General features: G+C 38.0%; 4 protein-coding genes and 1 pseudogene across 5 annotated transcripts; all 5 read left to right on the top strand.

Annotated features, from left to right (window-relative positions):
* Positions 1-22,796: 22,796 nt before the first annotated feature.
* LOC119508823 lies at positions 22,797-26,193 on the top strand (annotated as a pseudogene).
* Positions 26,194-28,433: 2,240 nt separating this feature from the next.
* Positions 28,434-32,615, top strand: LOC119509355 (fatty acid-binding protein, adipocyte). The gene is made up of 4 exons (XM_037803330.1): positions 28,434-28,558; positions 31,104-31,276; positions 31,824-31,925; positions 32,433-32,615. Exons 1-4 carry the CDS (start codon positions 28,486-28,488, stop codon positions 32,481-32,483), a joined length of 399 nt encoding a protein of 132 aa, XP_037659258.1. The 5' UTR covers positions 28,434-28,485; the 3' UTR covers positions 32,484-32,615.
* Positions 32,616-37,168: 4,553 nt separating this feature from the next.
* On the top strand, positions 37,169-41,784 carry LOC119509356 (fatty acid-binding protein 9-like). Its single transcript, XM_037803331.1, has 4 exons — positions 37,169-37,222; positions 40,799-40,999; positions 41,472-41,573; positions 41,734-41,784. Exons 1-4 carry the CDS (start codon positions 37,169-37,171, stop codon positions 41,782-41,784), a joined length of 408 nt encoding a protein of 135 aa, XP_037659259.1.
* Positions 41,785-49,459: 7,675 nt separating this feature from the next.
* On the top strand, positions 49,460-54,195 carry LOC119509353 (myelin P2 protein). 2 transcript variants are annotated; one of them, XM_037803328.1, is made up of 4 exons: positions 49,460-49,609; positions 51,713-51,885; positions 52,098-52,199; positions 53,187-54,195. In XM_037803328.1, the coding sequence occupies exons 1-4, from the start codon at positions 49,537-49,539 to the stop codon at positions 53,235-53,237; spliced, it is 399 nt and encodes a 132-aa protein (XP_037659256.1). In that variant the 5' UTR covers positions 49,460-49,536; the 3' UTR covers positions 53,238-54,195. The 2 variants fall into 2 exon arrangements, with proteins under 2 accessions (XP_037659256.1, XP_037659257.1); XM_037803329.1 differs by lacking the exon at positions 51,713-51,885.
* Positions 54,196-58,571: 4,376 nt separating this feature from the next.
* LOC119509207 (THO complex subunit 7 homolog) lies at positions 58,572-59,369 on the top strand. Its single transcript, XM_037803099.1, has one exon. It carries the CDS (start codon positions 58,635-58,637, stop codon positions 59,247-59,249), a length of 615 nt encoding a protein of 204 aa, XP_037659027.1. The 5' UTR covers positions 58,572-58,634; the 3' UTR covers positions 59,250-59,369.
* Positions 59,370-72,089: the final 12,720 nt, after the last annotated feature.

The following is a 72,089-nucleotide window of genomic DNA, read 5'->3' as shown; positions in this document are numbered from 1 at the left end:
CTTTAATGTCAAAAACACAATCTGGGAAGATCTGGCTTGCTGGCTGCCACTCTCTAGTTCTCCACATAACCTGTCAAACGTATTTGATTCCCTCATAGGCCACAGATGGGCTATTTCAATTTAGGATTTTCTTTGTGGTTTAATTAAAATCTCCTTGTAGTAAGGAAATAATTGTGTATTTTTCTCAATTGAATTGTCTAGAGATCCATACTCTGGAGAGTTAATGCAAGTTGAATTCCGAGGAGCTGAAAACTATTAGAGACTAAGCTTGAAGTCCATGCATATTACAGGGATTACAAAAGTGTTTAAAAATGATTATATACATGGTGTTGTTCAATATCATTATCGTCAAGGTTAGGGCAGCCCCTGCCCTGAAGGTGGAAGTCATAACACAGACTTAAAAAAGATTGTCACCACAGAGTTAAAGCTACTTTGGGCCAAATCATTGGCGGTACCTCAAATGCTTCAAAAGTTCGGAGCAAAGAGGAGGATAAACTCAGAGCTGGAAGAACTGGGAAGCATTTCCTAGAGGAGATGGATTGTAAATGAGAGAGAGAGGTTTTAGAAAGGAACTTGGGGAAGAGGGATGGCATATACACAGGAAAGCAGAAATAAATCATCAGTAATAATTGATGAGAAATATAAATAAATGAATGATAGGTTTTAGAACCATGAGATACAGAAAGAGATTATCTGATCTAGCTTACTGGCTCTAGACAGATAAGGTCATATTAACCCTTTTCCTAGGTAAAATAACTGACGCCAAAATATCTGGATGGGTTAAATGAGGTGAGGAAGTCCTTACTTCAGTGATTTTTCAAACTGTATAGCAAAAGATTCACCTAAAGAGGTTTTATAAACATGAAGATTTCTGGGCTCAATTCCTAGCATGTCCAAATCAGGAGGTTCGAATGGGCCCAGAAATTTCCATTTTTCACATGACCCTCAGATGTTACCCAAATGCGGGAACCTCATTTGGGAGATGGTGCTTTGATCTAATAGGAAACCAGTGAACAAACTGTGTCATATTCCAATCTTAAGACAGCTGTTAAGAGTTTTCTTCTTCAAGTCTGGATAGATGGACAAATATTTGGTTTATCACTTCACTGGTATTCATTATCAATTTCCCTAGTTTTCAAGACTTCTACACTAGGAAATGGAGACCTGCCATCTCTGACTAGGAATCTGAGAAGGTCTACACATGTCTGAGTTCTAGCCTCCTCCAACACAACTCTCATGCTAGAAGTCCCATGGAAGAACTGGGAATGTTAGAGAGAGCAGAATATGGAATCAAAAGTCCTGGGTTTGACTCCTGGTTTTTCTGCTTGCTGGCTATTTTTGCTTGGGCAAGTATTTTAACCATTATTTTAGATTATCATTGATATAGTAAGTCCTCTTTATATACAGTAAGACCTCTATTGGTTATGTTACAGGATTGTGGAAGGACAGAGGTGATAGTGCGGAAATTCTCCAAAACTATGAAGACCAACACAACTTTTATTTTTAATTATACCTGTAATTAGGATTCAATTCAGCATGCTTTATTTAACAATGATTACATGTCTACCATGATGTGGGGTCAGGTTTAGGAATCACTGGCATGAAATTGGTAACTCTCATCTGTTCAAGCAGCTTCCTCCAAAGTTCTTCCCCTGCCCCCACAACCCCCCTCCCCCCATCCCACCAAGCAGTCCCATTATTGAATTAGATCCTTTTTAGGTTCAATGAACCTCATGCACCCTCGCAGTAGAGCTCATGGAAAAATGATTATCTTTGCTTTCTGGATTAGAAACACAGGCTCTGTACGGTTAAAGAGAGCTCCCCTTGATCCCTGAGGCAAATAAGAGAGAAGCTGGGAAAGAGTTCTGATGCCAGTGATTAGATCAAAGGAAAGGGCAAACCCAAGTCAGGCAGTTCTCTGCATAATGTGCACCTTATGATGCACAAAGGTAAGAAGTGCTGTGGTCATCTGTAGCTATTCCTTCTCAAAACCATTTCTTAATAGCTATATGTTGTGGGAAGGGCCCTCTCCTTTCATCTTAGCCTCTCTGTTTTTCAAAACGTTTCTGTAGTAATTCAGTAAAATTGCTACTCAGCCATCCCTGTGTAATTATACCAGGAAAGGTTGGTGAGCTAATTATTTCATTTCTTCAAGCAACAGAAGGGTAATTTACCAGGTAGGCGATGCTGGGCAACGGCTCCCAAAGCCGACTAATTTATGTACCAACCCCCTGGGGTGCCCTTGCTACCTGAGGACTTCCCACTGGACTCTAGGCCTTCGGATCTTGGAGGGATGGGGTCTGCAAGGCTATTTTATAAAAATTCCAGGAACCAGTTAGCTGATTAGTAAAGTTTAAAATCCACTTGTCTGTTGGTCTCTGGCAGGAATACGCAAAGTCAGTTTCCTCTGGGGAGATACTAAAAGGTGCAGATTTTATGTCCAACTCTGAGGGATTGTGATTGCTGGGTGGGGTATAGAAATAGATGTTTTTAACAAGCCCCACAAATGCTTCTGAAGCAAGTGGCCAGTGTACCTCACTTTCAAAGAAATACTGCTCTACTTGGGGCTTGGTAAAAAGGGGACAGGAGGTTTTGGAAAAGGATTTGACATATTTGAGATGCTTAGCAGTTGTCTGGCCAGGGCCAGCTCCTAAAGGTCCATCAAACAGTGCATCTACCTCTGTCTAGACACCCCAGTGCGAGAGAGAGCATGAGGATGGAGAAGATGACGGTCAGGGACAGGGCTGGCCTTCGCACTGTACCTTGCTTAGGATTAGGCCCACAAAGGCCAGACACTTATCACCTCCCTCCTGATCTATTTTGACAGCTCCTAACTGGCTCCTTGACTTTATCTTTTCCCTGTCCTGCCTGACTCCTCTTCCCTAAATTGATTTCAGCTCCAACTTCTGTATTGCTGCTAGAATTATATTTATAATAGGTAAATTGGGCTTCTCCATGGCTGAAAAGCCTTTAAGCATTCCCAATAATTTACCCAGACTAAATCCAAACTCCTTTGCAAGCAATCTAAGGCTGTTGGTCACGTAGCACCTTTGTACATTTCCAGCTTCGTTGTCCATGTTGATTCCTATAACATGAACATATGCCTCTGCCTACAACGTCCTTTCTGTGACTGTTTGCTGGATTCTTCAACTTTTAACCTTAAACTAAACCATTATTCATTCTGTAAAGTCTTCTAGGACAGTTCCAGGTAGAATTATTCTCTCTAAATCATGTGCAGACCTCTATCATAGCACCTCTTATTCTATATTATATTTATTTCTTTTGAAATCTATTCCCCACAATAGATTATAACCATATTTTAATATTATCATTACTATTAATAAGAGCAAAAGCAACAGTATAGCTATTGTATATTAGTTATTTACTACTGTAAGAGTCTATACTTTATGCTTCAGATGAATTATCTCATTTAATCCTTTTAAGACGTTAAGGAATAGGTACACCTATAGGAAACTGCAAGCTCGTGTAAGAAGGCAGGTCTGTCTGAATTGAGAGGAGGCACTTTGCATTCAGTGGGCCCTTAGCCACTATTTGACTGAATGAATGACAGACCTTTGCAAGCCATGTTTCCAGAAAGGACTCCTCAGACTGCTGCTAATTACAAAGTTGTCTGCAGAGGTTTCTTGGCCAGTATTTCTATTTGTGGGGAGAGCAAAAAGGAGGCACTAGAAGTGGCTCTTTTGTCCTTCGACAATTGCTTCTTCATCACTGAGTCTCAGGAAAGCCGAAAGATAAACACAAAAATAAAACACATATGTGAGGAGATGCCCAGGAGAAATGACTGTAAAAGCCTACTCAGTTATCATGAACTGCTTAAGTCCTGGTGACTCACTCGGCCCCTCCCCGTGCCTGAGGCTACTTCATCCTTTGCTGGAGGCTCAGCCTCACCCATAGCTCTGCAACAAGTCCAGTCCCGAAGAAAGCACTGGCTCCATCTGGATCCACACTGGGTGGCAGCGTCAACAGACCCTTTTACCTTGCAGCCCAGGCTCCAAAGCATCTTTGAACTGGTTCCAAGAGCCGGGCTTCCTTCTTATTTCTGGAACCCAGGGACTACTTGTAAACTAGTCCCAGTAATGAAATCTCTGTCTTACCCCAGGACCTGGGCCTCATTATTGTTAATCAGCCTCCTGCCTGAGCCCACTAAGTCCCTACTACATGCTAAGACACCCCACCTGACAGTCCCTGCCGGCCTAGATCGCTGAACATGCACGCCCCTCTCCAGGTAGGGAAATTTACTTGATGAGAGTCCTATTTCCTGCTTGTGGCTGCCCCGTCCCTCCCTATAGCTGCTCAGTGAGTTTCCTTTATTTCAGGTTCTGGTCCCAGAAGTAGAAAATTTGTTAGGAAGACACATTGATTAAAGATACACATACCCTGTTGATTTTACAATTTCATATCTAATGATGCCTATTTATTAATTTTTTTAGCGATGCCTATTTTGCTTTTATAAATTATTAGTCAAAAAACGCACAGATTCTGTGCTAGTGTATGTAGGGTGAAGACTATGAAGTGTCTGTGTTTATTAGAATGCTAAATGAGTGAGACGTGATCTAAACAACTATATCTCACCTCTTGGTTCACAGCCTAATGTTGATATAAAATTTTGAATTAAAAGCCTCTTTCCAGGGACATCTAACAAAATTGTCTATTTTTATTTATTTTCTTTGGCATGACATGCCCAGTGCTAGGTGTTACCTCATTTAATTCTCATAGTACATAGAATCAGTATTATTTTTTTCCTTTTCACAGAAAAAGCTAAATTTAAGTTTAGCAAGGTTAAGTAGGTTGTTGAAGGTGGCACTAGTAATAATGGGCAAGACTAGGTTTTATATCTTATCTGACTACAAATGGCCAATATTCACTAACCATTGTTTCATCCCTAAAGCATTTTTTTTTCTCTTTATGAAAAGAGTCTTTACATGCTACTAAAACTCATACAACTAAAAAATGCTTTGAAAACATGGCTATTTAGGTAACACTGGATGAGATTTACTTAAAATTAAAAATGAAGACCAGTGTCCTAAAAAAGGTACAAAGCATTTTTTAAAAAACTGTTCTAATCTACACAAAAATAAAAACAGTGAGAACCATTAATTTCTACCAGTTTACTCATATTCAGTTCATTTACAGCAAGAGAGAAAATGTTTTAAAAAGAGTAAAGATTGTTAAACAGAGCAGTTATATTGGAACAAAATTTATTTAGAGATAAAAGAAAGACAAAATGAGTAAATGTAGAAACACACAGAAACCATGTGTGGAATATTCCCAGGGTTTACAGATATTAACTTCCCTACCCTCTGTCATCAAAACTGCTTATATGTGCATAAACAACCATAAACCCACCTTGTGTTGTATAAAAAGTGATGAATACTTTAAAAATAGTGACAGGAAATATTTACTTAACAGACATTATTGAGTGCCTGCTTTGTGCCAGGCACTGTTCTAGGGATACGATGGTGTCCAAGATAGACAAGTTTCCTGCCATTATGGAATAGGTAGGGCTTACATCCTGGTGAGATTGAGAAAAACAATAAATTAGTCAATGAAATGATCAGATTATTTTAGATAATTAGTGCTATAATGAAAAGAAGATGGCCAGGGAAGGCTGCGCTGAGGAGATGGCCTGTGAGCTAAAACCTAAATAATTAAAGGGCTCTCTACAAACATGTAGGGAAAGAGTATTCCAAGTAGAGGGAATAACAGTATAAAGCCCCCATGAGACAAATGGGCTTGGGGTTTGTGGAAGAACAAGGATTCCAGTGTGGTTAGAGCATAGTGATGAAGAAAAGAACATTAGGAGAGAAGTTCAGACAGTGCCCCACGACCACAAGGTCTTGGCCTCCAGCTGGCACTTTAGCTGAGCATTTAGCAGGCCTTTCTAACATTCTGTGAAGTCGAACTGTATCTGAATGGTAGGGTACCTGGTAACATTTTCTCACTTCTTTTGCCTTAAAATGGATACCTTTTCCTGAGGAAATGCTGTGTAAGGATACTATGTCAATGGATGATGTATTCCATGAGGTGGTGGATGTTGGTGCTTGTGGAGGCCCTGCTGCCAGGGAAGACAAACCTAATTTTGGAATATGTATATATTCCAAAGATGAACTGCTGCTCCTTCTAAGGTAGAAGGGCCCAGTCTTACTGACCTACCATCAGGTGAGTCTGATTACCTGGAGAGCAAGTGCTCTTCCTGACCAACTGCTGCTCCTTGGTCTCAGCTGATGTTCTGTTGGGGACTCATAAGTGACTACCCTGGGTAAGAGAAAGTGCCCTTGTTTGGGGCCACACATCATCTCCATCCTGCCACCATCATCTCTCAGTGCATATGCCCACTGCACAAGTACTTGGGTGCCCGAGCAGAGGCTAGCTGACATCCATTCAGTGGGTTTTCCCGTTTAATTGATTTGGGCCTTTTCTGAGGTAGATATTCCCCAATAGGAAATAACATGAGGCACAAAGATCTGTGTGCTGTGGGTCACCAGCATAGGTTTATTCTCTTACTTCTTTTCTAGACCTCACCATGGATGGTTCAGTCTTTACTTTTTCAGGTTTGCATATTTTGTGTACATCCATACCTCTAGTCGCATTTCTTTCAACACAAAGCTGACAGCCAAGTGCACTGTTCATGTTTCTGACCACTAAGATTTCCATTTACCACTATCCCTAAGGGCCTCTCCTGAGTGGGGCCATGATGTGGCAGTAATCCATTTGGGGTAGCAACAACCTAATGCTGATCTGTGAACCAAATGCAAGATCTTTTCTCCTCTGTCAATTACTTACAAGGAAACCCACCAAGAGGTCATTGATGTGCATCGAGGGAAGGGAACCAGTGATGCAGAGGTAGGAGGTCACCTGGTCACATTCTTTACTGGTGCTTTCTGGACTTGCTTGTTCTGATCCCAAATGTACCACTCCTGTTATCCAATGAACTGCTCCTGTCTCCACCCCACCTTATGCCTCAGTGCACCTGATAACACCCAGCTCCTGAGGGCAGCTCAGGTCACATGACCATCTGGTCTCCATCGTCAGGTGTTCAGCCCCATTAGACCCAGTAAAACACCATAATCTATTTTTTCATGTGCATCCTAGGTATTTTATTCTAATCTAAAACATCAAAATGTTTATTTATACACCAATCTTTGAGATGAGAACAAAGACTGGAGTGTCTGCTGACTGAAAGCCCTCATTGTCTTTCCTGCATAAACCACACCCCAATGCATCATTTACCTTTCTAGTTGAGTTTCATTAAAGTGGAAGAACTTAATTCTTGTAAAGCAACCTAAAATCACATTATCATACTTTTACAATTGTCTCTCCTGTACCTAATTCAATAGTATTTTTTAGCAAGTTGTATTCTCAGTTATTTATAAGACATTCAAAGAAACAACTCATTTACAAAGTCACATCTCATCATTTGTTATATAAATCTAATTAATTTTCATAACTACATTGACAAGTACAACTTGCTTTCACAGGTAAAGAAACAAATAGAACCGATTTTGATTTTGGTAAGCAACAATTCAATGTGGAGGCTGGTGGGGGCAGCGAGGTTAGGCATAATCTATTTTTGAAATGGCAAAATGACATTGGGAGTGAAACTTCCAGAATGTCATACTGAGAACCTCCATAAATCCACCTCTCCCCAAAAGCAATGAAAACACTGGCAAAAATGGTCAAAATCAATTTTTTCAGAACTCTGGAAATTAGTAAAAGGCTTTCAAGTATTTATTAAAACAACAAACAGACTGCTGAATCTCAGTAGGAATAGCAACAATGTATTCTTTACCTTCGAAAGGCTGTTGCAGCCTGCCTACCACCACTGAACCCCTGAAAACTTCACTCAGGGTCCTGGAACTTTGTGACATTTATCTTCCACCCTCTGCTTTGGCATTTAGGGTACTTGCCACTTCCTGCTCACCAGGTTCAATTAGCTTTTAAATCGTCTGTGGCCTATAATTATATTCCCTCTGTGAACTAGGATTATATTTCATCTAATGTTAAAATGTCAAGGTCTTTGCAGTCTATTTTGACAATACTGCAAACTACTAGGACAGACAGTGAAAATGCACTACAGACCTTACTATATAAATGCAAAATTTTTTTCTATCTTCCATATTGATGTGCATTGGAAAGAAAGTATTCACAGAATCAAATGTTCATTTGTTCCGTCAAATTGAGTGCCAAACTATGCTGACATGCTCCAGTTAAGATACCACATCTGGCATGTCAGTTTTGATTAGGAATATCACCTGGTTAAGTTTATAGAAGTCCACCTTCATTGGCCACAGTCCATCTAGTTTTTTGTTTTTTGTTTTTTTAATTTAATTTTATTGAGATTGTTCACATACAACACAATTATCCAAAGATCCAAAGTGCACAATCAATTGCCCACAGTACCATCATACAGCTATGCACCCATCACCAAATTAACTTTTTTTTTTTTCAATTTTTAGAACATTTTCATTACTCCAGAAAAGAAATAAAGACAAAAAAAGAAAACTAAAATCCTCCCATACCCCTAACCAACCCCCTCCATTATTGACTCATAGTATTGGTATACTACATTTGTTACTGTTGATGAATGAATGTTAAAATACTACTGCCTATAATACATAGTTTGCAACAGGTATATTTTTTCCCTATATACCCCTTTATTATTAACTTCTAGTTGTAGTGTCTGTAGTGTCATACATTTGTTCTAGTTCATGAAAGAGTTTTCTAATATTTGTACAGTTAATCATGGACATTGTCCATCACAAGATTCACTGTTTTATATATTCCCATCTTTTAACCTCCAACTTTCTTCCTGGTGACATATGTGATTCTAAGCTTCCCCTTTCCACCTCATTCACACACCATTCAGCACTGTTATTTATTCTCACAATAATGTGCTACCGTCACCTCTGTCCATTTCCAAAAACTTAAGTTCAAACTAGTTGAACATTCTGCTCATAATACGCAACCGCTCCCCATCCTTTAGCCTCGTCAATATCCTGGTAACTTATATTTCATGTCTATGAGTTTACATATTATAATTAGTTCATATCAGTGAGACCCGGCAATATTTGTCCTTATGTGTCTGACTTATTTCACTCAATATAGTGCCCTCAAGGTTTCTTCATCAACCTGTTTTTTTTTAAGAGAGTTTTGTTCACCCACCATACGTTCCATCCTAAGTAAACAATTGATGGCTCCCTGTATAGTTACATATTTGTGTACTTACCACCATCACCACTATCTGTATAAGGACATCTCCATTTCTTCCACAAAGCAGGAGGAAGAGTCAAAGAAGGTAGAGAGACAAAAGAAAAAGAAAAAGAAAAAAAACAAAACATGACAGCTAAAAAGCAACAAAAGGAAAGACAGAATTAAACTAGAGTAGAATAAAAGAGTCAGACAATATCACCAATGGCAAGAGTCCCATACCCCTCCCTTATAGGCATTTAACTTTGGTATATTGCCTTTGTTACATTAAAGGAAGCATAACACAAAGTTTTTCTTAACTATAGTCTCTAGTTTGCACTGACTGTATTTTTCCCCAATACCACCCTCTTTTTAACACCTTGCAAGGTTGACATTCATTTGTTCTCTCTCATGTAAAAACATATTTGTACATTTTATCACAATTGTTGAGCACTCTAGGTTTCACTGAGTTATACAGTTCCAGTCTTCATCTTTCCTCTTTCCTTCTGGTGTCCCACATGTTCCTAACCTTCCTCTTTCAACCATACTCACAGTCATCTTTGCTCAGTGTACTTACATTGCTGTGCTACCATCACCCAAAATTGTGTTCAAAACCTCTCACTCCTGTCTTTTCCTATCTGTCTGTAGTGCTCCCTTTAGTATTTCCTGTAGCACAGGTTATCTTGTTCACAAACTCTCTCATTGTATGTTTGTCAGAATATTTTAAGCTCTTCCTCATATTTGAAGGATAGGTTTGCTAGGTATAGGATTCTTGGTTGGTGGTTTTTCTCTTTCAGTATCTTAAATATATCACCCCACTTCCTTCTTGCCTCCATGGTTTCTACTGAGAAATCTGCACATAGTCTTATCAAGCATCCTTTGTATGTGATGGATCACTTTTCTCTTGCTGCTTTCAGGATTCTCTCCTTGTCTTTGACACTTGGTAATCTGATTATTATGTGTCTTAGTGCAGGTCTATTCAGATCTATTCTGTTTGGGGTATGCTGCGCTTCTTGGATTTGTAATTTTATGTCTTTCAAAAGAGACCGGAATTTTCAGTGATTCTTTCCTCTATTATTGCTTCTGCCCCTTTTCCCTTCTCTTCTTCTGGGACATCCATAACACATACATTCATGTGCTTCATGTTGTCATTCAATTCCCTGAGACATTGCTCATATTTTTCCATTCTTTTCTCTATCTGTTCTTTTGGTGTAGGATTTCAAGTGTCTTGTTCTCCAGTTCCTGAGTGTTTTCTTCTGCCTCTTGAGATCTGCTGTTGTATGTCTCCATTGTGCTTTTCATCTCTTGTGTTGTGCCTTTCACTTCCATAGACTCTGCCAGTTGTTTTTTCAAACTTTCGATTTCTACTTATTCTAGTTTGCTAATGCTGCTGTAATGCAAAACACCAGAAATGGATTGGCTTTTATAAAAGCAGGTTTATTTGGTTGCACAGTTACAGTCTTAAGGCCTTAAAGTGTCCAAAGTAATGCATCAACAATCAGGTACCTTCACTGAAGGATGGCCAATGGCATCCGGAAAACCTCTGTTAGTCGAGAAGGCATGTGGATGGTGTCTGCTCTGGAGTCCTGGTTGCAAAATGGCTTTCTCCCAGGATGTTCCTCTCTAGGCTGCAGCTCCTCTTCAAAATGTCACTCTCAGTTGCTCTAGGGGTGTTTGTCCTCCTAGTTTCTCCAGAGCAAGAGTCTGCTTTCAATGGCCATCTTCAAACTGCAGCTCCTCTCTCGGCTTCTGGGCATTCTTCAGAGAGTTCCTCTTGGCTGTAGCAAGCTTGCTCCTTCTGTCTGAGCTTATATAGTGCTTCAGTAATCAAGGCCCATGCTGAATGGGCAGGGCCATGCCTCTATGGAAATTATCTCATCAGAGTTATCACCTACAGTTGGATAAGTCACATCTCCATGGAAACACTCAAAGGATTCCAATCTAATCAGCACTAAAATGTCTGCCTCTCAAGATTGCATCAAAGAATATGGCTTTTTCTGGGGGACATAATACATTCAAACCAACACACTACTTTATGTTCACCCAGTGTTTTCTTTATAGCCTTCATCTCTTTTGCTATACCTTCCCTGAGCTCATTGATTTGGTTTTTGATTTGATTTAGGATATTACTTTGAAAATCTTTAATAGATTGTTTCATTAAAGTGAAACAATATCTCAAATGTATCTTGACTGGGGTGTAAGTTTGTTCCTTTGACTGGGCCATATCTCTGTTTTTCCTAGTGTAGATTGTCATTTTTCCTTGTCTAGGCACCTGGTTTCCTTGGTTACCCCAATCAGATTTTCCCAGACCAGAATGGGTTCAGACCTCAGAATGGGGTTATATTCAGTTTGAAGTCTCCTTGCAGTTGTGTCTTAGAGATTGACAGACTTTCCTTTGAGGTCTCTAGCTGCTGTGCTTTACCTAACCTGCCAAGCAGGTGGTTCCTATCAGCCTGTTGCTCCTGACTGGTGTAAGGAGGTGTGGCCCCTTTAGTTGCTATTTTGGCTGTTTTCCCCCAGGCTCTGGGGTCTCATTCTGAAGGGAAGACCAGTAGTACAGCTCGGCCCCACCTCCTTCCTCTTAGGGAAGATACACCCCCTAGGGAGTTAGCATCTGCATTTGAATTGTTGTCTCTCTGACTCTGTGATCTCTACCCCCATCTGGGTCAGAGTGCTGCGAACTGAAAATGGCTGAGACTCTCTCCACTGAACCTCTCAGGTTGAAAGAAAGAAAAAGGGACACAAAGCCATCTTTAAGAGCCAGTTCATGGCCCCCCAGTTTCACTCATCAACCAGAGGTAACACCTGGTTTTCTGGGCTCCCCTTCCCGGGACAGATGAGTCTTCTGGTTCTTTGAAGTCAGTGTACCACAGCGAGGTTTTTGCAGCTCAGCCTGCCATGGGGGGAGGGGGCTCCTGGCACTGTTCCACAGTTTTTACTTACAGATTTTATGCTGCAATTTCAGGCATTCCTCCCAATTCAGGTTGGTGTACCATGTGTGGACAGTCACAGTTGTCCTCCAGCAGTTATTCCAGATTTACTAGTTGTTCCTGGTTGTTTATTAGTTGTTCCAGGGGACTAACTAAATTCCACTCCTCTCTATGCTGCTATCTTGCCCCCTGGTCCATCTAGTTTTTGCAATAACTAGGCAGGTAGGAAGAATTGGGTTCTGAAGGCAACCCCAATCCCTGCATTCTGAACACTTTTGATGGTGACACTTAAATCTACAACTCTTACAGGAATTCAATATTATCTATGATTTACTGTCTTGGCTGTTGTGGAGACAGGGCAGAGGAAATAGCTGAGGGTCCAAGAGACATCAATGCCAAGGAAATCTAAGGAGATGCTTAAATATGTCCAATACAGATGGTGAATATTATAGCTATTAACAAGGTATAAACTGGACCATAATTTAAGGAAAATAGAATAATATAGGGAAATAAAATTTCAAAATGGAAGAGGGTGAAAGGAAATGAAATAAGCTTCAGTGGCAGAGAGATTCCAAAACGAGCCGAGAGGTCACTCTGGTGGGCACTCTTACGCACACTTTAGACAACCCTTTTTAGGTTCTAAAGAATTGGGGTAGCTGGTGGTGGATACCTGAAACTATCAAACTACAACCCAGAACCCATGAATCTCGAAGACAGTTGTATAAAAATGTAGCTTATGAGGGGTGACAATGGGATTGGGAAAGCCATAAGGACCACACTCCACTTTGTCTAGTTTATGGATGGATGAGTAGAAAAATAGGGGAAGGAAACAAACAGACAAAGGTACCCAGTGTTCTTTTTTACTTCAATTGCTCTTTTTCACTCTAATTATTATTCTTGTTATTTTTGTGTGTGTGCTAATGAAGGTGTCAGGGATTGATTTAGGTGATGAATGTACCACTCTGTAATGGTACTGTAAACAATCGAAAGTACGATTTGTTTTGTAGGACTGCGTGGTATGTGAATATATCTCAATAAAATGAAGATTTAAAAAAAAAAAAAAGAAAGAAACTGTACTAGGACTTAGTGGATATTTAGGAATTATCAGTTCCCTTTCTCCATCCCAGGATATACCCATGATATGTATTGTAGTAGAAAAAGACAGAACCACAGTTCAGGCATTATATATTTAAAAAAAAAAAAAAATGGAAGAGGGCATACATATAAAACAAAATAAGGTACACTCTGGTGCTAGTAGAGTTGATATCTGTCTGATTTTGGACTAGCCATATAACATCTTGGGGCCCTATTTCCTTGCCTGTAAAATTATGGGAATTCATTAGAGGTCAGTGATAGCAGTTCAATTCTATGATTTTTCTAATTACTTTTTTTATGTTACTTTAAAATTTCAGTAATTGAAGGAAACTAGGAGGACAATGAAGAGTAATAAATTCTTTAATAACAGCATACCTTATATTCAGTAAAGAATAAAAGATCATTTTTGGAAAAATTAACTTAAAAACATCAAAAAGTACCTACATACTACATGTGAAATTATCACATGCCTTCTTCTAGATACTTAAGATTTTTTTTTAATTTACTTTTCCAAATCATGTTATTAGGCAAGAAACCAATAATCAAAAGAATAATATACTTTTAAAATAATCTGTTAAATTTTATTTTCCAGATATCTTTGCAGCTATGAAAAGTTGTGTTGAACTCTGAACTACTATTCTGTGGTAAATGTTATTTTTGTATAAAGACAATACATGTGTCAGAACAGAAAACAGATATAGGAACTGAAAGTGTCTCATTAATGTGATTTAAAATAGACCAGGTTCTATAGTGCTGAGTAAATCAGAAATAGTCAAAGGGCAAGAAAAAAAAAAGCCATCTAGAAAGAATTGAAGACATTGTCCCTGGATCTGATTTGTGAGGAAGCAAGAATTACATTTGCAGAGTTTGGCAAGACAACTAGGGGAAAGAGCAAGAGCTGGACAAACTGTTTTAAAGTTACAGGGCAATCAGGAATCAAGGCCCCAGAGAAATCTGGATGAAGGGAAATTCTACTTTCGTATAGCCGGGAAAGCTTAAGCTCATAATTTTGCCTGCTAATATTATTGAACGGATGCTCTTTCCTTCCTAAATCAGGAAAGGGAAAGAAACATTTTATAAAACTCAGACAAATTAAAGTTTTATGGCAAAGCAAAAGAAAAAAAGTAGTTTACATTGTATGTTTTCCCTAGACCAGAACTCCTTTTGGGGGGATTTAAGAAGTAAATAATTCAGAAAATTCTAAGGAATATAAGTGTCTTCTGGGGGCTATCTTGACACAACATTACAAATACTAAAAAAAAAGCATTAAGCTTTGATAGTTATCTGACAAAGCACAGATTTCAATGTACAGATGAAGTTATGACCTCCACAAAATTTCTACCCAAACATTAAATTATTCCCCCAGGAAAAAATGAGATAAAGTGAATCCTTTAAAGCTCAATTCATGTCAATATAATGCATCATTCTTCACACATATACCCAATAATTAACCTGCTCAGAAATAATCCAGGTATCTACATTATTTGTATTATATGAAACTGTTGCTAACAGGAGTTTGCATTTGCCAATTTACCAAAATTGCACCAGCAGCAATTTTTAATGGAAATGTTTCAAGGAATTTTTTTATTTGTTTTTATATTCAGTGATATGTCTTTGAGGAATAGGTTATGTGTTTACATAGGCAAAACACATTATTCTTGGTAGATTTCCTTGCTTTGTACAATAAATGATCAGGAGGCAGTTTCATGGTATATGTAGACACGAAAGATTTATGAAAAGGACAAACGGTCCCAGTGGTGCACTTTTAAGGTATGGAAAGCCTAACGCTGGAAAACACAACCCACAGTTACCCAATGTTTTTTTGTTTTTGTTTTTGTTTTACACATTATCTGAATTTTAATTCAGATTTTACGCTGATTTTTCTCTACATCTATTTCCAGTTTAAAGGAACTCCTATACTATTTAAATGCATTTTTGATTATTACCACGTATTTATTTCAGATGTACACTTAATTTGATTAGACTGCCTAGTTTCCTGACTAGGATAAACCCATTCATGCAACACAGTCTTTAATATGTGGAAGGCACACTCCAATATTTACACACTTAAGACTAAAAGCATTCTAAGAGAAATAGAATAGCAATGTCTTCATAGCTCAGAAAAACCTGATATTTCAAACCTGTTTCATCTACTTACTAATGAAGAAAACCACCTCCTTTGGAAACTGTAACTACAAATTCTCAACCACCCAGAAGGTACAAAGGGGAAAAACCATACTTTGCAAGGTCTTGAGAAAGTAGCTACTGACCAATGCATAGTCACTAAAATTTTCTTACTAAAATGTCTTACTATTTGGGAAGCAAATAAAAATATGCAATTGAAGATTTATACTAGGGATGTAGATTCTACCTCTCTCTGACTGGAAATTGAAAGCTCCAACTATCTCCCCTAACCCTTCTCAAGAGCAGTTGCTCTTCACTCACACATCTCTTTTTAGTAGAAGACCATGAATGCTGTTTGTAAATAATGTTACTTATTTCCTCATTCAATTCACTTACTTTTCCCAAGTTAGACCCATGATGATCTTGGTTAGACAGTCAGAGACTGTCTGTCACCAAACATGTCCTGAGTTATAGTGACTACCCTCACTGCCATCACTGTACGAATGCTATCAGGTGCTGGGCTGGGTTCTGGCTATTGGTTCTTGGACTCATGTTTTTTTGTTTTCTATTTTTATTATCTACTTGCCTTATGTCCATTTTTACTTTTTCAAATGACAAATCCATTGAAAGGAAGCCCCATGTTAAGTCAGTTCTGCTGAGAGGAAATAGGTATTCTCATGCATTATTGGCTCTAGTTTAAAGAGCATAACCTCTTTGGAGGGCAATTCAGGAACACATATCAACATTTACAAGTATACACCCACTGGTCCTTCAATTCTATCTCTAGGCATTTATCCTACAAAATATTTAAACAAATAGACAAACATACGTACAAAAATGTTTACTAAAACATTGTTTGTAGCAATAAAAAAGTGGAAGTTAACTGCCCAAGATTGGAAGTATTGATTAAAATATGGCACATACATAAACGGAAATCTTGGAGGCAATTTCCAAACACAAGATATTTATATTCACTGACATGCAAAGATAACCATGGTATATTGCTAAGTAAAGTGAAACCTATGAAGCATATGTATATACACACTCTTGACATATTATCCAGTATTTTTAAGAAAAGTTCATACTCGTATTACATATGTACTTTTGCATATGCATAGAAAAAAGACTAAAAGGATATTCATGGAATCATTGAAAGTGATGATCTCTTGAGAGCGGAACACTCACTTTCTTCTCTATATGTATATGGCTTCAGTTTTTGTGTCAAATATATATTGATATTTTAAAAACATGAAAAATATTCTAATTTGGGGGGAAAACTTAGCCACAGGGAGAATAAGAGAGGATTAATACAGTATCTTCTCTTGAGAAAACAATATTCCTTTTTTGAGTCATGAATATCAAGACTTCTCATTTTGAATTTGATTAATTTTTGCAGCTGAGACTGGTCTCAAATATTAACCTTTACTCCAGAATCATCTGTGGGAAAAGCTCAACGTTTTGAGCGTTCTTAAGCCAAAGATAACTCTGAGTAAGGCTATTCTATATCAGAGAAAATATTCCTAACTCTTCCTAGCCCAAGAATTATATCCCTGAGTGGGTGGAAGTCTGGATTGTTCTGGGGCCTTCTTCTCCCTCCCCTTCCCCCTCATCTCTCCTCCTCCTTGTCCTTTTTTTCTACCTCTCCCCTTCCTCCTTCTCCTCCTCCTCCTTCATTATTACTATTACCAGATGTCACTTATTGAGTGAGATACATGATAGGCAATATATATAAGTATAAGCTAGGCAACCTGCAAATACTTGACATTCAAGAATGCTGATTTAAACAATAACCATGAAATATAGTTTTCCTGTTAGAAAGATGAGCGTCACAGGAATGAATTATCTTGCCAAAGGCCACAAACTAGTGAACAGTGGAAACATAATTTCAACATAAATCTTTTAACTCCAGAGCTCATGGATCTTTGGTATATAATGCAGTTTATAAGGCTACCACAAAAATGTCACCAACATGTTCACTGAACAAAAATTTTAACATAATGACAAAATCATAAAGAATGACAGTATCTTTATAGCATGGTATCACTATCAGAGAATTTTGTAGCAGAAGGAATAACATCTAGATATGGAAAATCTTGGCAAGCCACTGAATAAGCACAGGAATGCACATTTCACCCAGTGAGAGAGGATTTTCGTCAAGAGGGAAGTTAAAACCCAGATGGCAAATATAGTTCACAGATGCCTGACATGTGTGCTTTCCTACTGGATCAGAGTTCACTGGGGGGAAGGCTCACAGCTAAAGTGCCTCCCAGAAAGAATATTCAGTGTTTCCTTGTAATCAAAATTGTTCCTGGCTTGAACTGCTCCCGATCTGTCTCTCTATCAGCATCAACTCACAGTTAGTACCTACTGTGGCATCTGCTGCTGTCTGGGGTCTGCATTCTAGCACATGGTTCTCATCTTGTCTGCAGCCTCAGGGCACTCTCTTTTTCCGTTCCTCCCTCCCCCCCTCTTTCCTTTTATTCTATTCCTTCTTCTCCCTTACCTCCTTTTTTTAAATTTCCCAAATGTTATTTCCTAAGTGCCTACTATGAACCAGAGACTTTGTCTGCTATTTGCCAGAAACATTCAGGATGCACAGGCATGCCCTCAAGAAGCTCACAGTCCAGAGGTCAGAAACATAATCACATCCTCTCATAAACCATCCTTACAGAGGTCATGATGTGATTAAAAACAGTTTTATTAATCTAAAGGTTCTAGGCTTTCTAGAAGGAGGAGCACAGTTTAAGCAAAATAGCAACAAACTCAGAAAACCTGGATACTAGTTGTGGCTTTTCCTCTACCTACAAAGTAAGAGTGTAGCTTGGGACAAACATTTTGGAGAAAAAATTGACAGTATATTTTTAAAGGCTTAAAATATCTATGCATTTGACTCAACATTTACATTTCCAAGAAGGTAACCTAAGGAAACCGTTAAAACATGTCATGATAATTGTATAATGATGGTCATTGTAATGCTATCAGAAAAACAAAAAAAAACACAAAAAAAACACAAAAAAACACTAGAAGCAATCAAAATGTTTTATTGTAGAGTGTTACAGTTTGCTAATGCTGCTGCTATACAAAAACCAGAAATGGATAGGCTTTTATAAAGGGGGTTTATTTGATTACAAATTTATAGTTCTGAGGCCATAAAAGTGTTCAAACTAAGGCATCAACAAGAGGATGCTTTCACTGAAGAAAGGCCGATGGCTTCTGGAATACCTGTCATCTGGGAAAGCACGTGGCTGGCATCTGCTGCTCCTTTACTACCAGGTTGCATTTCAAAATGGCTTTCTCCATATTGTCTCCGGGTCTCTCTGAGCTTCTTCAGCTCCTGTGCATCTAAATGTCAGGGTCTTCTCTTAACTTCTCTCCAAAATGTCCCTCAGAGCTCCTTCTGTTTGTTACCTCTTTTATAGGACTCCAGTGATTAAATCAAGACCCACCCTGAACGGGCAGGGTCCATATCTCCATGCGAATAATTTAGACAAATGTTCCACCCACAGTTGATTAAGTCACATCTCTATGGAAACACTCAATCAAAAGATTCCAACCTAATCAATACTAATACAACTGCCCCCACAAGACTGCATTAAAGAATTATATCCAAACTGGTACACAGAGGGTTGGTTATATTATGGCATATCCACACCATGGAATGCTTTAGAATCATTAAAAATTATTTGGTATGTTATTAACAGAGTGATATTCATAGTATATGGTTGTATCTCCAGTACTTAGAATAGTGCTTCATGCTAAAGAGTAGATGTCAAATTTTGTGAATATTCTATAATGTGGAAAGTCAGTTCCAAAGCAGCATAGAGTAGCATGCCCATTTTCAAAACCTTATAATCATATATAAAAAATATCTGGAGGACACATATCAAAATGTTCAGTAGTAATCTCTGGATGCTGGTATTGGTGAATAAATTCTATTTCAAAACCTTTACACCAACCCCTAACTTCCACTCTAATCCATTTTCTGCACCTCAACTGGAATAATCTGGGGAAAATTCAAATCTGACCATGTTATTACTCTGATCAAAATTTTTCAGTCATTCAATATTGCTTTTAAGATAAGTCCCAAAACTCAACCTGACTTATAATGCCCTGCCTGCTCTGACTTCTGCTTATTTCTCCACCAACCCCTCATATTCTGTACTCCTGCCACTCTGAACACCTTCCATTTTCCGTTAGGTACAACCTCCCCCTTGTCCTTCTAAACCTCTACACAAACTGTTCCCTCTGGCTAGAATGGTATTCATCATACCTGGTCCTGCTCAAACCCCTCCTCCAGCTTTAATTTGAATGCCAGGCCTTTGGAAGTCTTTCCTGATCCCTGCCTGCCCCTATCAAGGCTGCACAAGGCACCTACTTCCATAGCACCATCTAGTTCTTTACTTATACTCCCTATGACCCCATTCTATTATTTGTTTGTTTCCCCACTACACATTCAGCCATTGTGTGCCTTTGCATGCTGGTTTGATTCATTCTTGGACCACAGCATCAAGCACAATGACTGGCACTTAGTAGGCATTTGAATGAATACATGGCTGACCATCATCTTTTATTTAGCTCTACTTATACAATTTAAATTACACAGTATGTGTGCAATCTTAAAAAGCACATAATGCATGTAAGTGGGCTGAGGTTGGTGAAAGCAAGGTTATGAACTGTTTGGAAGAGACCTGGCATGCCCATTCCTTGTGGATTAAAAAGAGTTCTTACAAACACAAGTAGCAGTTTTTATATCACTTCAATTCCAGGGGGCCAGACAGGTTCTGCCCCAAGGTATATACCCCACACACTCGAAATTTTTCCTTGACTCTATGATGAATAATTTTGTAAAGTTAATCAGTTTCTTCTTTTAAAATGCAAATACTTCTAGTTGTATTATCATGCCAACTTCCATTTATACCTTAATGTGATCTAAATTAATTTAGTTAATTTCCTCCTAGTAACAAATGCTTATACAATATCACAGCATATGGTATCAGGGTGTACAATGATAATAAGACAGAGTCCTTCCCCCAAAAAACTCACAGCTGGGAATTAAAAGAAGAATAATTTAGTATTAGGTGAAAACAAAGGAGAGAAAAAACTTGGAAGGTGTGTGTGTGTGTGTGTGTATGTATGTCTTAGTGACATCTCTGATATCAGAACTGGTTCATTTGTACATCTCCTTCTGGTTTTCCTAACTTTGACCTTCTTCCTTTTGTCTATAGTCAGTTCTTCATAATGATGTTTGCTCTATTAAATGAAGATAAAAGAGGGCACTCTTTCCATTCAGGAAATGTTTTGTCATCTCTTTTGTTGTTCCTGCCTGCAACTACTAAACTCTGTATGAAGAGTCTCTTTTATGAGTAAGAAAGCGAGTGAGAGGTTATGTAGCAAATTTCATAGCACAACTCAAGTCTGTAATTAGCCAGAACTTTTTAACTGATGCATAGCCTCCTGGCTTAATCACTTTTCCCAAAACTGTCACCATTTTTTGGTCAGTGATCAGTGACTGCGCACATATGTGCAAGGGATCATACACAGACTAATACAAAGTTCCCTTTACCTCAAACCTAGCATAGGAAATGTAAAACAATTCTCGTATTAATTGCTCCCAAATAAAATCTATAAATGTAAAAGTTTCCATTCAGGATTTAATAATAAAACTCTAACAACCGCCTCCCCTCCAAAAAAAAAAAAAAAAAAAAAAACATTGGTAATAATAATGTGGTAATAAAGGAACTTTGCCACACATAAAAAGAGAGCCCTGGCATGCACCCCGACTTAACCTGCTACACACATGCTGTGAAAATACTCCCTTGCCATGGCTTTGTCTCTCCTCATTAGTGACCAGAGATTGGGTATGTTTCCTCTTCAACTGAAAAATTGTCAGAAATAAATACCCTCATTTCCTCCAAAAAAAATAAACACAGGCAAAGGTCAGAGAGCCACATTCCATGGACACTGTCCACAGTGGAGCAAAGTGCAAGGCACAGGGCCAGGACCAGAAAGCACCTGTCCCCACTCAGCACTGAGAATCTGGGGCCATATCTCCCACTCCCCACACCATCAAAACAAAGAGAGTCTCTAGTCACTGCGGACCCATTCCTCACAATCTGGGGAAAGATTGGGGCTTGCCAAGTGTATTTTACAGCTCTACCTGAATGTTTGTGCATAAAACATAAGTCACCATGGAGGGAATTCCTTTCGGAATCATTTTCCCCATAAACCTTGTTTCTGAGAACCAAGTTCCCACAGAAGCAAGGTGCTTCCTATACCCTTTCTGTATCATTTATCAAATTCTTCCACTGCTTTTCCACTTTCTCATTGTCATTACCCTTGCTTAACCCCCCACCATCTAACATTTGCCCTGTAATTGGATTTCCATCTGCTCACACTACCCTTTATAATCTGCCCTTCCTACTGCCACTATATTTATCTTTCTAAAACACAGATTAGATCCTATGGCTTTCTTGGTTTAAAACACATACACAAGCATTAAGCATGATTATGCAGCCTAAACACACACCTTACTTTTTTTGTTAATTCATTAATCAAAGATTTAATGAATGATAAAGGTGCTAAGAACTGCAGGTCATGGATGGGACAATATTCAGGATTGGAAAGGAAATCAAGAATGAGGAGAGACTGGAGACAGGATGAAGATATCTCTGGTCTTGCATACATTAATGCTGATAAAAGATGCCATTTTTTTTTTAATAGAGCAGCAAGTGCAAAGTGTGCAAAACATGACCATATCAATATGACTGTGTAAACAAAATGCCTACAATAAGGTTGTGTCGTTTACTTTGACCCCAGGATGGTAAGTGGAATGGGAAGTTGGAGCACTAAAGTTAAGACAGAACTCAGGTCTTATTTATTACTGTATTCCCTCATGGCAGCTAGCACAGGACCTTGGACATATAGGCTCACAAAAAAGAGTTTGTGAAAATTATTTGCCAGTGTGAGTTGTATACAATGAAACTATATTTGAATGTGTGTATAGTACAATTTCCATTAGTTGTCAAGAAAGGATGATCTCTAAAATTTTGGTTAAATCAGAATTAATACTTAGGGAGGATATTCTTTCAAGAGCATCAAACCCAAGGTCATCTAATATTGAATTATTTTTTAGTGTAATTCTTTTTTTTTTTTTTTGTAGCATATCATTCCCATCGTAGTTCATCGACACTGTGGTGAAAGATGATAGCAATAGGGAACATTCCATCTCATCCCTATCAGTAAGGCTCCCATCTTAGGTACAGAGACAAAGATAATTTCCGGAAGAACTAAGTGATTGCTTTTGTTCCTGGTTTATTGCAGAAACAGATGCCCAAAATATGAGGTGTGGGACTCTATCAAATTTCTGGACAGCTTATTGTATAGCAGGAATTCTCTACCTTATTTGAGCCATAACTTAGTGGACATGTGCATAGGAAGAGGATGGCCCATGGGTTTGGAAGACAGATTGGGCAGCTTTTAAAGACAACATTCCTTCAGGTAAGCAATTCTGCCATACCCATCTCACTACTCTTCCTGAGTGACGACTTGAGATTTTTTCATGCAGACTCAACTCCCATCTCATATCTTCACTCTTTCATTACTATGGGAGTTATCAAGGCCCTTTAATACTATCATTATTTCTATTAAACCTTTAAAGGACCCAGCAGTTGTTTCAAGAAAACTTAATATATGCTGTCTCTCCAGTAATGATCAGGCACTAAATATGATGGCATATGAACATGATGCTACTGGCCACAGAAATATTCTTGAATATTTTTACAGGGGTGGCTGCTGGACTCTCACTAACCTACTAATTAGGGATTTCTTCATACATTTTATTGAATATCTCATTATTTATTATTCAGTGAACAAATTGAGAGGAAACTGTCTGCCTTAATAGAGCTTGGACTCTGCTCTCTCTGCTCTGTTTTTTTGTCCTGATTTATAGGTACTGGTGGTGGCCCTGTTTGGGTGAAATTGCCTTAAACAGACATCAAACCAGCAACTCCTACTGTTCCCTCTGCTTGGAATCCTCTTTTCCTGATCCTCTCCTGGCTGTTTCTCATCATGCAGGCATCAGCTTAAATGTCTACCTCCTTTGACTGACTTTTCAGGACTTTCCTATCTAATGAGCTCACAGCAGTCATTAAGTCAGGTTACTTTGTTTTGTTTCCTCTGCAACACAGAGGAATCAGTTTATTTATTTGTCTCCTTGTATATTACCTTCTCCATCACTGGAATGTAACCTCCATGAGAGCAAGCAGGCACTGGGGTGGCTTCCTCAAGGCTGCCTCCTCAGTGGCCTCACAGTGCCTGATGCCCATGTTGAATAAACCAATGGTTCTTGGTGTCACTATGAGGCTCCAAAACAGTGCTGTCCAAGAAAAATACAATGTGACTATGGACCTAAAATTTCTGATAGCCACATTTAAAAAGTATAAAAGGGGGGAAAGTACTTCTGTGAGCGTGTGTTGGACCTGTGGACATGTTGACCATGCTGAGCCCGGTCCGGGAGCCTGGAACTGCCGGAGCAGCCAGCAGGGCCCAGGCCGGGGAGGGGATGACCTGACAGGTGTATGGTGAGGAGGTGGATGGGCTGCACTACCAGGACAGAGATTCAGATGTGCCGATGCATCAGGACAGCAAGTGCAAGGTCAAATGGACCCACGAGGAGAATGAGCAGCCGAGGGCCCTGGTCAGGCAGTTTGGACAAGACTGGAAATTCCTGGCCAGCCACCTCCCCAACTGCACCAACCAGCAATGCTAATACCCATGGCTGAGACTGTTGAATCCAGATCTTGTCAAAGGGCCATGGGCCAAGAGGAAGACCAAAGGTCATGGAGCTAGTCAAGAAGCATGGCCGAACAGTGGATGGTGGTCACAAAGCACTTCAAGGGCCTGCTGGGGAAGCAGTGCCATGAGTGCTGGCACCACAACCTCAACCCTGAGGTGACGAAGTCCTGTTGGACGAAGAGGAGGACCACACCACCTGTGAGGCCCACACAGTGCTGGACAACTCCTGGGTACAGATCGCCAAGATGCTGCCAGTGAGTACAGACACTGCTGTGAAAAATCCCTGGAACTCCACGGTCAAAAGGAACGTAGACACAGGGGGATTCCTGAGTGGGTCCAAAGATTGCAAGTCCCCCTGCACTTGCTGCTGGAGCTCAAGGACAAGGATGGCTGCCAGAGTGTCCACCGTACAGAAGGCCAGGTGGAAGTCTTAGTGGCCACCTGGTCCCCAGCACCCATGGCCATGAAGGAAGAGGAAAGCAGTGAGGAGGAGGCCATGGCAGACTCCACATCTAAGAAACAGGGGCCTCTACCTGCAGAGGGCAGATGGAGTGTGGATGTCAAAACCCATGTGTGAGTTCCCCAAGCAGGAAGACCAGGAGTGCTTCCCACCAGAAATGAGCCTGCCCTACAAGTGGGTGGTGGAAGACCCCAACCTCCTCAGCCCTGTCTGGAGTTCAGCCTCTCCGAAGCCCTGGACTTGATCGAGTGGGACCCCAATGCCTGGTGCAACATGAGTAAATCTGACCTCCCTGAGCAGCCATCTGCAGAGGGTATTGCCAACAGTAGCCCAGTGCAGCCACAAGCACCACGTCAGCAGCAGGCACCGTGCCCCACCAGCCTGCAATTCTGGTGCCCAGGGTGACTGAGTACCACCTGGATGGCCACACCATGTCGGACCTGAGCCAGAGCAACCGGGCTAGCTGACCCCCTTTTCCCCGAGAACTGATATGGAAGGGTGCCCTTGGTACTTAAGCGTCAGAAGTGTGTCACTCTGTCCTTCACGGAAAACAGTGCTTGCCTGTCCTTCCCGGATTCCTGCAACAGCCTCACCCCTAAGAGCCCATCAAGACCCTGCCCTTTTAGCCCTCCCAGTTTCTGAACTTCTGGAACAAACAGGACACACTGGAGCTGGGGAGACCCTCACTGACGTCCACCCCAGTGTGCAGCCAGAAACTGCTGATAACCACGCCCCTGCATCAGAAATGTTCTGCGCTTGTCACCCCAGACCAGAGGTCTGCCATGGACAAACTCCCCAAACGCCGCCTGTTCAAGAACGTCCTGGAGAAGTGCGCACCACTAAAGGCTCTGCCCCAGACCCCGCACCTGGAGGAGGTCTTGAAGGAGGTGCCTGGTTTGGAGGCCAGCATCGAGCTTGTCATCGAGGACAACGTGAGGCCCGAGAAACAGAAGAGGAAGCCAGGGCCGTGGTGGACCCCACGAAAGTCCGAAGTCTCTGGCTCTCGACATCGTGGATGAGAACATGAAATTGACGGCGTCCACACTCTCCAAGGCTATGTCTTTGCCAACAAATATCTCACCGAGCTCCTCCAATCTCACCCCGTCAGGTATTAAAGACAACAGCCTGCTCCACCTGGGCTTCCTGCAGGCCAAGCCCCCAGAAGGCCATAGCAGCCCGGAAGCCCCGGAGCCACTTCCGCCCCCTGCCCGTATGACCCGCACCTGGAGGACGGTGGCCTGTGGGGGCGCCAGGGACCAGCCCTTCAAGCAGGAGAAAGCCCGGCTGCTCCTGGGTCGCCTGAAGGCCAGCCCACATGGAGGACGCTCAGCCTGTCCTGGGGGGCTTGGACAATCTGGAGCCCGTTCTCGTGTTGACGGCGGGGAGGGGCACCGCGCTCAGGTGACTTGGGTGGCACCACCTGGTCGGCCTGCTGGAGCCTCCTGTCGCCAGCACCTCCCCAAGTGGGTCAAGTGGAGCCCCAGCAGGAGGCTTCAGGTGCTCACAGAACAGAGTCCCTCTGGGGCCTGCCTGATGCTCTTCCCAGGGCCACAGAGAGCCCCATTAGCTTCTCCCAGGCCCTGATTAGAACAGAGCTGTGGCCGGGGCTGCTCCTGCCCTCAGCGCCCGTTGATATTTTTGAAAGAATTAAAATGCCTTTGCCTTTGAAAAAAATTAAAAGTATAAAAGGAACAGATTAAATTAATTTCAGTAATATGTTTTATTTAACCCAATACATCTAAAATATTGTCATTTCAACACTGAATTAATGTAAAAATATTTTAATGAGATGTATGCGATTTTTTTCATATGGTCTTCAAAGTCCAATGTGTACTTTACACTTATAGTACATCTAAATTTTCTCTTGAAATACTTGATCTGTATTGTAGATTCCATAAAACTTTACAGCTGAAAAAGTAGATTCACATACCCAAGTTGTTCCAAACATATTTAAAAGCTTTTCGATAACTGAATTAAAGATCATTTAAAAATTTTTAATTAAAGTAAAGTTAAAGATTTAGATTCCTGGTTACACTGGCCATATTTCAAGTGTTCAAGAGCCACATGTCACTAGAGTCTACAACGTTTTGACAGTGGAGCTCTAAAGTAATATGCAATGTTACAATACACAGACATGCAATTATCATTTGAGAGTCCTTCTGAAGCAATTTGTTACTAAAAGTAAAGCATCAACATATATTCAAAAGTAAACCACTAATGTGCAGCTTGCTCTCATATGTTCAAAAGACAGAGCAATAGACAATGGATGATAGGGAGGGAGAGAGGGAGGGAGAGAGGGAGGGAAGGAAAGAAAGAAAGAAATGGTGGTGTGACAGAATGTTAAAGGTAGTGGATCGGGGCATCAGGGGAGGGGGTTGGGGTATGCTGGAGTTCTGTGTATGGAGTTTGTACTGTTTTTGCAACTGTTCCTGTAAGTTTGAATTTATCTCAAAATAAAATTTCTTATTAAAAAAAAAAAGTAAACCACTAATAATTTAGAACATTGTCAAAGTTATCCCTGTATTAAGATTAGACATTTTTATTCACGTGTCATGAAAGATATTATTCAAGGGGAAATGGATTTATATTAGCTAGCCTACCAGGGACTGTACAAAGGCCACAGTTTATGTATTAATGTAATGGTCCAGAGTGGTGAAACATTACTGTGCCATTAACAAATGTGACAATTTAAAATGACTATTGTAACCTGACTTTATCAGGCTTTTATAGACAGTTGCTTACAAAAAATTCCTGTTCTTTATCGAATCTCCTGCCCCAAATATTCCATTAGGCCCTCAGGCTACATACCTGGATGGATCTGCAAGTCAATCATGTGCATGGCAGATGCTGTCCATGGGATACATGATGTAGTGATTCATTGCCACACAACATTTTAGTTTCTTTTTCTTTTCTAAAATCTGGGCATTCTCATGGGGAGGTGTTCCCCACACATCAAGATGTGTCTGGGGCGGGGCAGCGGGGGGGACGAGAACCATGATTACTCTAGAAATGTAATCTTACAGACTAGTCACAATGTAAAAGAAGGAAATAAGGTTTTGAATACCTTGTGACCTCACCATTTGTACGTGGATAAATACAGAGCTTATAACATAGCTCAGGAACTGAATGAATTTTCTCAGTATAGGGTGTATATTTTGGATGCGGCTCATTTTTTTAAGGGGTTTGAAAGAATGAGGTTAATGTACAACTTATTAATTTAATCTACAGTTCATATTCCTGGTGGATGAATTGAACTTATTTATTTTTGTTTTTCATTCACACAAAGCCCTTGGAACTAGGAATATGGGGTGCTTTAAAATGCCATCATTTGTTATTTTAATTGCCAGGTAATCTGTTAGATAATACTATTCCAAAGAGCCTTTGCAATCACTGAAGAATCTCCAAGGGAGTTCTCATGTTCCTCAATTCCAAAGAAACAACGTATAATTGCAATTTTAATAAAAACTTAATAAAATTGGTTCAAAGTTCATCGCAAGCTACTTACCAGGCTCTCAACTGGGATGAATATGCATGAAAATAATAGGGGGGATTCAATTCACTGAGCATTGAACTTTCAAAGCAGAAAGTTTAAAATATTCTGCTAATGGTTAAAAACAATTTGAACTCTAAGTACAATGACCATTTGCCAGGGAGAACCAAAGTTGAGAAATTTCTATTAAAAACATGACTTAGAGGAAAAAATGCAAAGGCTAGTAATGAAGGAAATGTTCTGATTTCATCCCCAATTGGCCACTCCTAAGATCACATGTTCTGCTCACCTTTAAAAGGAACTTATCTGGCCTTAACAGGGTAAAAGCACCTTCCTGAAAGCTGCAGTTTCTATCTCACCTTGAAGAATAATAGAAATCTCACAAAATGTGTGATATATTTGTAGGCACCTGGAAACTTGTCTCCAGTGACAATTTCGATGATTACATGAAAGAAGTGGGTAAGCAAATGTGCTGTGTAATGACTGGCTTTATAACTTTTTCTCCAGGGGAAAGGTTTTATGGCTGTATTTTTCACTCTGGCCAGATGTGAAAATGCTGCTTCCTATATAGAGGCTATACAAGAAGTAAGAATCATTTGTTTCTAGAAATACCTGGAACAAAGGGGTAATCAATGCTTCCTAAAGAAGAACCATTATGAAAAAGGGCCTAAATGGAATTTTTATGGTTGATAGACGTGACAGACTTTTACTTTAATTGCTAAACGTGGATATATTTGGTTTCCTTGGCTCTTTGCCTGTTTTTCTTTCATCTCCTCTTGCAAATGAAATTAGCTATACCTTGGAAATAACATCATATTAATTTCCTAGCTTGCAATAATTTTCATTTAAACCTTAAAGTATTGTATTTTCCATCTTAATGAAGATGCTTTTCTAGTAAATGTATGTTTAATTACTTTCTTGTCTTAATGACAATCCATTAAAATGTGTGGTGGTTTTATGAGAGTCAAAATCTTACTTTCAGAGAATATGTTTTTTAAAGGGCTTAAATATTTATTTGACGAGAAATTACATGGGATGCTGTAGAACTATTAAGTAATTCAAAAGGAGAATGTTTACATACATAACATATCTCCTGTTTGATAATGGAGGCTCTCAGTTTCTTAAATTCTGTTAACGTTGCCAGTGAGTTGTCATGCGAATGTTCCCCAGATAATTATGAGTTAAAGCAAGCGAGTAGGGAGGTGGCTTCTCACTTTGGCAGCTCCTATCTTCAAAGCTGCCCTCTCCAAACCTCTGTGCTTGATCAAGTCTAATCCAGGGGTAGCAAATTGTGTGTGGGGGTGGGGTGGGGTGTGTGTGAGGGGGTGTGTCTTTACACAGTATTTTTATTGGAGTTTAGCATGTAATCCCTAAATCTCAAAAAAGACTTAACCCTCTCCTAACTATATAGTATAATTTTCTTGCTTGTCTGTAACTTCTGTTTTCCTTGTTTAGAGACAAGGGGGAAATCAGGGACTTCAGCATGAGAGAAATTTAACTTTCATGACTTTCAACTAGCTGCAATTCAATTAACTAATTAATATGTGCTGATACGGTGATGTCAAGATTTGAGGCCATTTAGATATTCATGTTTAAAAACATGTTATACTTTAAATAATAACATTTAAATTACTATAACACTGTTTTTAAATTATAAAGTACTGATAATAATCAAAATGCAATAAGATACCTCCTGCAAATAGGTAAACTTTAAGCTACTCTAAGAATGAGTAGACAGGAGATATTGCCTTCATCAAATAAGGACAGAATCAAACAAGTGGAGAATACAGTTTTTCCCAAGGTAGGCCATTCTGGAATTATTCTCTGTGTTACCAGACTTCAAGCACAGCATCCGTTCAATGTGCTGACTCCATATATTTGATGTTACATTTTGTAGCAGAGCCAGGATCTGATGAAGCAACATATTTCCTTCCACCTGTGGCTACTTTTCAGACAGGGAACTAAATCATACTTAGCATCACTTGGTTTGCTCCGTATTTCTCTCCCAGTTTCCCACTTTTAATCTTTGATAGGTATAAGTAGACTTTAGACAAAGAAGCAGATTATATTCATGCACATGTTAAAAAAATTCAACATCCCTATGGTCATAAATTCTTTATAACATATACAATGAATTTCCACTGTAATTTAGGTTGTAATTTGTTCATCCCATACCTAACACAATAAAAGTATATTCCTCTCAATACAAAAAGAAAGAAAAAAAGGAGTTTGCAACTTAGGTAACTGGGAATCAAAGTGTTAGTTTCCAAACTTATCAAAAGGGTGATTTCTTAAATTCTGAAGTTTTTGCAATTGAGGCCTATACCTCTATAATAATTCCTATAGTTTATTAGGAACTATATCACCATTCTACACTGGTATGAATATAGGAAACATTTTGCTTTTGGGAGAAGTTAATCAAAACCATCATTTTATAGTGGAGTAATTGGAATAGTACTCAAGAAAACTAGATTGGCAGAAATACTGTGAAACGTGATTCTTGTAAACCCTGAGAACTGAATCACTGTATATTGACCCAAAAAAAGTCCTGTTGAGAATTCTTTGACTGTGGATTTGATCATTTTCAGTATCTAAGAAGGTAAGGTTGAAGTGCCTCATGAGTTGAGTAAAATGTCAGTGGCTGCCCTAATGGGTTGAGATAGCATGTTCATATGAGAGCGTTGTGACTTTTTTTTTTTTTTTTTTACATATTTCAGAAGACTGAAACTTTGTGAATATTCTTATTAAAAATTAATAATAGATCTCCTAAAGTATTGTACCCAGGACTACACACATTATGACCCATAGTTTCACTTTAAGTACAGCCTGATTTACTTTTACTTATCTTGCAACAACTGTTTAAATGGGGCCGTTCAGAAAGTCACTAGTGCCTTTTCCTTTCTTTAAACACACACATACACACACACACTGTACAGCTTTCTGGCTTAAATAAAGATGTAAGAGTGAATGTGCACCTGAAATTTTTTTCTTTTCCTAACTGTAGGAGTAGGCTTTACTACCAGGAAACTGGCTAGCATGGCCAAACCCAACATGCACATCAGTGTGAATGGGGATATGATCACCATTAAATCAGAAAGTACCTTTAAAAATACTGAGATTTCCTTCAAACTGGACCAGGAATTTGATGAAGTCACTGCAGATGACAGGAAAGTCAAGGTGAGTAAATTCCTGATTTCTGAATGATCACTGCCTGCAAGAAGTCATTTTGTAATAAAAGGAAGAACATGATTCTATCATAGGCCAGAAATCTCTGAAGCCCTAGATCTAAACCATGTTGCCTCTGATATGCAGTTGGTGATTTTTCCCTCTTTTTATAAAGTTTTTATATTAAAAAATTAACATAATACCCTACACAGAGTATTTAACATGAATTTAAGTAACATAACAATGTTAGAGAATGTTTGAAAAAGAGTAGGAGGAGGAAAAACAGAAAAAATATCCACAATACTACTATTTTGACATAAATTTATCAATTATCTGCATTCCTTCACAGTATTTTTCCAAGTGCAGGTTTGTATAAGATTCTGGTTATAATGTATATATGTTTGTGGTTGTCTACACTCATTTTTTCTCTTGCAGTATGTTCTTATCATTTAGAATTTCTAATGACCTCCAAATATTCTTTTGAACAAAAGTACTATATTTTTTATTTTATTTTCCACCTCCATAGGCAAATTGTAATCATTTTTCTTTATGCCTGCAGAGCATAATAACCTTAGATGGGGGTGCCCTGGTACAGGTGCAGAAGTGGGATGGAAAATCAACCACTATAAAGAGAAAACGAGTGGATGATAAACTGGTAGTGGTGAGTATCTTCCAGCTACTTTATTCTAGGTCCTACTGCTAGGTCACCTCTTAATCATTATTCTACTTAAAAAACCAGATAATCACCCTTGCTTACATAAAACAAGGTGATTCTATTGGAATCGTGGTTCCATCCTGGCAACTGCCCCTCATGCTTTTAAGCCTCAGCCCTGGCATGCCATCCTCCAGGAAGCATCCCCTGACTCCTCTCAGGCACCCTGAGTCTGTCTTCATCATTGTACCCATCACATTGCATTATGTGTTTTTGCTTGTATTTCTTGCCACTGCATAGATTAAAAAGCTCTTGGAAGGGAAGATTTGTATCTTCTTGGTCTTTATATCTCTCTAACTTATTATTAAATCAACAACATAGGAGCCCAGAACAAATGTCCTGGGAATGAATATTGTTTCCTTCCCAACACTGAGGGAGATGGAATAAATAAACCCAGGGTTTAGTCCAGTGATCTGACCAAGAACTGATCTGACCAAGAACTTCTTCTGAATCTAGGAATGTATCATGAAAGGTGTCACTTCCACCAGAGTCTATGAGAGAGCATAAGCCGAGGAACGTTGAGTTGACAGACGTTGGCATCAAACTCTACAACATTCTGTTGGATATATTGTTCAAACAGATATTATTTTCCACTAATTAGCAAACAATTAATTTCTCCTGAACTGATTTTATTTGATATGGTTGCATTGGTTAAATAAAATTTTTAGATTTAGAAGGCGATGTCATGATTTATTTATTGTGCCAGCTTATTTCTTTCTCATTGAATGAAGGAAATAGCAAGCATGTTTGCTTTGTTTCTGGTATAAGCAATAAGATCTTTCATAATAATCCAAGGTACAAAGAATTTACTATTCATGAATTTTCCATTTTTCTAGGTAGGAGATGCTAATTATGTGCTATTACTGACCATGAAGTCCTTTAGCATATCTACAGTAAAGTAATTATCTATCAGAGACCTAAGGTTGTTTTAAATGTAGTGCGATTGTTGACAGCTAGCTGGCCCGAGTGCTCACAGCTCATATTGAACACTGAGAGAGAGAACTAGAGTAGCAATGCATGGTGGAGAAAGTTTTCTAGGCTCTAATTCTTAGTGTGAAAAATAATAGGTAAACCAAGTTATTTCTGAAATCTCTCCAGAACTCAGTACAAATTATTACTTAATATTCATTTCAGAAAAAGTTCACAGACTTGGATATGAGTAAAGATTCAAATGTTCTTGCAATGGTTTTCAAACTTTTCTTTTTCTTGTCAATGGAACTGTTTATTCAAATCAAGTCTTCAATATGCTTTGGAAGTTTATATTCAAATAAAATCTCCACAGAATCCTAGTAAATAATACAGACAAAAATGATAAGGGAGTTTCTCAGGTAGTATGTGTGTCTGTCTGTGTGCACATATGCAAGTTTTTCCTGCCCCTTGGGTAAGTGATGAAGCACCTCTATAGATCACTGGGGTTCCATGTATATAAATTGAAACTTCCAAGCTATGTACTTACATTTTGTAGTAAGCCAAAGTCTATGCTGTAGTTGATATAATTCTATTTGTTATACTTCCTTTAAAAAGAAACCCAGAGATGTTTATTTTCTGAATAACCATTATATGCATAACACTATGATATGGAGAAGCCAGAAGAGGTGGACTAGGTTCCTGGTCATAAGAATTTACCTGCTTCACAAAAAAAATGAGAGTAAGACTTGCCATGGGGTCACTGGAAGATTGGAGAATTCAAAAAGAGAAGATTTGTGGTGGTTGATAAGGACCATTCTTGGTTAATCAGTATTTATTAATCTCTTACTATGGTGCCAGCTACTTTACACACTTTACTTAATTTATTATCAAAATATTCCTATGAAGTAGATTTATTCTTGCTGTTTGCAAATGAAGAAACTGAGACTTAGAGTTTAAGTTCATAAAACTAAGTACAGAATAGATATAGGAATCTGAAATTCAAGACAACAATCCTGGCTGGAATATAGTTAGGGGAGCCATCAGTATCCGAGTGATTACTGAAATCATCAATGGTGATGAGCTCATCCAAAGAGAAGGGAGAGTTAGAAAAAAGAACAGAGTTAAGGACGTCCAAGTGAACATCCCATGCACCTTAACCCAACATGTTTTACATTTATCATCACTGCCCCCTTTTCCTCAACTCCCTAAAACTTGGCTTCGTCCTATTTTCTGTATCTCAGTGAATGTCACAATATTTCATCTAACTGCCCATTCCAGAAATCTTACAATACTCTTTTTCCCTCATTCCACAACATCTATTTAATTTAAAAAATCATGTTGACTCTATTTACTTAAAATTTCTTGAATGTGTTTGCTTTCCTCCATTCCCACTGACAATACCACTAAATTTTTTTTTTCTTGAATGACTTTGGGATCCTCCTTACAAGTCTTCTTTCAGTCTTGATCCTCCCCTCTCCTTTCTAAGCCCTGTAAATTTAGTGAATGATATTTACAGAATGAAAATCTGACCTGGACACTCACTGATTAAAACCTTTTAGTGGCTTCATTGCCTCTAGATAGGGTCCAGTCTCCTTGTATAAAATCTATCTTGTGTTTGCCTTTTCTTATCTAACTCTCCCATTTCATCATTACTATGCTCTCTTCATGTTACTTGCTTCAATCACACCACACAATTTGCAGTCTCTATCTTGTCTCTGTTTCTATATACATACTGTTCCTTCCTGTCTGGACCTCCCTCCTGCTATCTTTTCCTTCTTCCTTCCTGAGCTCTTTCCATCCCTTAATTGTGCTTCTGTGAGATTCCTTTACAAAGGTTTGGTTATGTGCCACTTCTATGTGTATGTTTCGATTTAGTAATTTTTGGAAATATACCCTCCAAATTTAATTCTTATTTTCAGTTGGTACAGAAGCATGAAGTAAGAAGATCTAGTCCAATGCGAATTTGATGGATAAGTCGATTTCACTTTCCCATGTTTTCACAATAAAACTAAGACCATAGATACATTCAGGAAACATCTTCAAGTAATAGTGCTCCAATTTAGCCTGCCTGGAGTCTCTTTGAGACTCACATAGTTTTTCATTATCTAGCTTTGGTTCTTTAAACACGCGCACACACACAGGCACAAAGTAGTCTCTACTCTGAAAGGAAGAGCACCCAGAAGTATGGGTACAGAAACCACCTATATCTTTAGATATGGATAGTCCAAAGAGCCACCTTTCCCTCTTCGGAAACAGTGGAGATCCGGTGAAGAACTGAGCTAGCACATCCCCTGTCTGCCCCAATTCCCAGTACTATGATCGCTGAGCTACAATTTCTGGTTTCAAAATTCTTTCAAAGCCCAAACAAAGCTTTACTGACATCGATTGAAAATTACTCAGCAATTTTGAGCAGGTGACCCACCCTCTCACTAGTGTGACTTGAACAACTGTGAGGCATGCCACAATAAGTTACTACTAATAAAGTACCAAAAGTATGTGACTTATTTCATCTTTAAAATTAAATAGTCAAGTTTAAGATTATCCTAAGATAATATTTTTTCATACAAACCTGCTCTCTGATTTGTTTCCTAAGTGGGAGAGAAAGGGGTTGAGTTACCATTAGTATATACAAATTGCTCAAGGGTCAGTGAGGCACTTGTGAAAGTTACCCTCCAGGTGCGATGCTGCAGAAAGGGAAAAAAAAAAAAAAAAAAGACAGTGAATTCTTCACTTGGATTATATAAGCCTCCAAAGATGGTGTTTTTTCCCATCTTTGGGTGTAGCTTTGGAGCAGTGTGGTTATAGCTCCCCTCACCAGCATCTGTGGGTGCAGGAATAGGCTGGGTGAGGGAAGGAGGCACAGGCATTTAGATATCTTACCAGTGAACATTCCTTGGTCAGTGGGTGTGGAAAACGCAGTCTTGACCTTGTTCTCTGGCTCTCTATTTGCACATCACCTCTGAGTTCACGTGAACATCAACTGCTGAAACACTTATTTTGAGCACAGGTCTCAGTTACCTGATTTTGCCTCTAGGCTTTTTTGCTTGTCCTATTTTACCCCCCCCCCCCCCCGATATTTTCATAACTCGGCTTCTCCTTTAAAGATATCACATTACAAAATTTCTTTATATATCATCTAAAGGTATTCTTTATTCCACTGAAGTTATAACTTGGCAATACCAAAATGTCAGCCTCTTGATTTGTCTACAAAGAGATGGCTTGAAAAAACATTTCTCTGACTTGAAAGAATATGTGACATGAGGCAGATAATAGTATGAATATTCTTCTGCTCATCACTGGCAGTCTAACTTCCCAGCTACCTTCAAAACAACTGGAGTTCAAAGCTATGATGTAAATCTACAGCCCTTGAACCCAATCTTTCCTAGTAAATGGAACTGGCAAAGTCCATTTTTATTACTTGAGCTGCAGAGGATGATTTCAGAAGTATTTACACAGAGACTTTAATTATTTGCTGACCGGCTTTCATTTAGAATGCAGACACAAAACAACATATTTCTCCCTAAAACGACTCCAGATTTCCTCTCAACAATTACGAATCATATCTTTTATATCAAGACTACTTTGAGGACCTAAAAGATGAATTTTCCAGACATCAGCTCCATCTCCTTTTTAGGGCTTGACTCATGAATCACTATTCAATGATAATTGACACCTTTCTTCCCAGCCCTCAATTATCCTTGATTAACAACAATGATAATATTAATAATAACCTACACCTCACCCCAACTAACTGTAGGCACTAATATCAATCCATCAACCCTGAAAGGAAGGGAAGGAATGATGTTATCTTAATGAAGAGGATACCCTGGCCGCATGACTCGCGCAAACAGAAAACAGCTGAGGTGGATCAAGCAAGGATGTCTCCTGGGGAAAACGCGTCAGTCAGATGCTCTTGAGACACTTGTTGGAATATTCCTTCAGAGTTGACAAAGTACTTTTACTTGAAAAGGCTCATCTCTACTGAAAATTGTCTTCTTTCCACAAGCAATATGCATTTAGGTCACAATTGGCTATAAATCTCTTTGCTAGAAGCTATAATCATTGACCTGAATTCACCTTTCCATGTTAATTTTCTGTTTCTTAATTTGGAGGTAAACAAAATAAGCCAAATTAGAAACTTCAGTCTTGCTAAATAATCATGGCTATTTCAAAATGAGTCACATGATAAAGATGCTCTTTAAATTAAGCTACCGGTAGCACTGTAAAGCCTACATTTCTTTGGCTTTCAGTTGAGAGTATATATTCTCAGCAAGCTTTCCGCGATGGCTGAGCCATTCCTGGGAACCTGGAAGATGCTCTCCTGTGAAAACTGGACTGTCATTATAAGATTTGGAAAATGGCAAAGCAATTTGTGATGTGGCTAGGTTTGCAGTTTACAATGAATTTTCCTACAATTTTCTCTTTCTTTGATAATCTTAATTTATATACATAGAGATGAACATAGTTATGTTTCTATGTTTCCTTTTTTTTTTTTAACTAGTAATAATTTTCTCTTTTTGGAATATTAGGCAAAGAGTTAATTCTCTCCAGTCAGAAACAACGTATTTAAGCCCATTTATCCCTTTTAAAAATACTTTATCCTAACCCTAGATAGAGTCTATCTTTAGCTTGTGTCATTGAATAGCTTTTCCCAGGTTCAAATTTATGCACAGTATTCAACAATCCGTAATTAAATTTGCCAATTAAATTTGTCTCAAGGTTTTAAGTTAAAAGTTTAAAAGAGCAGTAAAAACAAACAAAATTTCTAGTTGGTTAATTTTAGAGTTCTGATATCTGTGGGAGATATGGGAAAAACATGATTTTGAAGAATTTTGAATTTTGATGAAAGAAATACAGCATTTCAATGCATTGAATGTCTCACCATTGGCTACTTCTCAGTATAAACTTTACCTATCCTTTGTCTCTTACTTGATTATTTAACTGTCAATTATGATGACTTGGGTCTATAGTAAAGAACAGGTTAAACTGTTCTTTACTAACTCTAGCAGAACAGTAATTATTTAGTATTTTTCATATTTAATTAAGGGAAAGCTCTCTTGCAGTAACAAACTGTATACAAAACCAAGGATTTTCTTAAAAATTTGGCTGAAATGATCAATGAATGCTTACAAGTATTAATCATATGTTTGTGACTTGAACCATCTAGCAACGTCTTTTCTTTATCATAAGTTAATTTACTCATAAATGTAGTTCCTGTTCCTCTTTCATAGTCAGTGTTAAGTTTCTCACGGAGTAATTAGAAACATGTTTCCCTATGTCTTCATGGATTCAGACTCACTCATTCTGAGTTTAAATTTGAGAGCACCTAAGAAACTTGGGACATATGGCAAGAGCAGCACTTGTTTTGATGGGGAGCTGTGTTAGCCATAGTGCAAAGGGGAGTAACAGCTAGCATTTACTGAGCATCTTCTGTGTGCCAGTAGTACACTAAATCCTTTCATTTAATTTTCCAACACACCTATGAGGTAAATAAAATAATTGTCCACATTTTGCTATTGTAAAAACTAAAGGTTAGGGAAGGGGGTTAACATGCCCAAGCAAGGAAGTGGCAAGGTGGGAGCCCTGGGTTTTAGCTGCCTCACTCTTTGTGATACACGTCTAACACTGCTCCTCTGCTGACGGCTATATCACACCAGTCACACAATCCGAATGGGAAATAGAGTTCAAAATCGAGGGAGATGGGGATGAATCTGGACCCAGAATCGTGGGATTGAGAACATCTTCTTGACCAAAAGGGGGATGCAAAATAAAACGAAATAAAGCTTCAGTGGCTGAGAGATTTCAAATGGAGTCGAGAAGGCACTCTAGTGGACATTCTTACACACTATATAGATAACACTTTTTAGGTTTTAATATATTGGAATAGCTAGAAGTAAATACCTGAAACTACCAAACTCGCTAGAAGTAAATACCTGAAACTACCAAACTCCAATTCAGTAGCCTTGACTCTTGAAGATGACTGTATTAACAATGTAGCTTACAAGGAGTGACAGTGTGATTGTGAAAACCCTGTGGATCACACTCCCTTTATCCAGTGTACGGATGGATGAGTAGAAAAATGGGTACAAAACCTAAATGAAAAATACGGTGGGATGGGGGGGTGATTTGGGTGTTCTTTTTTTATTTTTATTTTTATTTTTTATTCTGATTCTGATTCTTTCTGGTGTAAGGAAAATGTTCAAAAATAGATTGGGGTGATGAATGCACAACTATAAGATGGTACTGTGTCACAGACATAGGGGACTGGTGGTTTGATGGGTTGAGCCCTCTACCGTAAGTTTTACCCTTGGGAAGACGGTTGCTGCAAAGGAGAGGTTAGGCCTCCCTGTATTTGTGCCTAAGAGTCTCTTCCTGAATGCCTCTTTGTTGCTCAGATGTGGCCCTCTCTCTCTGGCTAAGCCAACTTGAAAGGTGAAATCACTGCCCTCCCCCCTACGTGGGATCAGACACCCAGGGGAGTGAATCTCCCTGGCAACGTGGAATATGACTCCCGGGGAGGAATGTAGACCCGGCATCGTGGGACGGAGAACATCTTCTTGACCAAAAGGGGGATGTGAAAGGAAATGAAATAAGCTTCAGTGGCAGAGAGATTCCAAAACGAGCCGGGAGATCACTCTGGTGGGCACTCTTACGCACACTTTAGACAACCCTTTTTAGGTTCTAAAGAATTGGGGTAGCTGGTGGTGGATACCTGGAACTATCAAACTACAACCCAGAACCCATGAATCTCGAAGACAATTGTATAAAAATGTAGCTTATGAGGGGTGACAATGGGATTGGGAAAGCCATAAGGACCAAACTCCACTTTGTCTAGTTTATGGATGGATGTGTAGAAAAGTAGGGGAAGCAAACAAACAGACAAAGGTACCCAGTGTTCTTTTTTACTTCAATTGCTCTTTTTCACTCTAATTATTATTCTTGTTATTTTTGTGTGTGTGCTAATGAAGGTGTCAGGGATTGATTTAGGTGATGAATGTACAACTATGTAATGGTACTGTAAACAATCGAAAGTACAATTTGTTTTGTATGACTGCATGGTATGTGAATATATCTCAATAAAATGATGATTAAAAAAAAAAAAAAAAAACACCATCACTATTGTCCTTTAAAAAAAAAAAAAAAAAAAAAAAGATGGTACTGTGAACAGTTGATTGTATACCATGGATGACTGTATGTTATGTGAATATATCTCAATAAAACTAAATTTTAAAAAAAAATCAAGAGAGAGAGAGAGGAGTCAGCCCTCCTGCCCAGCTATTGCAGGAGCCAAGTTTGACAATGGAAAATTCCCATCCTTAACAACAGTGGCAGCTTAAAGCCAAATCGTCTGGTTTGTCCACCTCCTCTTTACTCTGTTAGCTCTAAATTCAACCTTCAAATGAAAGAGAAGCTTGGACCTTATAACTATTCTTTCAGAGTAGTTTAGATCATTAGAAAGCTGAGTTTCCTGATTTTTTTAAGGCAATTAGAAAACTTGTGTTTAGATCACAGTTCTTGCAGCTTACCAGATCTGCATATCTGGTGCTCATCTCTAAACTGAGAGTGATAACACCTCCTGCATGTTGTTTGAACACTCCATGAGGTAGAGTACAAACATCTGATAATCTGAAAGGCACTGTGTTCAAATATACATTATTATCTTCAGGTACCAGAGGCCTCTTATATGAACCTTTTATGAAGATTTGAGATGAAGCATGATAGACTCAAGCAACAACTCAGCTTTACAAAATGCCAAATATAATTACTAGAAATATCTTATGATTGGGAGAATCTGGCTCAATCCAGAGTTCAAAGGTAGCATAAAAGAATTTAGAGTACATTCTACAAAACCTCAACAGGGAAAGTGTGTGGTCTTTTTAAATGGCTTAATACTTCTTTCTAAATGTCTTAAGAAGATGTTTTGTTTTCTCTGCCTTACAGGAGTGAGTCTGAATGTCCAGAAAATGGTAGCATCCATGAAACCAATTCTCCATATTGGTGCCAATGGAGATAAGCTGTACTTCAAAACAGAAAGTTCTTTCAAGCCTGCTACTATTTGCTTCAAGCTGGGGCAAGAATTTGATGAAACCACAGAAGGCAACAAGAAAGTGAAGGTGAGAATTCAATCTTCCAGATGTTCAGCAATCAGGAAAAAAATGAGAAGGTGGTTAAGCCTGGCTTATTCCTATCTAGTCTGATTTATTATCAAACCAGTTTGGGCTTGTTTTGTTAATTAACATCTGTACATCTCTCAAGGCACTCCTTTTGCTAATTATGCTAATGGTTAACAGGGCCAAAATATTCAAAATGCCTTCACTCTTTTTCCCTGATCTCTCTTTGTGTTTGTGTAGAACAGCGTACAGAAGAGCATATTCAAGCACAAATAGCTTAGGGGGCGTTGGCCTGGAAAAGGCAGTAATAAGACAATCTCTTGAGGCTTCTTCTTGTTTGATGGTATTAAATTATGAAAAGAAATAAGGCAAAGATTTCAAAGAAATTCAAAATAGAAATAAAAAGTAGATGTTTGATCTTGTGTAGGTTAGAATTTCGTGAGCTGCTACTTCTGATTTCTTTATGCATTTCTAGAGCATCGTAACATTAGATAATGGCTCAATGATTCAGGTCCAAAAATGGCTCGACAAGGAGACAACCATCAAAAGAGAAGTTGTAGATGAAAAAATGGTAGAGGTGAGTCATCTAAGTTGAATTTTTTAGACATTCCTATTTGATACATGCCTTTCAAGTAACTCAATTATTTTTGCACCCTGAATTGAGGGTTTGGTCTGGGGAGAGAGGGACCATATAACCTGTCATCTACCAACTCTAATAGATCCCTCTTTGCTTTCAGAAATATACCAAGAATAATGTTGTCAGCACTAGAATCTATGAAAAGATGTGAAGAAAATACAATTTGTTTACTAACAAGGAAACTGGTACTTGAAGAAGATATGCCTCAGGACCTGTGACTTAAAAAAAAAAAAAAGCCCAACATAAATTTGCTCAATAAAAGCATCAAATTAAATGCAATTTTGAAGTTGTGTGATATTAAGGGTTAGGATCAGTCATAAATTGGTGAAGCAAGCAGCTACCTGTCTATGACATGATTATGAGAGCAAAGTCTCCTCTTATCATCTGCCCACCTGACTTCCACTGTCCTTAATATTTCTTCCAGTGGACCCATTCCATTTAGAAGAAGGAATTTTCTCAAAGAGTCTTCTGTTGAAATTCATGTGACCTAGAAGGGAGGTACATTATAATCACCAGAATCTACTATGGGCAGCACAAATGCTGAAAACCAACATTGCTGATTTTTTATTTTTGCAGAAGTTTGGCCCTACTAAAAATTGATAGATGATTTAGTTTCACCAAGCACTATTGCCACGAACAGATGTTCTCAAGGCTTAGAACAAAACAGGAAAATTTAGGTAAAATTAAAGCATAAAGCCTAAAACCTGAGGATCTTTGTAGCAGTGGGAGGAGGAGAAGGGAAAAGAAAAAAAAAAAATGATGCAAAAAATCATATTGCACTTTAAATTTAGAAATAGATAAGCCCTAGATTCATGTTTAATATGTAGGCTATATTAGAACATCTATGTAATTTGTCATTCAAACTAGGTGAGAAGTATGAAATGAAAGGGGCACTATTAATGATTATGCCTAAACAACAGGCAAGACACTGGAACTGTCCTGGGCAAACTGGGATGGGTAGTCATCTCAGTAAGGATGAAATTGAAGAGTAATGGACGAAAGGATTGAAGCATGGGGTTGTGACAAGACCTGACACCCTGGCCAAGGAAAGGAATAGCATACCATTGTCATAAGTAAATCCTGAAGACCTCTGAGCATTCTGCTGTGCACCTGAAATGATGGGCCTGGTGGTGGGCACACAGCTCTCCAGGAGTCAAAGAGGCTTTCAACCATTGAGTGGTGTCCGTGCACCACAAGGGCCAATGCCTCCATAATCAGAGGACAGCCTCTGCAAGGGGGCTGGAGATGACAGCCGCATCAGCGTCACTTTGGAGCAGGGGCTGAAACATTTTCTACAACCATTTGGAAGAACTAACCCTAAAAGAGCTAGGTAGTTATTCATTTAAATCTTTGGCTTTATAGAGGCATAATTAAGAAAAGAATAATAGAGTTCTGTATTTTCAAGACTTATTCTCTTCTCATAAATGTCATAGCTCAAAGGAAAAAGAGTGTGAATGAGAAACAAACCCCTGAAGTTGAATATTTTTGGAGGTGGAATCAAGCATACTACTCCATACTACTCGACTCATGTAGCCATTCACCACGTTCTCACGCAGTGACAGCTGGGTGTCCACTGCGTGAGGTGCTGGGAACACAATAATGATTTAGAGGGAAAAGTTTCCTGCCTCCTTGGGGTTCACAACTACCTTGTGGTGTTTTGTGTAGCAGAGGCATCTTGAAAACCCAATCTATTTTTTTTTAAATCTCAGTCAAATCATGTCAAATTTCCATGAAAAAAAATTCATTAAAGTTTGTTCTTAGAATCATCAGCCTTTACTAAGAACATTCATATGATCAGTCTCTTGGTGTATCTGACTTACCTTCAAAACTCATAATCTGTGATAATATGTTATAGTTGTTAAATTAGACATGGTTTGCAGAAAAGGATAATAATGGAGCTTTTGGTGATAGTGTGTTGAGCAGAAAAAGCCATTTACCTACTTTCCAAAAATGTTTGCAATAAAAGAAGTGAGACTGATTTTTATGTCACACAGTAAAATATATTGTATTTTTGAATATTAGCCAGAGTAACCTGAAAATAAATCATTATATTTCAAATCCACATTGAAGTTTGTAGGAAAGTATTATTTATCCAAAGCTCAATCATATGAAAGTCATCATTATTATTATTATCCAAGAGTAATTCACCAGACTTGCTTTTCTGCTATCCAACACTACTTAGTAAATCACTTGAGAAAAGTAATTTGTTTTGAACATTCTTAGTAGTATTTAATTTTCATACTTTTTGTAACAAATACAATAAACACAACAGGACATGCTTTTCTTCACTGGCCATAAAAATAGTACCTCTGACTATTCAAGTGACGGCAAGATTCTTTTAGTTTGCTTTGAGCTTTTGAGTAGTGCTTAGGAATAGATCCCAACGATAGTAAACAAAAATAAATGGAAAATCAGGAGGCAGTATCAGGACATAGCCCAATCCCCAAGTTCCAGGTTCTTGAAAGTTTTCTATTTTGAATATTCAGGTGAAAAATAAGTCCATCTACTCTGAATTTTGGTATCCAGGCCTGTGCCATTTTTTTCTAGCAAGGCAGGGAAGGCCCATCTAACCCTCAGCCCCATGATAGAACTGAACTTGTCTCTTGTCCCAGAGATGCCCCACAGTGAAAGGGCATGAGGTTTGAGAACCAGTCAGAGCTAGGCTCGCATCCTACTTCAGCCACTGACAGCTGTGCGAGTGTGTGCTAGCTGCTTAACCCCTTTGGCTTTCTCCTTAGTAAAATGGAGAGGCCCTGCTTCACAGGGCCTATGGGGAAATGAAAGACCATATGCAGTGGACATGACACAGGGAACCACACAGGTCTTCTCATTTTTCCTGAACCCCTCTCCCAGATTATGTCAATTAGAATTCAAAGAGTATGAACAATATAACTGGTGTGTGTGTGGGGGGGGCAGTGTGCACCAAAGCAGAGGAGAGCAAGTGGAAGCAGAAGAGTATCTCAGCAAAGGTAAATTTTGAGCAGAGCCTTGAAGTGACTAATAGGTTAGGCTTTGAGGAAAATGAGCAGGGAAAATGGGTTCTGGTTTTCTTTGTAAAATAGAGTTCCAATTTCAGTAGATGCTTATTAAAATAAACACATTCAATAAGTAAGTTACAAAACAATTTCGCAAAAATTATTTTGTTTCAGCCTCAGAACAATTAACATTTTTCATATGGTAGAACTGCAATCCAAATGTCACCCGTCTAGTATGTGATAAAGCCCTAAGACCAAAATTTACTCCAAACTCATATAACATTCTATCTTTTTACATTAAGAAATCATGTCAGGACTCTGTGTGCCAAGATTCTAATGCTTCTGTGACAGAGATAGGTAGTTGCCCCCTAGAAATCTGCACTCTCCCTTTCATTGTGTAGAGTTGTTGCTGGGAAGAGACTGCATTGCCCAGCCTCTCCTGGGACCATATGACTAGTGCTTGCATTCAATTGTGCATAGAAGAGATGTTTGGTGACTCTGGGTCAAGGCAATTAAAGAAACAAATACAACTTTCTCTACCCTCTCCCCAACTAGGAGGAGAGAGCTGAGTTCCTAGGAGGTAGTAGAGCCACGTGATGAATGCATCCAAAGCCTCTGAGTCACCTTATGGAAGAAAACTGCCCACTGACCAGGAACACCTGCACTGCACAGGACTGTGAGCAAGAATTAAACATCTGGGCTGTCACTGAAATTTTGGAGTCTATTATAATGCAGCTGGTGTCACTCTAACTGAGTCAGTGTGAAGTCTATGCGATTGCATTTTTAGTGTATCTTTTAGTGCATGTTCTAGGCTGGGATTTCATTATAAACCCACTCCTTGATTATTTGAGGGAATAAGGGATGGTTTGGCATGAATAAGATAAACCACAATTAGATGTGATTTTAATTGATTCCCTCGTATAAGTTTACCAAGTCTGAAATCTACCCCCAAAAAGTCCATGTGTACATTATACTTTCTATCAAACCCTTTATACATTCTCAATTGTTGATAAAATTGTGAAAGGACAAAAGCAAGGAAATAAAGTAGGAAACAATGTAGGCAACTCTGGTAACACATGATTAGAAAATCACCTGAACTTTTATGAGTTTATATTTGTTGCATATGAAGTAAAGCTATACATATACACACAAACATTTTTCACTATGCTTTGCAAGTGAGTTGTTCTTAAGGGATGTCTTCCTCCCATTAACAATAAGGGAGCAGATGGCTGATTCCTAAAACATGTCTCCTACAGCTCTTTGTAGTAATGCCTGAAGAGTATAACCTATTTTGATGCAGTTAATGCCACTTTCTCCCTAAGAGGAAATGCAAATGCAGCAGAAAAACTGTGAAGCTCAGTATACTATAATGGCCACAGAAAGGAACTGAAATACAGGCTCTGTTTTCTCTTTCACTCCCCTGTGAACAAGTAACTTCAATTCTCAGGTGTTCGATTAGGAATAATGATGTGAAATCTTAGACTAGTTGCAGGAAAGAAAGCCATGTTAGGATTTAGAAAAAAACAAAGCTAATTGCATTGTTGGGAAGAATCACAAATTACTTCTTCTCTTTCTTTATTGCCATTGCACAACTGGCAATCAACTATTAACTACCTTTGGGCAACATAAACATACTTGTCACCATAGTAACCGAAAGACCAAGTATCCACTGGTAGCCGAGAAAGTAGCAAGGAATGGTTGCATTAAGAAAGCAATTTTAGTCTCAGCACTGTTAAACAAAAGTAAACCACTTAATTTGAAACATGAAAAGCAGATTTAGGACTGTAGTGTCATTGTTATCTTCTGCCAAATAGCTGTTTGGAAGGGACACCAGATGCCCTAGTAGCTGAATTCTGAAGATAAACCAGACCATCAGTCTCATGTCATCTGGTGTCTAAAAATTTCCATAAGGTTTCTTCCTACCTTATGGTTAGCAATGGTTAACTGCCTCTTTGGGGACATTTGCACTGTCTCCATCTGTAAAAGATAGAAAATAATAATTGGAGACTGTTAGTATGTCTCTAAATGTTTGTTTAATGTCTTTCTCCCTGCTACTTCAGTCACCATATTTTCCCCAGTGCTACCACAGTATAATAAATATATGTTCTCAAATCATGATTGGAATGTAAGCACCATGAGTGTACGGAACTTTGTTCAACGATGTTTACCCAGCACCTCCAACAGTGCTGGGCACTTAGTAAACTCTCAAAAAATATTTTTGCAGTGAATGAATGAAAGGAATGGAGTCAGATCATAAGAATTCAAGTTGAGGATCCTGAATTATTTGTTAATTTTCTTCATGATGATTACCTCCTTCCAAATATACAACTGAATATTTTGAAGACTATGGGTAAGTCTTCAAATATTGACATGCCATGACATGTTATATGGCATACTTTCCTTGTCTATTTTGGCTGGACATTTTGGATGTTCATTTTAGTGCATGCTTTAAGTAATTCTCCTTTACCTTGAGATGATTACATGGGCAATAAAATGGTGAAAGAACTGAGCCCTCACTGTAGAGGCACTATATCTGTTTTATGAACAGTTAATTCAAGTTTGTCTATCTATCTTTCACTATCTATCTATCTATCCACACACATATGTCTAGTTAACCCATGGTTCTTTCTTGCTAGACTACTGATGTCTTTCTTAGCTAGGAGTGACAAAATCTTGAGCCTGTTTCAATCTAAATCTTTTCTTCTTATTGCTTTGTTCTTTGCCTTTGACCCTTATATTGGCCTTAGAATCCCATGAGGTCTAAAGTTATCTGATCAATCCCAGGCAGTCAGGTACAGTTGCTGATAAACTGAAAGTAGAAAGTTCTTCTCTGTCTAAAATTGCTTCCAAGTTATAAGCTTTCTGCCTTGGAAATATACTATATAGCTCAATGTTTATTTTAGCTATTCCTATATACAATAGAAAGTCTGCTGAAAATTCCCACAGCTCTGCTGTACTAGTCTCTCTGAATATAAGTGCTCAGCTCTAGAGGGAAGGTTTGAGGTCCTTCACAATTTAGGCAGAAAATCTAAATTGTAAATGCTGCAACATTAATAAAGTAGGGCTGACAAAAACATTATTCAAGGTACAAGTGAAAATATTAATTTTTATAAAGTGTTTTAGATATGAAAGTAAATCCACTAATTAAAAGCCCTTTCACAGTTGTTTTCTCTATCCCAGTAAAATGTACCTCTCCTGTCACTTTCTCCTGGGGCTAGGATTGAGTTAGCTAGTTAGCCGAAGAATTTTCCTACTCACTATCTCATGTTCACTTTGAGTTATCTGGGCACTAGAAATATAAGATGAGCCTTGGGCACTATATATGATTCTACATTTTGACCCAGCTTGGACCTTAACTACAGAAGTACAATAGCTATGGCACAGCTATGGTAGTGGTTACCTGAGCTCTAGAAGCCAGTGATTCTGCTTGCTATGAGCAAACTGATCAGGTGATATTTTCATCATTATGAAGAGTGTCAACCTGTGCACTGAATGTATAAAACCTCATAGTATCAGCTGTTGTCTCACAGACAAGATTAATGCTACTGTAGAAGACCTGCTAGGAAAAGGCATGGCAGCAACTAGGCATTGCTAAGAGCAATGCTTATATTCTGAGTGGATATATATTTGCTCCCCTGATCAAAGTCTGAGGTTCTGATCTACCATAACAGGTTGGTGGTTTCATCTCTTGATTTACACCTCTCTTGATTTTGATTTTTGAGCAAACAATGAGTGCCTCTTGCCAGTCACGGTGATGCCAGGCCTCTGTGCATGTCTGGTGTAGTAGGGGCAGTGTAAGAAAATGGTTCAGAGAACGGGCTCTGGGGTCACAATGCTGGGTTCCGATTGTACCTCTCTCTATTCAAGCTTTCAAACCTCAAGTAAGTTAGGTACCATCCCCAAGCTTCAGCCTTCTTATTGGCAAAATGGACATAATGTTACCTACCTCTTGATAGAGGAGGTAATCTGTATTGAGCACTTAAACATGATTGACACATAGTGAGCTCCCAATATATGTAAGTATTGTTTTTGTTTTTGTTTTTGTTTTAGCTAATCCATTCTCTTTATAAAACTGAATTTATTTTAAATGACTTATATAACTCTTAGCTGTTATATTAACTAAGAAGCCGCTTAGTTCTGAAAGAGCTTTTTAGATAAAAATCTTTGCTGCGGTCATAGAGCATGTTATAGTGCTACTCCTTGTCCTGTTACATGAATACAATTTCTGTGCTCCACTGTAATAGACCGGCCTCCTTGTCTGCCTACTCTGCCTGCCTCAGATATGCGAAATATGCCAAGCCTTCCTTACCTATGAATACTTCCTCACACTGCTCCCTGCATTTCTCTCCCACAACATACTTGAGGCTGTTATCACAATAGTCATAGGCATTCTCTGCTCTTTCTTCCCTTTCAATAAGAATTCTTAATTTGCAGACTCAGGATTGAAAGTCACCAAGATGCCTAAACACACACACACACACACACACATATACACACACACACACACACATACATTCACTCACACTCATAGAGCTTTGTTTGGTATAGGACTCGGTTCATGGAGTCTTTTTCAAAGCGGTAAAGACCAAAGCACTCATATAAAGTTAAGGTCAATCAAAACAACTTGTGAAGGTTCAAATAGTATTCTTGTTCATATATATATATATATATATTTGTTTGTTTGTTTTGTTTTGTTTTGTTTTTTAGTCAAAAGGAGACATTATGTGGGGTTGTCTTTTGTCCTAATGAATGGGCAGCTGATGAATGAAGAACCATTCATTTCCTAGTCCTGGCACTGCCTTTCTCCCATTGGATCTGTAAGGGTCACATGCTTTGGGCAGCTTTGAAAAGAACCTTCTGAGGCTTGTGCATCATACTTGAGTCTCCTGAACCCCACCTAGAACTGTGGTGCGTTCCCATCCACCACAATGAGCAACAGATTCCTGGGCACATGGAAACTGGTCTCCAGTGAGCACTTTGATGATTACATGAAAGCTCTGGGTAAGAAAGATTCTCTGTAATTCAGATTAAATAGATACTTTTTAAGAAATCTATTTCCTTCTAACATTTTTTTCCAGGAGTTGGGGGAAGTTTGCCCAGGATGAAGTACAATCCTCTTTTTGGATTATTCTTCTCTTGTGTCATTCAGATAATTCATTTATATTTTATTTGTGGCAATTTTACAAGATTTTAACCTAAATGAGAGCTGCTTAAATGCATGGAATTCCCATTAATTTCAAAGGCAGTTTCATATCAATAGGGCTTTGGTTTCAGAACTGGAGGAAAGAAATTTTAGAAGCTTATTCAACCCATTCTCTGGCTTTCCTGTCTACTTTTATAGCAATTAAAATGCTCTTAAAATAAGTAGTTGGATATATTGATGATACTAGAAAACCCCAATTTTAAATTTTGATGTTTAATTAAACTAAAATTTAGTTTTCTCTCTATACCTCTAGGTTGCCCATTATTACATAATCTTAGAAACAGAGAGTTTGGGGGAAAAGAATGCTTCCAAAAGCAGGATGTTCATAACTTAGGAAAGTTACTGGGAGAAAGAGACCTGGGGTTGTGACAGGGAATTCACCCTCAGTTACATTAATATCAGACTTTCCTGAAGTTGGAGCAATGGATGGGACTGGGGACCAAGTCATTAGTCACATCAACTTTATCTTATACTATTTCTAGAGAATATTTCATTTATATGAACCAATAGATGTGAAGTCTTCAGAAGTTTCCAGAGCTTTATAAATGTAATAGAATGATGCCAACGAACTTAGGTGACCATGCTTGTCAAAGCATTTGTAGCTTTACTTAGCTGTTCAGAAATCATAGGAAAAGCTACTCTTAGATAAAATGAGCCAAATCATGTCATTACTGCCTAGTAAACTATGAGAACTTTTGGGGATTGATCCATATTATGAGGTTGGTTAGATATACTGGCTTCACTTTACAACTGAAGAAGCAAAATATAAGAAAATCTCCATGAGGGACTCCCTAATTCATCTGTTTACAAACTTGAGAATGCCTAAGAAAACCCAGGGGCTTAGTAAAATGCAGATTCTTCAGCTCTGACCCAGAGATTCTGATTTAGCTTGAAAAACACCATCTTATATCATATAAAAGAACAAAAATATTCATCAGAATTAGAAGAAAAAGCACATGAGTCACAGATACCTATCAGGTGTAAGTCTTCACTTTTTTAGTACATATATTGTTATTAGGGGAAAGTAAATATAAGTCTTAGGACTTCCAATGAGTCATAGGAAACTAGTTTTTCCTTCATGTATTTCTCTCATTTAATATTTCTCCTTTTTGTGTGCATTTCTTTAATATTGTGTGATAACAGTAATAAAAATCAAGGGCCTATTTTTTCTCAAATGCAGAACATTCTAAAAAAATCATTTGTCTACGGGCATTTGTAACTGTGCAGCTCTTGAAGCTAGATGGACAGTTTTAGTTTTTTCCCATCAGCTAGATTTAGGAAGCCACAACAAAATTTTAGAAATGAGATTATATTAAGGGCATGGGGGAAGGTATTTTCTATATCCATAATACATTGTTGAAGGAAAAAAAAGGTCATAGAATATTGTATGTATGTCATGGTCTCATTTAAAAATGTATACCTATTATATATATATAATATTTGTTGAAGGAAAAAAAAGGTCATAGAATATTGTATGTATGTCATGGTCTCATTTAAAAATGTATACCTATTATATATATAATATTTGTTTGTACAAACTAAAATGCCTAGAATGATCCATACAAAACTGTATTAGTGATTTTCAATGGGGAGTGGGACTGGATGTGGTAAAAGTGGATGACTTGCACTACTTAGGTCAAACATTTTTACTCTTTAAAATCTTTGGGCATTACTTTTGTAACAACAAAACCTAAATTTTCTAGTCCATGGATGTGTATTTTCATTAGGTGGTGAAATATGGGAGGAGACTCTCAGTAGTAAGTTATACTATCTGTCATCCACACCCCTGAGGCCCAATCAAGAATAGCACATGGCAGACATGACCGCCAGCCCCCAGCCCTGACCCCCACCCCGGTACACTTTCTTGTTCAATACAATTTTAACTCTATCTTGATTTTCAGGGGTGGGGTTAGCCACCAGAAAATTGGGAAATTTGGCCAAACCCAGCATGATCATCAGCAAGAAAGGGGATATTATAACTATAAGAACTGAAAGTACCTTTAAAAATACAGAGATCTCCTTCAAATTAGGTCAGGAATTTGAAGAAACTACAGCAGATAACAGGAAAACAAAGGTAAGCCTTAAAGTTTCTCTTCAAAGTTTGTTCAGTCTACTACTTGAAAGAGAGGATTACTCCTGCTGGTGTTCAAAAGGGTTGACTGCATTCTGTTGAACATAAATGTGTCTCATGAGATATCTATTATGAGAATGATTTCAGATTGAATGAAATGCTTCTTTAAACAACCAGCTTCCAGACAAGTCAATTATGTGGACATGTCTTTGCAGAGCATTGTCACCTTGGAGAGAGGTTCATTGAATCAAGTACAGAAATGGGATGGCAAAGAGACGACAATAAAGAGAAAGTTGATGGATGGGAAAATGATAGTGGTAAGTATTTTATTTCTGCATACAGAAATAATGCTATTTAAATAGAGAAATAAATTATATTATTTGTCAAAATATTCTTTTTTTTTCTTTGGAATGCAAAAGGATAAAAACGGCTAGAAATAAAGTCAGATTTGATGTTTGTGTGATATTTAAACCATAAAGACCCTCATCTTCAAGGACTTCAAGTACAGCAGTATAAATAACGTATGGATATATCTCACTAATTTGATCTCACAAAGAGTAAAAAGTGAGTCTGAATTTGAAAAGCAAAACAAATCCTCAAAGACCAAATTGTAGAATATTTGCAGAGTTTTGCTATCAAGAATCCCTGGTAACTTGAAATAAACCATGTCAGCAATGCAAACTGAGCTCATCAGAGATTTTTTAGTCGGCAGATAAAAATGATGAGAAAGATTACATGAGATGATCTCCAGTGCTTTTTTTATAAGGTTAAGGTTTACGCTTACTAATTGACAAATACATTGAATATAATTAGATTCATGTAATGCTTTGAATGTTTCTTCCTTTAGTACAGCGCTTCTTAATCCCAGGTGCATAACAGATTTACCTGGAGAGCTTTCCAAAAAGTACCAATAACAGAGCCCCATATGGACCAACTGAATCCAAATCTGAGGTGGGGTGGTGGGGTGGTGGTGGTGGGGAAGTCGACAGTCATCAGTATTTTTTAAATGTTCCCAAATATAAATGTGCAGGTAGCTTTGAAAACCAACGTTTTATAAGTTTAAATACCTGCAAAACATATGCATAAAAACTTGCCACTTTTTAAAAAAATTCCTTGGCAGTAATATAGATCACCTTTCAAAATTGTTTCTCCTACTCCAGTGGTCATAATTCTGAGTTACTGGAGATTGATAAACTTTCTAAGTTTAATTTTAAGAGTTTATTTTTAATTTCTATTTTTATTACAAATTTGCTGGTTCCTGGTTTGAGTTTTAGATACTCAATCTCTCTCTTTCTCTTTTAAAGGAATGTAAGATGAAGGGTGTGGTCTGCACCAGAATCTATGAGAAGGTCTGAGAAAACAGTCTTCTCATTGAGGTGGTATTTGACCATTCAATTTGGAAATCAACTGCTTATACTGGCAAGACCTGACTACACTGCAATTTGTTTTTGCTTTTGTCTTAATATGTCAGTTAGGAAAAGACCTAAACTGAGGAATAATCTAAAATTTAGTGTTATTTAAAATTTTTCAACTTGCATGCATGTATTTACAATATTAAAGGATGTATATTTACTAGACCTAAGTAGCTAATAATGTCACTTAATTATCTAAGAAATCCTAATCCATGTTGTACTTTGTATATTTGAAATGATAGTAAAAGTCTGGTGATAGAATTGATCAAGGGTAGCAAATTCAAATGCCTTCAGAAGCCACATGAGTAATGAGAGAGTATAATCAGAGGTAAGGCAATCTAGGAGAGCTGTTATAAATTGAGGAGTTCTAGTCTTGTCTAAGAGGGGCAGCCTTTACTGTACTCCAGCCAATTCTTTAAAATTGAGGAGTAAGTTATAGACAGTGAAATGCACTGATATTAAAGGTAGAGTTCAATCCTTTTTGATAAATGCATGTATGGATAGAACTCTTACTCCTATCAAGATACAGAACAAGTCTTTAATCCCAGAAAGTTTCTTCATGCCCCTTCCCAATCAACGCCCTCCTACCACCCCCCCCTCACCAAAAGCAACTAGTGATTAGGTTTCTATCAGCATAGATTAGTTTCGCCTGTCTCCAAACTTAATATAAATGTAATTATACATTATGCATTTTTTTCTGCTTGCCTTTTTAAAATTCAGCATAATATGTTTGAGATTCATCCATATGATTGCATGAAGCAGTAGTTTGCTCCTTTTTATTGCTCAGTAGTATTCCATTGTATGAATATATCACAGTATCAATTTTCCTGTTAAGACAATTGGGTTGTTTCCAGTTTGGGGCTACTATGAATAAAGCTGTTGTGGATATTCTTGTATAAGACTTTTTGTGAACATGATTTCATTTCTTTGGGCTAAATAACTAGTCATGAACTTACCTGGTCCAGCTGAGTTTTTTAAAATACATTTTTTTATTGTGAAATTTAACATATATACAGAACAGCAATAACTTTCAAAGTATGATTTAGCAAGTAGTTAGAAAGCAAATTTCAAAGAATGTTATGGGTTACAGCTCCACAATTTCAGTTATTTCCTTATTGTGATATATAACATATATACAGAAAGGTGATAACTTTTAAAGTATGATTTAACAAGTGGGTTGTATAGATAATTTCAAAGAATGTTATGGGTTACAGATCCACCATTTCAGTTATTTCCTTCTAGTTATTCTAATACCCTAGCATTATATATATATAAAGATTCAGTATTCATAATCCTTTGTTAAATTCTGTCTTACCTGTTGCTACCCCTTTCTCTCATTTTATCACTTTCTCAATATTCAGGAGTGTCTAGGCAGTGACCACCCTAACTTGTTCACATTGAAAAGGGATGTCAACAATATGGGGAAGGGGGCTGCATCAGGTTGATGTTCCTAGAGGCTGCTGCCTCCGGGTTTTAGGACTTGACTGGCATAGGAATACTCTGGAGATTTAAGTTTCTGAAGAATATACTTAGTGAATGAAACTTTTATAGAGTCTCAGATAGGGAATGAGGTATTTCAGGACTACTGTTGGTTAGGGCTTGGCATACTGTAGCCATTTGAGATATCTAGCTGGAGTGTGCCTAAGAGAAACCTCCAGGATAGCCTCTCGACTTTATTTGAAATCTCTTACCCACTGTAACCTTATTTTGTTACATGTCTTTTCCCCCTTTTGGTCAAGAAGGCATTTTCAATCCTTGGATGCCACGGCAGGGCTCATTCCTGGGAGTTGTGTCTTACATCGCCAGGGAGATTCACTCCCCTGGGAGTCACGTCCCACAAATCCAGCTGATTTTTGACAGGCATAAATGGGGGGCCAACTGTGGCCGAGTAATTATGAAAGTATCTTTGATGCATTATATGATTATCAAATGAGGAAATTTGTTGATGTTGTTGGGAACCAGGGTTCTCAGTGTGGAAAATGCAACATACAGATACAGAATGAGAGAAAGCAAAAAAAGAACCATGTAGGAATGGATTGGAATCAAGGTAAACTCAGGGTTTCCAAATTGTGTACATTTATGTATAAATAACTGTACATGCATATCTGTACATATATGAATAAATGTATATGTATGTATGTGTGTATTTGTATATATATGTGTGTGCACACATGCATCTATTTCCTATGCATATATTTCCTGGCTCTATCTGCTAAAGGACTCAGAAATAAATACACCCCAGTAGGAATGAGCAAATCTAATACTCAGATCTTGGTGTATAATACCAGTCTCCACTAAAAGGAACCAGAGTTTCATGGAGATATGGCTGATTCTAACATGAGGGCAGGGTAGCTGCAATATGAGCCTGAAACATCCTGTTATGCCAGAAAGTAAGGAAGTGGTCAAAAAATAATATTAGGGACATGTCACCAAACATGGGAGCCAGCTTGTCCAGGCTACCATAGGCCAAACCTGAGACAATCTGAGTTATAAAAAAAAAAAAAAAAAAAAGGTTGGAAAGAGTCATAAATTATCAGCCCTTAGGAAAAAATAGGAATCCATGAATCCATACTGGTAATAATGAGAGAGGGATTAGATAGACAGATAGATGACAGGTAGGAAGGCAGATAGATAGATAGATAGATAGATAGATAGATAGATAGATAGATAGATATAGACAGACAGAGACAGAGGTCTCTTCCTTAGAGCGGAATGCCAGAGGCTGCCTGGTAAATGCTGAAGGAGCACTGGAATTGGAAAAACCATCATTTTCCAACCATCATAGTAAATATTGGTTCAGGCAAAAATGATCAATAGATACTAAATCCATGGGGAAATTTTGATGAGGAGCAAGATATTCATTTGTCTCCTCACAGATTGCTTACTAGTTGCAAGGGAAAACATGGCAACTATGCAACGGAAAAATGGGAAACCTCTTGTCTGGGTTATCAAAATTAACCTCACCAATGGGGGCAGATGAACAACATGTGGGTTCAGATATGACATCCTGAGAAGGAAGCAACATCACTTACGTAATATTCTGGCCTGGAGTCCATAACCTGAATCTAATCATAAGGAAATATCAGATAAATTCCAAATGAGGAATGTTCTATTAAAAAAAAGGAAGGAAGGTGTTGAGTGAATTCTTCAAAAATGCCATAAAAGACAAAGAAAGGCTATGGAAATGTTCCAGATTAAATGATATTAAAAACACATGACAATTAAATGCAGTAAATGATCCTAGATCGGATCCTGTACTAGAGACAAAAGGACAAATATGTCCTCCAAAGGATCAGTTGGCAAAATTGGAAAATGGATGGTAGATTAGATAAAAAGCATACTGTGATTATGTAAAGGACTATCCCAATTCTTGGGAAGTACACACTGAAGTATTTTGAGGTAATGGGCCATCACATGTATAATTTAATCTCAAAAAATCAGAAAAAAGTATTATATTCATGTACATATATGCACAAATACATAAATGTATGTAGAAAGAGATCAACTGATAAAACAAATGGGATAAAATATTAATGATAAATGAATCTGGGAAAAAGGTGTATGTGCTTTCTTCACAACTCTTCTGTAAGTTTTAATTATTTCCAAACAAGATATTTAAAAAAATTTAAATGCTGCCCTTGGCAAGCCCTTCTCTGCCTTAGTATCTGGTCTGCAAGTCTGGGAGGCATGTTTAACCCAGGTGTAGTTTTGTTGTCTCCAGCCAGATAAACCTATATTAAAAAAAGAGACGTTAAAAATTGTGTTTGAGTATTACAATATCCAAAAACAGCTCAAAATATTTTGACTCTGTGATATCACATGGTTAGTTAAGAGCACAGTCAATTGCCTTTTTCAAATCCCAATTTGCTACTTACCAGCTGTATGTCATCAGGCAAGTTACTTAACCTCTCTGCCCCTCAGTTCCTTCACCTGTAAAATGGAGATAATAACAGAACATACCTCAGAGTTGTCAGGAGTAAGTTATTTAATATATGTAAAGTGCTTAGAACAGTACTTAGCATAGGAAAAGCATTATAGATGTGTTTTCTGTTATTATTATTTATCTAGTGGCATATCTGATGCTCAAATAGGTCATTTTATTTGTTAAAAGAAATAAAACAAAATAGAGTTTCTATGGCTATGAGATTTCAAATGGAGTCGGGAGGTCATTCTGGAGGTTACTCTTATGCAGGTATCACCAACTGCCACAGTATGCCAAGTCTCAAGCAACTATGTTCCTGAAAACCCTAAGGACATCCAGACACCACAAGCAAACCACAAGATAAAGAACTCAGTTAATTATCTAATCTGAAAGACAACTGGAATACCCCAAACATCCACCAGACACAAACAACTTGTGTAATCTTCTTTTCCTTTAAAAACCCTTGCCTAGAAATGTCAAGGCAAGACATGCTTTGGGTTGCCACCTGAGCCTGTGCTTCCTGAATTGCAATTCAATGAACCCAAATAAATACCTTTCTTGCCTTGCACTTTAGTTTGTTATTTCTCACTTGACATATCATCCCTCAAAGTGAAGAGAACCTCAGAAAATCTCACGGTTGTTGATGTTTCAAGTGATTTGCACACCAAGTGATGACATCTATTAAGAATATTATTTACCCAAAAGTCAAAGCAATCGAGAAACCTATTAAGATGAATCCATAGACAGGCCAACAAACACGGCTGTATAAAACAGCTAACTTAAAAAAAAAATTTTAATGAGAAGATTATCTACTCTAACCTAAATAAGACCTAAATGGGTATATTTAAACCCAAAAGGATTAATAATATTATCTAAAGTTAATCAGATAGTGATTGGCAAACCCAACCAGCAGTGATGTGCTGGAGCTGGCTCAAACAAGCTTGTAGGAGCAGATTATTAAATTTTCAGAAATTTGGCAAGTAGGTTGTTAAATCATTGGTAGCTTGAAATTGGCCCTGATGGTAGGATTTACGTCAGGGAAATAGGCAAAAGCGACAAACCAGGGCTTTGCATGATGGAGAGTTGTTTGTCAAAAAACATACTTAATAGCACCCCACTATCCCGAAGCTGCAGAGAACCTGGATTTTGTAATGAGGGTCTTAGTTTCATGCTGGCCGTAATACTTCTAATTTTTGACTAAAGATTTATTTTCTAACTTCTGAAAACGTCACCCGTGGGGACCCGCGATAGCGGCGCATTGCGTAGCCTAGCAGCTCAGGCGCCCGAGCGGGCGGTGCCGGGCGCCGCCTCCCCCAATCCAAGGCTGTTTACCCCGCTGCATTGTGGGAGTTTGACCGCAGCCGCCTCCAACAGCCGCCGCCTCAGCCTGCGCCCGCGCCGCCGTCGCCGCCCGCGCCATGGGACCTGTGACTGAAGACGAAGTCATACGGAAGCGTCTCCTGATTGATGGAGATGGTGCTGGAGATGACAGGAGAATTAATCTGCTAGTAAAGAGTTTCATTGAATGGTGCACTTCTGGATCCCAGGAAGAGGGATACAGCCGGTATCAACGTATGCTGAGCACACTGTCACAATGTGAAATTTCAATGGGCAAAACCGTGTTGGTATATGATATGAATCTCAGAGAAATGGAAAATTATGAAAAAATTTACAAAGAAATAGAATGTAGCATCGCTGGAGCCCTTGAGAAAATTGCGGAGTGCAAAAAGCAAATTCTTAAAGCAAAACGAATACGAAAAAATCACCAAGAATATGACGCTTTGGCCAAAGTGATCCAGCATCATCCAGACAGGCATGAGACATTAAAGGAACTAGAGGCTCTGGGAAAAGAACTGGAGCATCTTTCACATATTAAAGAAAGCATTGAAGATAAGCTGGAATTGAGACGGAAACAGTTTTACGTTCTTCTTAGCACCATGCACGAACTTCAGCAAACACTGGAAAGCGATGAAAAGCTCTCAGAGGTGGAGAAAGCTCAAGAGACAAGCATGGAAACAAATCCTAAGCCATAGATCAGGCTGATTGTTCACCATTTCCAGGAACATTGAAATAGCTACATGATCTTACTGTGTTTAGAATTTATCATGCTCGAGATACTTAAAGAGATTTCTCCAGTGAAATACTTTACTTTTAAATATTAATGCACATTTCATTCATATTTCTTCACACAAAGGGATGTGTCTTTAGTATAGATTTGGTTTTCTTAAAATGTTTTTTTATTCCTAAACTTTGAAGGGAGGAAGCAGTACTCCAAAAGTGTTTAATAAAATGTTTTCAAACAAGATATATTTGTGCTCATTAATATTCTAGGTAGTTTTCAACTGGTAACATTCATTTGCTTACAAAATAAGTTGAAGATTTTGAGAAAGTAGCTTTTCTACGATGTTCATGAAAAAATCAGTCAATTTTTGGAAATTTTTACCACTTTTGAAAATGAAGTCCCTGAATAGCCTTTATGAGGGCTGTGAACCTATGAAATTCTGTGCAAAATGTTGCGATGTATGCTTAACATTACCCATAATACTAAGAACCACTGGTTTAAGAGGTAATTACAAGATGCAAAGTAAATCAATATGCTTTACCTTCTCTCTCTCTCAATGTGGTTATTAAATGTTTTGTTGATATATTTTCTTCTGTTCTTTAGGAGTCATTAGAAGAAAAAGTATTGACAAGGTAGAGTTGTTGGAGGTAAATAGTCAAGATTCTCTTGCAAAGTTTTATGATTTTAAAAATTAAGCTAAATCACTTGTAATTTTCTTGAGTATTGAATCACATATTCTATATTTGTTAGGTTACATCTTTATCCATTTATTTTAATTCAGAAACATGACACTTTGTATGAATCATACCTTAATGTTATATTTTTGTAGCTTTAGTAAGTTGAATTATCTTTAAAAATGAAAGTTTAAAATTAGCTTAGTAGTAGTAGTCATATTAAAAATGTCATAATACCTTTAAAAAAAAAAGTCACCCATGCTTCTTCTCTTAGGATGGTTTCCTCTAATCTGCACTGCACTTCTCAAAATATGGCTGCACATTCGGATCACCTGAGGTTTTTTTTTTTTTATCTTCATTTTATTGAGATATATTCACATACCATGCAGTCATACAAAACAAATCATACATTCGATTGTTCACAGTACCATTACATAGTTGTGCATTGATCACCAAAATCAATCCCTGACACCTTCATTACCACACACAAAAAAATAACAAGAATAATAATTAAAGTGAAAAAGAGCAATTAAAGTAAAAAAGAACACTGGGTGCCTTTGTTTGTTTGTTTGTTTCCTTCCCCCATTTTTCTACTCAGCCATCCACAAACTAGACAAAGGGGAGTGTGGTCCTTATGGCTTTCCCAATCCCATTGTCACCCCTTATAAACTACATTTTTATACCATCGTCTTCAAGATTCATGGGTTCTGGGTTGTAGTTTGATAGTTTCAGGTATCTACCGCCAGCTACCCCAATTCATTAGAACCTAAAAAGGGTTGTCTATATTGTGCATAAGAGTGCCCACCAGAGTGACCTCTCGGCTCCTTTTGGAATCTCTCTGCCACTGAAGCTTATTTCATTTCCTTTCATTTCCCCTTTTTGGTCAAGAAAATGTTCTCCATCCCATGATGCCGGGTCTACATTCCTCCCTGGGAGTCATATTCCACGTTGCCAGAGAGATTCACTCCCCTGTCACCTGAGGTTTTAAACATCCCAACGCAAGATTGCGCCACAAACTCATTGAATCATAATCCATGGGTCAAGGGTGAGACCCAGGCATCAATAGTTTTTAAAACTCTCCATACGATTCCAGTATGGGCCAGTTTGAGAATAACTGTGCCAAAACTCTTTCAAGGTTAGAAATTTAATGTTGCTGTGAATTAAGATGGAGTGGAAGGTCATCAAGGCCAAGAGTACAAAGTGTTTCTAATGTGAATTGAGTCACAGTAGGCAATGGAAACACTACCTTAAAATCAATTCAGATGTAATCTAGTCCTTTGTTAGGGAAGCATCTGTTTACTGCTTATCTTTGTTTTTTCTATGGCAGGCAACCCAATTGGCCTTTATCCATAACAGAGCATATGGAAAAGTGAAGATTTAAAAATAACAAAATGTGGAATAACAGGGAAAAAACAAGGCTAAAAACACTAAAGCTTTGCCAAATATAAATCATCTTTCAGTAGAATTTGGGAAGTAAGGTCAAATTACTCAAAAAATGTAGCATGGAACTACTTTTTGAAATAGCCTTTCCCACATTTTGCTATCTATTAAAAAAAATAGCACTATATTTAAGGGAGAAGGTGACTCAGATGCAATGCAAAATTGGTAGGTCCCAGATACCTGGATTGGAATTTTGGCAATAGCTGCTGCAGCATAAAATCCTCCCCATAGCTACCTGACTGTAGTACAACTTGTTTTAATGGGCTTGGTGGTGCAGAGTGAATATCCCAGAGGTGCCAAAGGATTGATGCCTCTGCAGTTACAAATTGAAAGCTAGATCTGTGACAAGTCTGTTTCACATCCATTAAGAAGACCAAGTAATACCATTCCCTTATTGGACGTGCATTTTTTTTGCATTAACTGTCATTTGTCATTTTAGTACTATCATTCTTGATCTTCTGTAATTACTTTTTTTTTAAGATGATTATTAATTCATCATTGGCAATGTAGTGTAAATCAATGATAGATTTTAGTTTTTGGGTTTCTGAAATAATCAGTGGACTTTTGCTTCCCCCATGTATTTTGGCATCTGGAGAATACTGCATTTAAAGGGAGCATAAATTTAGATCTGTATTAAAATCTGTCACAAATTATTGTCCGTTAACTCATTTCAATATCATCTTCTTCAATGAGGTTGTCTGCTGTTGAAGGCAGGATGACATCCTAACTTCTCTGTGCCCACAGGAGTTTCCAGGAGAATGCTAGTTCAAAGCAGGTATTAATTAAATGTCAGGTTGACACTAGAAGGTGTAAAGCATCTGTTTCATTTGTCATGTTGGAGAGGCAGTGGGAGTATAACAGCAAGAATACCCTCAGTACAGTGGGAACACAGGGACTTGAATCCTGGCTTTGCCTCTTTTCTGTGTGGCATAGGGTAAGTCACAAACTCTTACTTGAGATTTCCTAATTTGTACTGTTTATGTGGGAGGAAAAATGATGTATGTGAAAACACACTGTAAAGTGTAAAGCATTATCCATACATATTATTTAAATGTCTATACGTCTAAATGCACGTAAATATGAATTTTTATATTCAGTATAGTTTATTTTTGTGTGGTTTTTTTTTTTTTTTTGGTTGCGTGCTTTTAATAATGGCTATATATAGAACCTTTTCCATGTTTCACCCTACTGACTTAGGTGCTCTCAAAAATAGAATGAAGTCATATATATTACACAGCCTGGATTTATTTCATTAATAAAGGGGAATCGATTCAATAAAATGCTGTTACATAGGGCGATATTCAGCATCAGAATACTTGCGTTTGGATCCTAATTCTATCACCTACCAGCTGTGTGACCTTGTATAAGCTGTTTATCATTGCTTAGCCTCAGTTTTGTCATCTTTAAGTGGAAGAGACTGATCTGGAAGCCCTCTAAAATCCCAGTTAGTTCTATCATTTATATCATTGCTTCTAGCATAATAAGTTATTTTACACTGAAATAACCTTATTATGTTTTTGAACTTTTCTCTTTTAATAGCTAACCTGCCAGCAGTTTCCTGTGGACAGAAATAAGATTTTTAATTTTTCCCTTGCTGTCCTTCAAGAGATATCAATTCCAGGCTGACTTCTCTGATTAGTTTCCAAGGAAGAGAATTTAATAACTCCTTCCCCTGTGCTACCACTGCAATATAACTATTTATTTGGATATCTAATCCTAGTATGAGAGCTCAATTGAGGTAAAAGCTCATGTTTTAAAATTTCCAGTCTGTCATGTTTGATTTGTAGAAGAGGCTTTGTAAATGCTGAATATACAAATACATGAATGAGCCCCGCTTCACCAATTCTGACCATGATATAATGTCACAGAGGACCCATACATGCTGGAAAATAAAGAGCATTGAAAATAGCTTTGATAATAAACAGATGGATTGGTTTCACAAAGGTGAGCCAAGGTAACTTTTTTTTCCCTCAGAATTTCGGGGAAGAACAATGAACTGCCATTATAATATGCTGTCACACTCAACTTTCCTTTCTTTCCTCTTGATATGGTTAGGTCTGAGATGTTAAACTATAAACAGGAAATCTGTCTGCTTCTTTGCTTCTCTTGTAAATCACATGCATAACCAAAGATGGTTAAATACCTGAGCTGATTCCACAGGAAAGCCAAGGGATTTTATTTAGATATAATGAAAGACAGGCTAGGGATTCCATGAATTACCAATGTGATTAAGATTTATTCCTGCCTGTAACGAGGATAGATAAGGTCAGTTCTGAGAGCCTTTCCACATGCACACTCTGTATTTATCTTACGTGGAATTCATGTTTATTTTAGACTTTAGAAATGTTGATGTGAGTACAGAAATGTTTGGGGAGTTGGGGGCACATGGAATAATCAGAAAAGCACAGAAGGAAACTCAATTCAGTTTTCCGTGTATTTGTGAACTTATTTATAGTTCATTGAATCCAAAATTCCTGCAGGGTCCATCAGAGATCCACACAGGCTTCCTGCGGATTTAATGCAAGTTGCTGATTCAGCTGGCAGATGTGTGAGATCCCTTTTAGACCATTCTACAGTCAGTAAATGTCTACACTGAATTGTCTTTGTCTCCTTTAGGATCACTAGCAAGCAGTGGGTGAGAAATGGAGAGAAGGCATTTGAAATAACTACCAGGTGAACAGAAAGGAACATAAATCTATCCTGATGAAAGAGGTTCTCCTCCTTGGAGAAAGTAGGATGAGGGCAATATCATCAAATATTAAATTAGGACTATCACTATTGGCTGTGCTAGTGGTAGAAAACAAAACTATGGAAGTATAGTTCATATGTCACAAGAATACCAAACTTTTTTTTCCTTTCTTGATTCCAATGAACATAATGAAAAACCCACATTCATTATTTCTACCCAGTAATTGCTAGCCACATCATGCTGGAGACCATTTTAAACAAGTTATCTGCCCAGCAAACCACATTCTAATTTCATTGGCAGTCAGTTATTCATTCAACAAACATCACTGCCACAGAAAGATGAGTAAGAAAAGGCCCTGCCTTCAGATAACTCACTGAGTGGGAAGCTAGATGAAAGATGGACAGAAACATACTGAAGGAGGTTAATTGAGAACAAAAATAATAATAAAAATAATAATAATTTAATCAGCTTTATTTTGTTTTTAGTATGGATTTAAGAAAGGTACTTAGAATGATCTTCTTGAGTGTGGATATTGAGCTACATCATCCACCCTTGTTCAAGAATTTTAACTGAAGGGCAAAGAAGACTGCTTAAAAGTCACATCATTGGCCTCCTGAGCTTCCATAAAACAAATTGATTAGAGCTGGATTTTTCTGTTTCATAACAAATGACTTCCCTTATGACTTCTGTGTGGCTTGGCTGTTTCTAAAATGCAGTACTAATTATGTGCCCTACCTGGCTATCACACTCAAGGATGCCCAGGAGTCTGAAGGCTCAGATTGATGGTCTCTTATCAGCTAATGCTGGCCATCTCAACACCAGTCATGACCAAACAGATTTGGCAAGGTAAGGGTTATAGAAAGGAAAATCTTCCTGTGATAAAAGAAGAAATCTGGCAGTTCCCTTTTTTTTTTTTTTTTTTGGTAAAGCAGAAACCCTTATGACATTCTCAACACAGTTTTATTTGTTTTTGCCAAATCATGTTGGTCTGGGAAAGCCTCTTAATTATAAAGGTCACATTCTGCTTTTTCTTTATTAAATAGTTCACATGATTAGTGAAAGACATTAAGTGAGTCTGAAGAAGAAGACTAAACCAAATATCTAAAGATGCATTTAAATTTTTTATTAAAGAATTTAATTAAAACCTACACATGCAGCCTTACCTTAAGTACATTCCTTGGTTTCTTCAAAACCAGTGTTCATAACCACTACACAGACAGCCAAATTCAGGCTTCTCTCATTTGCCTATCAAATATGAATTTGTTTTCTTTAGTCAGCTCCTTAAGCTGAGCTATTTAAAACACTCACTTTGACAGATTTCTTACTATTTAATCTGTAATTCCACTTCCAAGAACTTAGTTTGAGGAAATGTGCAAAGGTACCAATGAGGAGAACCAAAGAAAAAACAGAATTTTAAAAAATTCTAATGCATTTGTATAATTCACTATTATGCAGCAATTTAAAACAATCATGTAGGTCTACATTTATTGACATGGAAAGATGACCTCGACATATTACTGAGTGAAAAAAGGTTACAAAATAGTATGTAAGTTTTATCTCATTTTTGGAAAGAATATACATACTAATAAATATGTACATATAGGGATTATAATAATAAATATTTACTAAATATTTATTGTTAGAAACTAAGTTAGGTGTTTTATCTGTATTAATTCATCTAAATCTCAAAGCAACCCTAGATGATAGGTACTATTTTTTATTCCCATTTTACAGATGAGAGAAAAGACACTTAGAAGTGAAAGGTTGATAACTTACCCAAGGTCTTACTGTGGAGTGTTCACAGAAATGTTTGTATTTATTATCTCTGGATGATGGGATTTAGGGAGATTTAAAATAATTTTCTGTGTTAATTTTTCCTAGGTTGAATATTAATTATATCAGAAAATATCTACATTTATTTTGAGAAAAAAGCTTTTATTGTCTAATTGTTTATTCTACAGACATCACTGAAATCTTTTACTAACATCAGGTCACCACTAGTTAAAACAAGACCTAATGAAAATCAATAGTCTCCTATACTGGGTCTCGCAATATAGCCTACTGGTAGTGGCCAAGAAATGAAAGAGGCACTTAACATGTCTATGGTCAAGAAAGCGTTTTAATGGGTTTAAACAGAGACCTTTATATTACAGCAGAATAAAGAGGCCTTTATCAAAGTGTAATTTGGAAGTTGCTATTTCCACCTCCTTCAGAGTGGTAGTGAAGTCACTGGCAGCTGGAATAAGAAAGAGATGAAACACTGAACAAATGGAGAGGCCATTTCCGGCTAAAAAACAATTGTTGGCAGACCTCCTGCAGTGAATTTTGGAGGCAGAGGGCACCTCTTTAAGTTCTGGGCAGTTAAGAACAGCGATAGCTAAAGCCATAGAAATAATACTTGATGAAGACTCGGCACAAGGTCTTTGAACAGTTGTAAACGGAGAGTAAGAATTCTTTGCAATTGTTGCACTATTCCAGTGCAGTAAATCTAAGGCAAATCTAAGGTTGAAACTGAAAGGGATTTGTGCACCAGCCACAACTACCGGCTTGGTTATAGGTTACTCCATTGCACAGAACTTCCCTTTAGCCATATTCAGCTAAAAGCCTCAAGAATTATTTTCAACAGAAGTAGGAAATTAATGACAACCAAACGATCAAGTATTTCTGTTTTCTCATGTTTTCCATATTAATGATTTTTATACTAAACAAAAGTATAGAACTAGGGTAAAGTTCTAATTTCATAGTTGAGTCTGTTTCTGTTTTTCCTTTTTAAATAAAAAATCCCATCAGTTATTGTGGTAAGTAGATATTTCACCACATGATCTCCCATGGATAATTTTAACCAGGATTCTGGTAAACCAAGAGGGCTGACTGATAAACCACAAATCTTAGAGAATGGTGCCTCGACAAAACTTATGCCTTTGTGGCTTTATTACAAATCACAACAGCACATTTTCACAAAGAAGGGATGGTTATTTTGAGAGCTAACAAAGAGTCAAGAAACCACTGTATCTCAAAAAAAATGTGCAACAGTTGCACATTCAAATTGGGTCAGCAAGAACTATATATCATAAACCTATACCTTTATATAATACAATCGTATTTCAAGAACTTCAGCATCTACTTTTGGAGCAATTTATTGTAAAGTTATTTTTTTCTTGACTTCTCTACCCCTTTCAAGAGCCAACTTTTACAAATAGCTATAAATCAGGGAAATCAACAGCAGTAACATGGAAAATTATTTTGAACAATGCATAATGTCATGGCAGGCTACCAAATGGCTGTGGAAATGCCAGGAGGAAGTCATTTGGTTCTAAATGTGAATGACAAGGATGTTAGTTCACAATGTCCAATCAGGACATGGTATACAAGAGTCCCAAGAGAATAATCTTTAAATATGGCTAAGGTCACATGAGCTAATGATCTTATTGTTGGACCACTTCCCATTTGACAGAATACAGACAGCTTCTTTTACAAATTGAATTTCCCTAACTGGCTACCATGTAAGTAGAAGATCATGGTCAAGTCTGGCATGCTCAGACTTAGGCCACAATTTCTTCTGTGTATCTCTTGCACTAGGTTTACTCCCCATGAAGGATGCTTAATAAAGAACAGCAAACCATTTCCAGAAACTTAACCATACTAGCAGAAAGATTTCTTTAACAAAAGGTACTGTTATCCTGTACTCACTTCACTGGTACGGTATCAAGATGAAGGGACAACAGCCAGGAAGACTTCATCATTCCCTTCATTTGTGCTAACTTCTCCCTCCCTTTACCCCATTTTCCTTGATGCATTGGACCAATCTGTCCAATGGGCAACATCAGCATCACCTGGGAGCCTTTACAAATGTAGACTCTCAGGTTCCAGCCAGATCTACCCAATTGGAATCTGCGTTTTAACAAGATCCTTCAGGATATCCTCCTGAAGATATACTTTGTCCTGCCAACAGTCAGGGAAATTTAGGATATCTATCCCTTTGGTATTTTCATTTCTACCTCTCCACTAATATCCAAGAAACTCACAAGCTAGAATCTACCCTCTTCTTCCAAAACCCAAATAAGACAAATAAATAACAACTAACACTTGTTCAACCCTTTACGATTTACAAAATGCTTTCATAATCATATTGATTTGCTGCTCACAGCATCCTTGAGGATTCAGCAAGTGTTGTAATTCTCATTTTATAGATTAAGAAATTGTGTTTGATGGAAGTTAAAGTTACACGGCCCAAATCACACACAACTAGTTTTCTGACTTCAGGTTTAGTGCTCTTTCTGTTGCTACACTATCATGATTAGCCAGAAGATCTAAAACCAGAATGGAAGGGGAGGAGAATAAATCTAGGACATAAAATAGATTTGGAAGTAATTGGAAAAACTTGATGGGAAATTAATTTAGTAATTTGTAGTCACCTTATTGAAGTATCCCTACAATGACAGGGACATACAAACAAATCTATTAGATTTTCTTAAAAATGTTCAGCCTCTTCCTGATTAGGAGCTGCACATAATCACAAGCAAGAGAAGGGAGGGAGACAAGCTGTAGTTGTCCAAGCTCTGCTTCTGGCTAGGAATCCTCAGAAGACACATCAGCAGGAACCATTCGGGAGTCAAGCTGTCAAGTTCTAATCCCACCATAAGTCCTCCAGGAAATTTTTGGCACCCTTTTTCATGTAATCCATACACTTCATGCCAATCAACCAGATATGATAAGATCACCATGTTTTTTGGAGATATCTCCTTCTAGGCAAAAGTCATGTTTGATTTATGTACCTTTCTGCGTTTGTTTGATTTTCCCCATTAGAAACTGTTTAGCTTCACTTCTTGAGATTTCCTCACTAAGAAAAGACAGGCAAGTTTTTCCAAGAATTGTTTCTTTGCCAAAGGCATTGCCAGGCCCTGTCATTGATCATTATTGTCCTGCCGGCACACATGTGGAGCTGCACACCGCCAGCAGGGAAGGGTCAAATCCTTGCGCTGTAGTCTCTATGCCAGAGGTTCTATTCCAAACGGTAGGCAGGCCTTTGGCAGATCATCCCTTAATGGACAAAAGAGAACATCTTTGAAAAAGCACATTTCATCCCCAAATCTCTATAGGCTTTCCTTTCAAGAATTTCAAGATGAAAGGTTATTTAGCAATTTAGGAAGTTACTGAGAAAGTTTGGGAATGCAAACTCTCTTGGTATAGTTTTCAAAATGCTTTCCTTAATATTTGAAGAAGGATCAGCACAGACAAGCCGTGGAAAAGATTCCAAACCATATCTTAAGCATCTCATTCTGTAAGTAAGAGGATGCATTGGAAGCCAGAAGGGCTGACGCCACAGCAATGTGGTCAGAGGTCAGGCTTTCCAGATATAGATGAGCACAACTCCTTGGGGATTTGAATTGGAAGAGAGCCCTATACTCAAGATGCAGAAAACAATCCAGCTCTAAATATCCAGCAGAAGTAGGAATGGGTAATTCTTCAAATTATAAAGTAGACACATTCCCAGCAAGCTGTGGGAGAGACAGCATGTCCACAAAATTAAAATGAGATCTGTTTTGGGAGCACTAAATAAAGAACTGGCAACATCCAGGATTTCCTATATACACTTCAAATTAATCATGTGATAGTATTTTTGCTCTTTCAATCTAGTAATTTATTCTATATTTTTCTGAAATATTTTATTCCTAGGGCTTCAGTTTGCATATATGCTCTTGGCCCTCAAACTTTAATATTCTATATTGGTTTATTTTTAAATTGCTGTTATTTAACGAACAAAAAATAATGGAGGCTACAATGAACAGGAGGAGGCATCAGTAGTAATTCTAAACCATGGCAAGTTTTCACAGAAATATGCTGCAAACAAACATATTACCTCTTACTCTTAATCCTACTATTTATGTGGAAACTGCCAGACCATTTTCTGCCCTAGCACGTTGTTCTTTCCTCCTGGAATTCTCTTCTCCCATGTCCTCTCCTTCTGGTCTCTGTTTAAAAGTCACCTTTTCAGAGAGACCTTCCCCAATTTCCTTATCTGAAGTGGATGCCACCTCTTTTTCTCTATACTGTTTATTTATTTTATGGCATTTATCATGATCTGTAATTACATATTTTATCTGTTTATTTCCTGTCTCTCCCAGTAGCATGGAAAGTCCTTGAGGACTTTTGCTTATTTGTTTAGTAATAATAGCGAGGTTTTAAAGATTTTCTGGCTCCACTTCCTTTACCATTCTTTGAACCAAGACCAAATTTTTCATCAAAATTTCTTTTACCTACCACATACATGCCATAATGCAACATGGTCATTTAGAGGAGCCTCCTCGGTTTGAGAAATAAACTCCCTAGAGTCTGTGACCTGACTTAAAATGGAAACAGCCACTTTTCTCCAAGGGATAACATTGTTGAGAATAAACATCCGAATTCTAATCACTGGCTTTGAACAATGATTGAAACCAACTATTTTTAAAAATAACACTAACTCTATGATTTAGTTGTTTTTAAAGGAACATTTCATTGATTTTTAAACTGTGATTCATTAATTCGACAAATATTTCTTGAGCCTTCTCCTTTTAGCTATATGTCTCCATGTAACTGAGTTTGGCCAATGAGATGTGAATGAAGGGAGCCCACTTCCTCTGATGGGGGCCACGTCCTCAAAGGGGATAGGGTCTATATAGTAGGGATGTAGGGCAAAGAGTTGATGATGCTCAGGGCCCCTATTGACTTCATGAAAGGAAGCTGTGCTACACCTTACATTTTAATGTAAGAGAGAAATTAACTTCCATCCTGTTAAGCTACTCTTATTACAGCTGCCAAGTCAGCATTCCAGTAATATGCCTACATAGAAGTCTCACATGTATATTTTCCAAAATTCTAAATAAACGAATTTATTCAATTTTACTTTCAAATTGCTCCCCCCTCCACCCCACCCCACTCTTCTATTGTCCCTGGAATTCTCTGGGTATTTCCAAAGTTAGAGAATAACTAAATATACTTTGGAACTAGAGCAATCTTCAATGCTGTCTGTGCCAGTTTGGATGTATTATGTCTCCCAAAATGCCATGTTCTTTAATGCAGTCTTGTGTGGGCAGATGTATTAGTGTTGATTAGGTTGGAATCTTTGGATTAGGTTGTTTCCATGGAGATGTGACCCATCCAACTGTGGGTAATACCTTTGATTCGATTATTTCCATGGAGGTGTGGCCCTGCCCATGCAGCATGGGTCTTGATTTAATCATTGGAGTCCTATATAAGAACCCAGACAGAAGGAGTTCATTTTGGAGATGGCCATTGAAAGCAGACTTTTACCAACACTTTGCTACAGAGAAGCTAAGAGAGGACAAAACACCCCAAAAGCAACACTTTGAAGAATGCACAGGAGCTGAGAGAGGAGCTGGAACACAACCCAGGATCAGCAGACGCCAGCCACATGCCTTCCCAGCTAACAGAGGTTTTCCAGATGCCACTGGCCTTCCTTTAGTGAAGGAATACTTGTGTTGATGCCTTAATTCGGACATTTTCATGGGCTTCAGATTGTAAATTTGTAACCAAATAAACCCCTTTATAAAAGCCAATCCATTTCTGGTATTTTGCATAATGGCAGCATTAGCAAACCAGAACACCATCACAGAGTGGCTTTATAAGTGCTGGAAAGTGGTCTAATAGGACATTCTAAGTTAGACTGGCCTTTTTAATGATGTGTATTTTAATGTTGAGGGCAAGTCTTTAGTAAGGAAAAATTCATTTCTCCCAAAAAGGTTTGAGAAGAATAGAATAAGTATTTGAAACATGACTTCCAAATGTTTCAGAATACACTGGGATACAGAGAATTCTGAACTCAAGTCTTTTTAAACAAACTTTCTGTGTTTCAGAACACTGACACATTCAGAGACTTTTTTTAACTCAAATTTTTGTTGAAAGCCCTGGAGGAACAGGGGGAAATGCTTACATACTATCTGTCCCAAGAGTATCTTTAATTAAATTAATTAACTGTCTTGAGACTCTTTCCTTTATTCACAATTTA

This window comes from Choloepus didactylus, chromosome 14, assembly GCF_015220235.1.
Source record: "Choloepus didactylus isolate mChoDid1 chromosome 14, mChoDid1.pri, whole genome shotgun sequence".
Classification (NCBI taxonomy): domain Eukaryota; kingdom Metazoa; phylum Chordata; class Mammalia; order Pilosa; family Megalonychidae; genus Choloepus; species Choloepus didactylus.
Note: the sequence above shows the minus strand (reverse complement) of the source record. Positions and strands in the feature narration are given on the sequence as shown.

Excerpts from the sequence above, each read along its gene's own strand:
- LOC119509355 (XM_037803330.1), top strand. The coding sequence starts at position 28,486 with ATGTGTGATATATTTGTAGGCACCTGGAAACTTGTCTCCAGTGACAAT. Across the intron at positions 28,559-31,103 it reads TGATTACATGAAAGAAGTGG|GAGTAGGCTTTACTACCAGG; the intron begins GTAAGCAAATGT and ends TCCTAACTGTAG. Across the intron at positions 31,277-31,823 it reads CAGATGACAGGAAAGTCAAG|AGCATAATAACCTTAGATGG; the intron begins GTGAGTAAATTC and ends TTATGCCTGCAG.
- LOC119509356 (XM_037803331.1), top strand. The coding sequence starts at position 37,169 with ATGGCTGAGCCATTCCTGGGAACCTGGAAGATGCTCTCCTGTGAAAAC. Across the intron at positions 37,223-40,798 it reads TCTCCTGTGAAAACTGGACT|AAGATGTTTTGTTTTCTCTG; the intron begins GTCATTATAAGA and ends AAATGTCTTAAG. Across the intron at positions 41,000-41,471 it reads AAGGCAACAAGAAAGTGAAG|AGCATCGTAACATTAGATAA; the intron begins GTGAGAATTCAA and ends ATGCATTTCTAG.
- LOC119509353 (XM_037803328.1), top strand. The coding sequence starts at position 49,537 with ATGAGCAACAGATTCCTGGGCACATGGAAACTGGTCTCCAGTGAGCAC. Across the intron at positions 49,610-51,712 it reads TGATTACATGAAAGCTCTGG|GGGTGGGGTTAGCCACCAGA; the intron begins GTAAGAAAGATT and ends CTTGATTTTCAG. Across the intron at positions 52,200-53,186 it reads TGGATGGGAAAATGATAGTG|GAATGTAAGATGAAGGGTGT; the intron begins GTAAGTATTTTA and ends TCTCTTTTAAAG.
- LOC119509207 (XM_037803099.1), top strand. The coding sequence starts at position 58,635 with ATGGGACCTGTGACTGAAGACGAAGTCATACGGAAGCGTCTCCTGATT.